General features: G+C 43.0%; 1 protein-coding gene across 1 annotated transcript; it reads left to right on the top strand.

Annotated features, from left to right (window-relative positions):
• Positions 1 to 25,632: 25,632 nt before the first annotated feature.
• LOC120559514 (cryptochrome-1-like) lies at positions 25,633 to 59,855 on the top strand. The gene is made up of 15 exons (XM_039801234.1): positions 25,633 to 25,793; positions 27,260 to 27,423; positions 40,458 to 40,566; positions 41,671 to 41,813; positions 42,592 to 42,776; positions 43,314 to 43,402; positions 43,845 to 43,985; positions 45,305 to 45,616; positions 49,022 to 49,173; positions 54,027 to 54,229; positions 55,380 to 55,484; positions 55,662 to 55,835; positions 56,301 to 56,381; positions 57,413 to 57,537; positions 59,483 to 59,855. Exons 2-15 carry the CDS (start codon positions 27,266 to 27,268, stop codon positions 59,489 to 59,491), a joined length of 1,986 nt encoding a protein of 661 aa, XP_039657168.1. The 5' UTR covers positions 25,633 to 25,793; positions 27,260 to 27,265; the 3' UTR covers positions 59,492 to 59,855.
• The last annotated feature ends 12,234 nt before the right edge of the window (positions 59,856 to 72,089 follow it).

Below are 72,089 nucleotides of genomic sequence, written 5' to 3'. Positions count from 1 at the left end.
CAGCGCACAGGTATAAACATCAGGCCACTCACGTAGGCTACGCCGAAAGCTCTGCGTGGAGCCTCCACAGAAGCACAAAATACGCTTGAGTCACACTTAACACTTGTATAGCACACTGCACAGCCACTTACCCCCCCACACATCTCCCCTTACATCACACTGCAGCCTTTTCTTTTTTTTCTTCTTTTTTAATCCCCCAGTTTCGGTTTACTCCATAGGTTTCCACAGTTTCTGCTCGGCATTTCCTCTTTTCTGCACGGATGCTACTTTAATAGAGCCCATCCCGTATCAACAGACCATGACTCAAGATTTGATCATTTTATTTCAAAAGGAAGAGGCGTTCAGCAGCGTTTATTGGTGTGTTGCATCAACGCTTTTGTGTCAGTCTATGCCAGTTCTCCAAAGAATCACCGCGTTTAGTGTCTATGACTAAATGCTTCAAACAGGCTTGACACATCTGATGCAACCGATAATGTTACCGATAAGGTTTTGCTTCTAAAATTAACCTGCCTTAACCCTGTAACCTCGCCGGTCCAGGTTTCTACACGCTTTGCATCTGCTGACTCACTAAACTCTACTGTGGTTAAGCTTACCTTTCAGTGTGGGTGGTGGGAATGATTTGTGTGTGTGTGTGTGTGTGTGTGTGTGTGTGTGTGTGTGTGTGTGTGTGTGTGTGTGTGTGTGTGTGTGTGTGTGTGTGTGTGTGTGTGTGTGTGTGCGTGTGTTTGTGTTTATATTGCTACCTTTGTCAGTTTCAGTTTGTCAACCATTGAAGTGAGGACATTTTGACTGGGCCTCAGTTTAAATGTTAAAGGGGTTATATATGTATATGTATATATTTTGTATATATATCAACATGGACCAAGGCCGTAATCATAATATATGCTGTAATAATATATATATATATATATATATATATATATATATATATATATATATATATATATCCTATAGGGATTTGCACTCCCAAGAGTCATACTATGAGGAGTGATTTGGGGGGGGGTCATTTGGTATTGCAGGAAGCTTAACCAGCTGGGAAACTGGACGGACACAGGACTTGTTTCCTGCCGTTACTTCAGCCGTCCTGACGTAACCATCCTTACTTGGCAACACCTTCATAATGCGACCAACAGGCCCTAGAGCCCCTGGGAGTTGGGGGGTCCAGGATCATACCGACTGAATCAACATGCATATCCTCCTTGTGGGTTTGCCACTTCGGTCTGCCCTGAGGGTGGGGCAGATAGCGTTTGATACAGTCCATTCACTTAATTATTCAATTTTCGCGCTCAGAGCGTTACAGACATTCCCTGACTGATTCTGGCATGTTATGTGATTATGCTAAAATACAATATATAAAATACATACCTCCAGATTCGAGATTGCATCACTAGAAACTACTTTCAATATCATCTTAAGAGATTTTAAATATCATTATGCTCATTTTTAGGTTTGTGCTTGTATTTTGTGTTTCTACTTCAACATGTTTACATGCTTTAATGTTAAAACCACAGATGTGCAGGGGACTGGTGGTGTAGCTGTGGACAGTGTCAGCCCATGGCTACAGAGGAGGAGGGTTTGTGTTGTCGGGAGTCGGACGTGTTTTACCAAGGCCCGGAGAACTCCGAGGCATGCTGTCTTACAGCAACGGAGGTCTTTCTGGCACTAATAAACTGCTGTTGTACAGACATTTTTTAACGTGCCCAAAATCAAGTGGAAGAGAAGACCTGTTCCAAAGGCACCCGGCGGCCATTTATCTGCCAAGTAAGTAGACCACTACTTATTTTCCTCAGTGCCTCAAATATAATTGTGCGAATCACCCAAATTACAACAAAAATCGCTGACCCTTGATTGCTCTTGCTTTCTTATTTCCACCCCTAGACAGTGTAGATTGGTGGCCTATCGGATCGTCTTGGAGAGGGGCTTACGAGGTGAGCGTCTGGGGCGCAAGGAGAGGCGAGTCCTGCCCAGTTGTGTGGTGACCACCATTAGGACCGAGTACCCCTCCCCGACCGCCGAGTACAGAGGTTTTCAAGAAGCAGAGGAATTAGCGAGAATTCTCAGATTTTGTAAATAATGTAAGTTTCTACCACAGTGGAAGGATAATGTAAATATGTGAAGTTCTAACTAAAAGTCGTTTGTAAGATGTATCAGGACTCGTTTATTGACAGAATTATATACAGAACTATATACAAACAAATGGGAATATTAAATCTAAGCAATGGATTGAGGGACTGTCGTCCACAACAAACAACAAAGCTTCACTGCGACTTGAACCGAGATGTGTGGATTGTTTTAACAACTCTGACTTGTCAGGCCTGGACACAGGGGGGCGATGTTCTTTAGAAGCCTTTTCCAGCGAGGTGGAGGACGGGGCCAATCTTCAAGGTTACTGTCATCCCTCATCTTCAGAGTGTGGTCCATGAGGTCTGCACACCTCTCTCATACACGGGCCTGGCAATCCACTGACGACTGGCCTTTGAGTATGCAAATGCTAATTTGGGTTGTCCTATAAAACACATAATATAATAACAAATGATGTAATAACACAGTGTAGGTGTACATTTGGTCAAATATTTGCACACAGTACAACAGTTGTATCTGTTGTTTGTTTCTGCAGCTGACATTCCAAAAATCACTCAACTTCACTTTCTGGTCCTATTCAGATCATTTTAGAATGACAGAGACGTTAGTAGAAGGTGTAGGTCTTTCCTGTTGACGTTGGGGGCTTAAAACGCCAAACACCGCCAAAAACAGGTGATAACGTACTTTGAAATGATATTTACAAGAGCCTCTTTTCAGTGTTGACCTAAATGTCTTTGAGTGGGAAAGTGCAGCACTACTTCTGCTGAACTAGCATGGACTATTAGTCACTTGGACACAAAAACCGGGACAAACTCCAGCTCGAAAATACCAAAGTTACCATTTAAATCAAATTTAAATTTGGACCAAAAACACCATCCCCTTTATCTTTGGGGATTCCCACAAACAAAATGTTTTTAAAAACTCTAATTAGCATATTTACAAGTTTTTCATCTCGACAACACGAGAAACAGACACATTAAATATCATGTATAAACAGCGTCTTTTTTCCAATATAAAGATTACATTTGTGACCAAAAACTATTCCTGGACTGAGACGGAGCATGTGTTTTCCTGGTGAGTATTATGGGATGTAGCACATTAGGACGTGCATACCACAAAGCACATTTACAGTGTACGCCAGAGCAGGCAAGGTGATTAACCCTCATGTTGTCCTCGTTTTTTTAGTTTTTTATATCAGAAATATGGGACGTAGGAATAAGCGGCAACATTTTTTTTTGGGAAAAGCAACACAATAAAAACGTCAAAAACCCGACTAAAAACGTCTGAAAAAGCTTTTTCTGATGTTGTAAAAAGAGTCCAAAACGTTAAAATGAGGACTGTGAAAAAATCAAAACAATTTTGAGAAGGGAAGAGAGTTTTTTTCGTGGTCGACAGGAAGAAAACACAAGGGTTAACGGAGTTGTATTTGCAGCTTTATAAAAATAATAAAATATTCCAATACTAACATTTATAGCTGCTTCAGAGTTCCCACCGTATGTACTGGCTGCTGGTGGCAGTTTAAGACAATAATGTTTGTTTGTTTTTTAAATTTTGTTTTAAAGTGCTCATATTCTGCTTATTTTCAGGTTCATAATTGTATTTAGAGGTTGTACCAGAATAGGTTTACGTGGTTTAATTTTCAAAAAACACCATATTTTTGTTGTACTGCACATTGCTGCAGCTCCTCTTTTCACCCTGTGTGTTGAGCTCTCTGTTTTAGCTACAGAGTGAGACCTCTCACTTCTGTTCCATCTTTGTTGGGAGTCGCACATGCTCAGTAGCTAGGTAAGGACTACTAGCCAGTCAGAAGCAGAGTATGAGGGCGTGCCCTGACAGTACCTAGGTAAGGACTACTAGCCAGTCAGAAGCAGAGTATGAGGGCGTGCCCTGACAGTACCTAGGTAAGGACTACTAGCCAGTCAGAAGCAGAGTATGAAAGTGTGCCCTGACAGTAGGTAAGGACTACTAGCCAGTCAGAAGCAGAGTATGAGGGCGTGCCCTGACAGTAGGTAAGGACTACTAGCCAGTCAGAAGCAGAGTATGAGGGCGTGCCCTGACAGTAGGTAAGGACTACTAGCCAGTCAGAAGCAGAGTATGAGGGCGTGCCCTGACAGTACCTAGGTAAGGACTACTAGCCAGTCAGAAGCAGAGTATGAGGGCGTGCCCTGACAGTACCTAGGTAAGGACTACTAGCCAGTCAGAAGTAGACTATGAGGGCGTGCCATGCTAGCAGCTAGGCGAGCATTATAACGTGTGTTCCAAAGTGACCATGTTAGTCTCTGAAGTAAAGGCTGGACTACAATAGAGCTGTTTGGTGAACAGTGGTTTCTGTTGGAGATGGTAAGTCCCTTTGGGGGGGGACTTCGGGCTTTTTCACTTTGTAAACCTATAACCTGCACAAAAAGATATACTGTATAACACAATAAAGGAAAGGGGGGAAAAAAGCCCAAAACACAATATGAGCACTTTAACAAATAATTGGTCGAACGGTACGTTTGAGGCATTTTGTCTCTTTGCACATTCCTCTGAGGTCGCCACACCAGTCAGCCCGAGGTCAGAGGTCAATGGAGTCCATGATGTTAAGCATCAGTGTCATGGGGGTGCCTGGTTGCTGTCAACCAGTCGCATAAAATACAAACAAGAGCAGAATAAACGCCGTCGCAATCATCCAATCAACCGACACGTCAGTAGCAGCAGATCAACAAATTGGCGCAGGCAAGAGCAGCGATGCACACACAGGTTGTGAGAAATTAAGCTAAAATAAATAAATAAATATACAACCATAATAATATACAATCTGTTCCGTGCGATAGAAAGTATAAAAGTACAAAATAGTTTTTACAAAAGCGTCTGCTACGGAGCCTTTTATACATTGTCGTCTTTCTTTAGAAATAAACAACGGACAAATAGAGTCTTTAAACTCTTCAGATGTAAAGTTATTCTCTGTCAAAGTGCCGTCAGAATGAATGGGAGTCAATGGGATGCTAACGGGAGCTGATGGCTTGGTAGCATCAGAATGTCTCCCCATTGGAGGAGCTTTCCGGATGCCCGCTTACCCCTTTGATCGTGCACCTGAAGTCCACTGATCTTAGAGCAGATCAGAGCAGAAGAGTACTTTACATCGCACACCTCATTTTTCAAATTCTGTAGAAAGGGATTGTTTTTTTCCAGCAGCTGAACGGGTGCGACTCCTTTTTTCCCCCCCTGCACTCTTCCTTTCATAGTTTCCGTTGCTTACTCCAAACCAAGCCATTTGCATAGCTAGTGTCCTGCACCCTAACACCTGTTTTGTATTTTTTATTGCATGGCAACTTTACGGCGGGCTGACATTTACGTAGGTGACTCTGTGCTGCCTACGGACTGTGTGACAATGAAAATATTGACTTTGTAGTGGGAGCAGAGAAACAACGTCCACCCCAGCAGTCTCCGTTTGTTGTGCGATTGCCTTGGCAAAAGCTGTTTGTCATCACTCTCACTTTTACAGCCTATTTTAGGGGATAGATGTACGTACTGTGTGGAGATTTCAAACGTACCTGTAACAATCCCATTTATAATTTATTATGGAGGATAATAAAAGGGGCGACCCGCATCAGTGGCTTGAAAACACCCTGGCCTGAATTGTGTTTTTTTTTGTAAGTGCACACACACACACACACACACACACACAGGAGGGGAGTGATGACATTGTGGGTTGACATGTGTTATTGTCTGACACTGACCTATTCTATTTACCTGCGTCAACTCTCTGGAAAAAAAACTGCTATTTGATTCCATTTGCTCCCCGGATTAGCACTACCTACCTATATTTGTGCCTGTGATTTAATAATGACATAATATACATCATAATAATAATATATAATAATAAATTTTCTGTAATCAATTTAGAAACCGTTTATGTAACAACTTGTAACAACAAGCATAGTGTGCACGAGCCTAGGAGCATTTTACTAATGCTCTGTTAAAATAACAATGAAATGCTGCGTTATTGACTTTAGACCAGGTTTTTGTTGGTCAATGGTGTGATCACGCTATCCCGCTGCCTCAAGATAGCAATACGCACAGAATGCACCTGAACACATCTCCCTGTAAGACCAGCACACCCAGAATGCACCTTAACACACCTCCCTGTAAGACCAGCATGCCCAGCTGTTTAAATGATGTGGGCGCTGGACAGGAAACTGACAACTGCGTGGGTCTTAAACTAGCAAAGAGACTTGGGTGGGGCTTTGCGCCGCGCTGGGTGCAAGATGTGGCCCACAGGGTGTTCCACTGAGCCGTAGCCTTACCTGTGCATTCTGCCTCTGCATCTTGTGCCTGGAGCAGGCCGCCGGCTCTTTCTCCCCCGAGCCGTCCCGTTCTGACTCGCACTCCCGCTCCCGCATAAACAAAAAATAATAAGACAGTATAAGCATCGACTAGGGCTGCACGATATGAGGGTAATATGCGATAATGTTGTCGAATATCGTGATAATGATATCACTTGTAATAAATAAACAAATACTAAAGGCCACTCAGTTCTGCACTTCTGCTGCTTTCAGTATTCCGCCAAAATAAAATGCACTGCTTGTTGAATTTAACACAAATGAAAGGAAATCATTTCTTTTCTTTTTAAAAGGTTATGTTTTGGGCATTAAGCCTTTATTGTGACAGCTTAGATATGAAAGGGGGAGGGAGAGAGAGAGAGAGAGAGAAAGAGAGAGAGAGAGAGAGAATGACATGCAGAAAAGGTCCGCAGGTCAGAAATGAACCAGCGACCTCTGCATCAAGGACTGAGCCTCTATATGCGGGTGCTCGCTCTTCCACTGGGCCACCCAGGCACCCAATGGAAATCATTTTTAACATTCAATTACTGACCACACACACACACACACACACAGACTTTGTGGTTTGTGAGAGGGCTCAAAGGTTCAACATCATATCCTGATCATGTAACAATAGTCGGTAACACTTTACTTGAAGGTATCGACATAATCGTGACGTAACAGTCATAACTATGACATGACGCTGTCATGAACGTGTCATAAACGTTATAAACAAGTCATAAACGACATTTGCCATTTTGAAACCAAAATGGGTCACCTACATGATTTGTGCAGATCCGTTGAGAAAAATATTCAAGGGGGTAGGGGGGGTCGAGACTCGAGGGCTTTAGAGCTGTTCTTCTCAAAGCCAAGGATCATTAAATGTCCAAAATCAGTTTGTCAAAAGGGAGGGAGGGAGAGTTAGGAAATAATATATCTTATTGTCCACCATGAATGTATCATCCAGTAGAAACTATTTTAATTCCATTGATGTAAATTTATTTGATCTGCTGCACTTTGGATCAATAGACTGAGGTTAAAAATGATGTCCAATGGATGTTTGTTAGGTTTAAGGGATGCTGTTGACTTAAGCTGCAGATCATCTTGTCTTTGCTGTCTCACAGAACGGTCTAATAACGTGATGATGAAATGCTTTCCTTCAGAATGACATTTTCATCCTTTGACATCTGTTGTGTACTTTTCAAAGTGAGTGGTTAAGGTCCTTGTTTCACAAAATTAATATTAAATTTACAGATTGGATGCTCTATATGCAATAAGTATTTATAAAATTAAATGTCCAAATTTAGCATGCAAAGCTTGTCCTTTTGATGACTCAAATGTATACTATACAAAAATGTGTTTATGGTTAAATCGCTTACAAGAACACAACATTGTTTACAAGAGCACATATTCTACATAGATCTAGCCTCTTAATTTTGCTCTCAAAGTTCACCAGATTGATGAAAAATGTATATTGTATGTTTAGTTAGTAGAGCTCTAAATGCGACAAATATTTAATTTAATTATGGTATTAAAGTACAGACACACTTCACAGAAATGTTTTATTAAATTTAGGTAAAGTTACTCTGTAAAAACTTTGTTTCTCTTTCTTAAGATCCACCAGCGCTGGAAGAAGTAGTCAGATTACTGCTGTAATAGTACTAATACCACACTGTAAAAATACTCTGTTACAAGTAAAAGTCTTGCAGTGAAAATGTTACTTCAGTAAAAGTGTGTGAGTATCATCAGGGCAATGTAGTTAAAGTATTCTCCCATGTTAGAAAGAGTAAAGGATCCAACCAGCTGTGTTTAATGGTCTCATCATCTCAGCGTGACTTGTAGCCGTTATATTGTCGGCTAGTTTACTTTAGAATCAAACATCAGGTTTTAGAAACTACATGTGTTCTGTCTTTATGTGTAAAGTAACTAGTAACTAAAGCTGGAACAGATGAATGTAGCGGAGTAACTAAAGTAACTAGTAACTAAAGCTGGAACAGATGAATGTAGCGGAGTAACTAAAGTAACTAGTAACTAAAGCTGGAACAGATGAATGTAGTGGAGTAACTAAAGTAACTAGTAACTAAAGCTGGAACAGATGAATGTAGCGGAGTAACTAAAGTAACTAGTAACTAAAGCTGGAACAGATGAATGTAGCGGAGTAACTAAAGTAACTAGTAACTAAAGCTGGAACAGATGAATGTAGTGGAGTAACTAAAGTAACTAGTAACTAAAGCTGGAACAGATGAATGTAGTGGAGTAACTAAAGTAACTAGTAACTAAAGCTGGAACAGATGAATGTAGTGGAGTAACTAAAGTAACTAGTAACTAAAGCTGGAACAGATGAATGTAGTGGAGTAACTAAAGTAACTAGTAACTAAAGCTGGAACAGATGAATGTAGCGGAGTAACTAAAGTAACTAGTAACTAAAGCTGGAACAGATGAATGTAGCGGAGTAACTAAAGTAACTAGTAACTAAAGCTGGAACAGACGAATGTAGCGGAGTAACTAAAGTAACTAGTAACTAAAGCTGGAACAGACGAATGTAGCGGAGTAACTAAAGTAACTAGTAACTAAAGCTGGAACAGACGAATGTAGCGGAGTAACTAAAGTAACTAGTAACTAAAGCTGAAACAGACGAATGTAGCGGAGTAACTAAAGTAACTAGTAACTAAAGCTGGAACAGATGAATGTAGTGGAGTAACTAAAGTACAATATTTCTCTCTGAAATGTAGCGGAGTAGAAGTAGAAAGTGGCATGAAAAGAAAAGACTCAAGTAAAAGTACAAGTACCTCAACATCTGGACTTAAGTACAGTACTGGAGTAAATGTACTTAGTTACATTCCACCGCTGAAATCCACTGTGATGTTCCGTTAAATGGCCGTGAAGTGGACGTTACACTTCACGTGGAGAACTTCAGTGTTTTATAACATGGAAATAAGTCCAGGATTAAGTGAGAGGAAACAAGCTGCGATGTAACGGCGGTGCAGAAAGCAGTTTGTTTTTTTCGGAAGGTAGAATTTATTATTAATTAACCTCAACCTTATCGAAATCCCAATATGAACTATAGCACGATATCAAATCACGGGGTGGGGGTTAATATTAGTTAAAGGCAAAATCTGTGTCAAACCATTCTGAATGAAGTATTTTGGAAATGCAGAGACAAATCTCATCGTACAGACGTAGCGTGTATAGAACCATCACCAAACCCACCAGATATATAAAACTGTGCATAGGATCCTTACTAAAAGTGTATATACGCCCAAAAGCCAAAAATGGCATACGCCAAAAACAATTTCAGATTTATAAAACCGTGCGTACGCACACCTGTAAGCAATGTTCCCTTTATAAATCACAGATTACCCACAAGTGTGCGTACGTGGATCAGCCTCTTATCCCGCCCTGTACACGCCCATCTTTAACCATAAATAGGTGACGCAAAGCTCCTCGTGAATGCTGATCAGTATGTTAATGACCCTGGCAGTTGTTCTTTTGTTACACCGAATCATGACGACTGGCGGAGAAAAAGCAAAAAACTTCTCAGACGTTCAGGAATTGCTGCAAATTGAATTATGATTTTGGCCTATTCTTGCACAGGGTATGGAACCCTGATTTATAGACTACATGTATTAATAATACGTCCTTCAGCTTCGATATACCAGACGTATATGATAAGATTTAAAAGAACAATATATTATATCCAAACAAGCCTTAGTGATAAAGGTGAAGATTATATATAATATTTATTAAAAAAAACACTTAGCTGTCTGAAATTTCCCTCTGGAAACAAACAGTTTCCCCCAGAGTGGCGAGGACCTGTATTTGGACCGGGATGGCACGGTTCTGGCAAGTTGCCCTCTCTACTGGACCCAATTCAGTACATAGATCCAAGAGCTCAGCTTTAGGGAATCTAAATCGGCATATTAGCCAGTCAGCGTCATGGTCCCTGAAGTCTCTTTCTCTCCTGATTCTTCCATTAGGGGTTAGTCCTCCTGCAGGGCCAGCAGTGCCATCATGCAGCATTACGCACGGGGGTCACCGCAGTATTTATATGTTTACAACAATTTGTGATTGTTAACACCTCGCTAAAATCACAGCATTTACTAGTGGTACCCCCCACCCTGAGATACAATGTGAAGACGAAAGTCTAATAGACAAACACTCTTTTCTTCATGCAGGTTTTGTTATGAACAGTATTAAAGTTCGGACCAATAACGAGGACATTAAGGGTAACGATTGCGCGAGAAGCTTACAGCTGTATTTTCAGACTTTGACATTTGATGATATATGCACAATATTAAAGACAGATATTTAGTTATTTACACTGTGCTCTGCCGTTATCTATTGGTAGGGTATTTGATGCTATCCTGTATTCCATGCAGTCGGGCTCCGTAGAGGACAATGTGACGGCGAGACAGCGCCGATTAAATATAAAGAACAAATTTTGATTTAAGATTTGAGTTGGAGGTGATTGTGATTGTATTTTAAATGAGCACAAGTAAAGTAGAACTGACGTAACAGCTGTTATATATGTTAACGTTTATTTTCAAGTTTTATTTTGAGGGTCTTTTAAAGTTTACATGCTGTCTCAGCTAGCGGTTAGCTGAATTAGCTGTTAGCTAAACTAACGTTAGATTAACTGTGGAGGCTAACGGCAGACCGCTGCAATCAGCTAGCGGTTAGCCAAATTAACCGTTAGCTAAACTAACGTTAGCTTCCCGGTGGAGGCTAACGGCAGACTGCTATAATCACCTAGCGGTCCGCCGAATTAACCGTTAGCTAAACTGCGTTAGCTTCCGGGGAGCTAACGGCAGACCGCTATAATCACCTAGCGGTCCGCCGAATTAACCGTTAGCTACCGCTATAATCACCTAGCGGTCCGCCCGAATTAGCTATTAGCTAACTAACGTTAGCTGGAGGCTAGCGTGTGAACATCTTGCGCATGCGCAGAACGGATGGTGCAGGTGGAAGCGGTGCCGTTATTCCAAGGTGGTGGTGGAATGAATGCAGCATTATCATCTGCGCCTACGTCATGGCATACGTATCATCTTGCACATGCGCAGAACGGATCGTGCAGGTGGAACGGATCGGGTACTGACAGGAGGACCGCGCATTCTCCCGTCAGGTTTGTTTTTTTTAAATCACAAACTTTGCGCGGGAAGTGGCGTACGCACATTTTCAGCCCCGTTTGTGCGTACGCCACGTTTATAAATGAGACCCCAGACGAGTAGAGGGGAAACTACTCTGTGCTGTGTTTTCAAGGTGTAGTGCAGGGAAATATGATCCGCCGTGAGCATGGTGTATTTTATTTTGAAAATGAACCGGATGTTTTATTTTGTTTCTGTGCTCGACTTCCTGTCCCGCACTATCTGCCGTGTGCTGAATTGCTGCGGAGTAGCTGGCGGTCAGTGGAATGCTAACAAGAGGTGATACCTTTGTAGCAACAAAATGGCGCCATCGGAGGTTCGAGTTCTGAAGCGAAGCTTACCCCCTTGGGTATCTCCGCCGGAGCTGGGATGCAGTCGGAACGCAGCCGTTCTGGAGTCAGTGGAAACACACACACTGACTTTAACGGAAACCTAATGACTCCGCCGCCGTTCCGCAGAGGATCCGCAGACGTTCTGTAGTTGGTGGAAATTGAGGGTCAGAGGTCTTAAGATGTGTATTTTTAATTCAACCGTCACTGTATTAGAGTAACATTTAGGCTACAAAATGAAGTGCATCAACATAACAACAGACACATGACATCTCACACCAGAGTGTCCAAACCGAGTTCATTCATTTCAGAAACACTCTGCAGCAGAAAACACAACAGAGACCAAACTCACACAGTTCAACTAAAATGACTCCGCGGCAGGTGCTACAAACATTATTAACATTATTAAGACGCATGGTAATTTAAACCTTATTAACCCCACAGCAGCTACAGACAGACAGACACACAGACAGACAGCAGTATTGCACACAGGCACACACACAATGCTACGTTTCCCATCAACTTTACAGTTTTTATTTTACATTGTTTACACTTTTTTAAGCTTTGTAGGCTACTCAAACAAACACGCACAGCAGAAAGAGACACTGCACGGTTTGTTCTTAGTGCACACGGGCACACACACACACAATGCTACGTTTCCTAGCAACCGTCCTCTGAACAGTAGCATCGAATCACAGAGAGCGTGTTGTTGACCTCACCTGTCTGAACGTGAAGTGGGAGGGTCATCCATCAGAATGTTAGCATTTAGCATGTTAGCCACAACCAGCATGCACCTATTGGTGAAGTAACACGGCAGCAGGTGTGTTTGATTTGAATCACCTGAGAATAATGTAATAATCACCCCTGGGTGTTACACTCATTCACACACACACACACACACACACACACATATACATATATAATAAAGTGCCAAATAAAGATGCCGATCATGTGCTGAGGCTTTGAGAAGAAAGAAAGCATGATGTAATGCAGTCAGAATAGAATAGAGTAGAATACACTTTATTGTCCCAGAGGGGAAATTTCTCTTGGGCATAGAGCTACAATCTGTTGCTTCACAACACAAACATGTCACAGAAAAAAAAGCATTCTAAACTTACTTAAAAACATGAACATAAGATCAACAAAGCATCTTGGACATAAAAGAAGGTCACTATGACATCTTAAATAATAACTGTAATAATTAAAGTGCTGGTGTATTTATTGAACCTAAGATTTACTATTGGAGTTCATCAGCTTGATAGACGTTGGAATAAACGATAAGTCTGTTTGTTTTATATTTAATGTGAGTGTGAATGAGATTCACATTGTAAAACTCTCGTTGAATGACAGCATCATATCAGTTCAGAAAGACAGCCAGCAGATGGCAGCACAGCACCTTCTCTTTCTTTACACATGTTCAGTTCAGCAACAACACAGATATATAAACTATATCTATAAACTATATATATATATATATATCGCTATGACTGTTCTCGGTGGCTGTTGACTCACTTACTGAATGCTGTACTACTAACGTTGAGAGCCAATCCCATGAGCCATTGTAATGTATCAGTGCATCGAATACTCTGCGAATATAAGGCTGTGATGTCATTGTGCTCTTTAATGTAGCCTATGTTTGTGTTTATAAAATCACCACTTTGCAGTATTTTGTGCATAACAACTGTTTAATAATGCAGTGCACGGTATGTAAATGTCACAAGGTCACTGGTCCTGCACTACAACGAGTTGAGAAGTTAACGAACTCTTGCTGAATGAGAATTGACGACACGTTAGGTAGGCTACGGTTTACCAATTCAGAACTCCCATTAGGCTAGGCTAGAGGCTACTGAACGAGACCGTAACCGTGCCTAATGCATGAGTCTATGTCATCAAACGGGTGTCTAGGTTCTCAGAAAGTTGGAGTTATCAACCAATCCCAGAAGCCTTTATGTCTCGTGTATCTTAGAATTGTGTTCATGGAAATTCATAGGCTACATTACCAAGGGGAAAGTGTTATATAACATACAAATACACGTAATGTTATCTTGGTAGTTATGCAGGCCCGGATTGGCTAATCGGGAGCACCGGGAGAATTCCCGGTGGGCCGTTCTGGTTGTTTGGTTGTGAGGGCCGGTGTTCAGGTATGGCACTGGGTTGAAATCATAGTTGAATATTATGGATGCTGTCCCTATGCTGCCTGCACTCACAGCCCACTTTTTGTATTTACAGTATTTCTTTTTTCTTGCAGCCCACCGTTCTCTTCATTCATGCAGCCCATTCGCAGAGTGCAGCCTGGTTAATGATGACCTATTTATGTTCGGAGTCCTCCGACGGCAGCACCTTGCTTAAAAAAAAACACAAAAAAATCGTACACAAGTCACTGGTGCTTGTTGGAGGATGCCACCGCGAGCAAAAAGAAGCTGTTTTAAACGGGTAATAGAAAGCGCAAAACGGCACTGAAAAGGCGTCAATTTAAAAAGTAGAGCTCTAGAAAGTGACGCGGCCAGATGAACTTTTTCTATTTTTAGCAAAACGCCAAATGAAGACGTTGAGACGGGTAAGCTAAGTTAGTTAGGAGAAGTGACTGCAAACCAGCGTTTATGTTTATGAATCAAACTTGTTCTTGTAGCTCCGCAGCAGCAGCTAGTAGGCCTACTAGTCCAGTTTGCTGCTAACAGTGACAATGAAGAGCCAGTAAGGTTACCAAGCAGCAGCTATATGAGCCCAGAACTCCAGTTTGGGCAGGTAGGGTTGATCGTTGACTGAATATTATAATAATTAATAAGAGTGTGGTGTTGACCTGCTCTATATGAAAAATGCCCTGGGATAATTAATGATGCCAGATGATTCGGCACTACCATAATGACACTGACTTGACTTGATCAGAAAGCTTTGTAAAAAGGAGAGATTTGTCCTGAGAATTATGACAATTTATAAAATGTGATTTAGTGTCAGAAGCAGAGCCAGTAGTGTGCATTAGGGATAGCTGCTGTCAGTGTGGATGGCACGTCTACTGTAAACTGTTGTATCACAGTGTGTGAACAAGCAAACATGATCAGATTAGCTACAATATAATCACTTTTTATGACCAAATATTACTTGTGACCCATTATGAAAGTTGTATGAAATATTCAAAGGAAAAAATAGATTATGGTGTCATTAGAAAGTGCAATGTATATTGTTCTTTATTTAATCTGTGATTACTTATTTGCACAGATTCTGATATTGTTCAACATCATTGGGTTGTTGTTAAGATGTTAACTTTTCTAATAAATCTACATTGTGAGGCAACACTTGGAAATAGTGATATTTTACAAAATACACCGAATTACAAGGATGTAGAGAACAGGGCGCTATTGCAGACTTATATACTAAGGTTTTGATTACATTTTTTTAATATACTCATTCGTGAAGTAAAGTGGGCCAGTCTAAGGCATGAAAATCCAGGGCTGAAAATGAGTCCCAATCCGGCCCTGTAGTTATGTGAAGTTAAATGTTAGAAGTGAATGTTGGTACATGGTAGGTAGGCCGTCACGAGGAGACCGCGCACCAGGCCACCGAATGTAACCGTGGCCAGTGCATGAGTAGTGTCGGTCAGTATGAGTGTAAATAGTATGTCAACCTATTTCTGAGACATGGAGAGCAGGACATTTGCAGTTTGAGGCTACATGTCTGAGTGACTATGGCGGGGGAAGTAAACGTGCTATGACTCCTATTACATGTTTATTAACTTTTCAAACCTTAATGCACAGGCCTGCGTAGGCTGCAGCCTAGGGGCCCCACGTGTGCAGAATTTATTACTATTTTGAAATTACTTCAGTGCGAACAAAAAAAGACCCTAATTGGCCCATAAGAAACATTTATTTTGTTGTTGTGTTAGGCCTAGATCGGCTGCCCATTGTTTTTTCAATTGACTGTGGGCTGGCCAAAAAACACTTTTGTCAAAAATATCACATAGACTATTTTTTTCCATACACCCCCTACTTTCACATTGAAATGGACTAGTCCATAACACATAAACACACAGGAGAACTGGGAAATACACAAACAGAGACGGAGAAAGACGAGTCTAGACCTTTTATGTCAATGGTCTAGACGCGAAAATCAAACGGAAGTTACCCAAGCGGCTCAAATAAAAGAAAAAAAGAAAAAAGTCCCGATAAGTATTTGGCAACGCTGCCAAAGATGACAAACTTTTTTTACGGCTACTGTTGGGGATACATACACGATGAACAACAGTCCAAAGCGACGAACATGCCGCTACAGCAGCAGCAGCTAGCTGTGAAGTGGCGCTAGGTGAGGATAACGTTAACCAAGACAATGACGAGGACAGCATAGCTTTAAACAGCACCCTCTTTGGGGTTTCTGCCTGCATGCAGTTTCGGGTGTGCATCTGCCAGGCTAGAACAGTGATAGAGGTCATGGAGAAGAAACGCAAAGGAGGGGCTGAGAAGCTGCGTGAGAAACAGAAGCGCTGCCAAATATGTTTTGGCCAGTAGCAGGACCTTCATCAGCTCCCGATAGCGGTGTCAGTGTCTGCACAGTGAGGAGGAGACTCAGGAGGAGAGGGACAGAGGTGAGGGAGTGAGGCTACAACCTGCGGTAAACACAGCTCCCCTTAAAACACTTAACCCCTTGATAAAACTGAGTGGTGGACTAACTGTTGATGATAACACTACAACAATAAAAGAAATAGGCATGCTATACTGTATCATTGCATTAGTTTGGCTAAGTGCGCGGGTATCTGAGTCTTGACTTGACATTTTCTCACCGTTTTATTATTATTAGGCTATATTAGCCTACCTTTCATTCAACAAAGTAGCCTACATCTTAATAATAAGCAAAACACCACCTTAAGGTTCATCAAACCTTAAGCTTGTGCATTTGTGTCCTTAAAGTAGCCTAGATAAACGTTGCACATCATGCAAACTTTCTTAATGAGAATTGTAGCTTTTCTATCTGCATTGGCAGACAAAAACTCATGATAGACCTCTTCAAATTAAAGCACAGGGCCTCTTAATTATATATATATATATATATATATATATATATATATATATATGTGTATATATATATATATATATATATGTATATATATATATATATATATATATATATATATGTGTATATATATATGTGTATATATATATATATATATATATATATATATATATAATGAGATGATTAGACCATTAAACACTAGTTGATTGACAGAACTGTTTGGTTTGTTTTAAAAATATGAGGATTTTTCGACATTCAGTACTTTCACTTTTAATATTTCAAGTACATTTTCCTGATGATACTTACATACTTTTACTTAAGTAACATTTTCAATGCAGGACAGTATGGTATTAGTAGCCTACTTCTACTGAAGTAAAAGATCTGAATACTTCTTCCACCACTGATATAGGGGTGGGGGAAAAAATCGATACAGCATAGTATCGCAATATTTTCCGTGGCAATACTGTATCGATACACAGACGCCAAGTATCGATCTTTTATTACATATGTGTTGGTCAGTTTGTCTGCTTGACAATCCCATTTTGCAACAATAAAATTGAAGTGAGATTAACAAATAGAGAATTGTACATACATTTTTCCAGTAAAGCACAATGATTAAGGGGGGGGGGGGGCCTCACACAAAGAGCAGCCTAGGGGCCCCTGACCACCTTAATCCGCCCCTGCTTGCAGCGTATGTGTCTGTGTTGCAGTTTTCATGAGATGTGGAGTTGGGCTTAGACTCAGGCTGGGTTTCACTGAGCTCTTGATCTGCAACAGTTCCTGGCGTCTTCAGTAGACTGCGCCGATTCCGTCTAATGATTTGTCCTTCTTTGGTTCTCACCGTGTAGGATTGTGGAGCAACCTCTTGAAGAACAGTGGCTCTTGTCATCCATCCTTCAGGACTTTCAATTCTGACTGGATCATTCCTGGATAGTGGTGGAAGCTGCTTAGCTGTTCTGTCATAGAAAGCCTTTTGCATCATTTTCTGCTGATTCAGCTTTTGTTCTAGCTTAGGATGTTTCTTTTGCTTTAAACCGCTTGGAAGTGTTGTACGGAGTTTTCTTTTCATCAGTAGCTCACCAGGCCAGATCACTGTCTCTCTGGCCCTTCTTTTACATTTTTCAACACCTAAGTGTCCTTCATGCAGTACACTGCAATTCTCTGCAGTATTTCTTGTCTCAACTCTCTTGGAATGACTATCCTATTTTGTTTTAACAACAGTCCATCCACTAAACTGAGCTCACCTCTTATGTGGTATAACTGTGGACAGGATGGGGACAGACAGGTGTATGAAAGAAGAGGATCTGAGGGAGCAGGAGGGAGTGGGAACCTGGGGGAGATCAGACAAATATGGGGGGCCTTGAATGTAAGCAGGAGGACTTTGAATTGGATACGGTACTGGACCGGGAGCCAGTGGAGCTGAGGACCAGTGGAGCTGAGGACAGGAGTGATGTGGTGGATGAAGGAGGTTTGAGTTATGATGGGGGCAGCTGAATTCTGGACCAGTTGAAGTTTATGGAGGGATTTGTGAGGGAGGCCGAAGAGGAGAGAGTTACAGTAATCCAGACAAGATTTAAAAGTAGCATCTCCTCGGGGCTCCATCTAACCCCTCCCCCTGCCTGGTTCTTTCCAAGTGGACCGTGAGGCAGTGATTAGTGGGCGTTTTTACAGGATTACAGCAGCTACAGATGACAGATGTTTTTCCCTCCTTCTTCAGAGTCCATACATTTTTTTATTGCTGTCGGGCTGTAAAGACCATTTCAAACAATATATAAAAAAGTGTATAGGCTACTGGAAATAGTTACCAACCCTACCTTTAAGCCCCCCTCCTGAGCAAGCCCCTGTCTGCTCTGATGGGTCAGCATTTTCAGCATCTGCGTTCTCTGTTTCTCTGCACTGTCATTGCAGTTGAGGAATGACGGTAACATCACTGTAGTGACACTTTCTACATATATAGAATTGTTGTGACATACAGAAGTCATGACAGCCTGTATTTAAAGGCAGTTTCTAAATACGGGCTGTGTGCATTTCTTTGTAGATTGAGGGTTTTGATACTTTCACAGTATTTATATAGCACTTCAACCGACATTTAACGAGTACTGTAATAAGAGATATTCTGATATATATATATATATATATATATATTTCACATTTTTCCACCTGAAGCAGTAGACCAATTTACTAATTAAAGAAACACTACAGTTAGACTTGTTTGTGAAAAGTTGCTTTTTGCAAGAAAAAATATGTGTGTATCTATGTAAATATGGATGGATAGTTATTCCTGCACTGTGTGGGGCTAACATTGATTTAAAAAAATATATATAGTCAGTTTTTATTTGAAATTTATTTGAAAGTTCCATCCTTCCTGACAGGCATAGCAACAGTAACTATGCTTAGCAAACAGTCAAAGTGTGACATCACTTCCAGTTGGAACACTTTTTCCCTGTATTTTAGATTCCATGTGACATAATTTTCTGATGAAGCATGTGTGCATTGATCTAAGATTCCATGTAACACAATTTATTCCACAGACAGACTACAGAGCAGATGAGTATTTTGGTTCATTTCCCATTCGATTTTTAGATTTGTTAACAGATTGTTTGTTTTATCAAGGCACACACTCTTTAGTAGCTATGTTTAGTAGCTATATCTGTCTGCAACAAGTATAGTTTATACTTAAAAACTAAAGATAATGGATATCTTAGAAACGCACATTGGGAAAATCGAGGCGGACTTTCAGAAGCTCGATAGCGACAAACAGTTCTACAAGAGCAGCAGTGAGCAACTCTTGAAGAATAGCTCTAAATTAAACATTATCACCAATGACAAAGATTCAGTGGTTTGGAGGAGCCCTCAAGCTCTAAAACTAGAGATTGAAAGCCTAAAGAAAACCATTGAGGAAGAACAAAACAAGAATGCTGTCCTCCGGGTAGAAAACGCCGACATGAATGTAAACTATGGTAATCTTCAGCGAGCACTGGGTGACCTCAGGTTTGAATACAGCTATCTCCAGGGAAAAGACCAGCCAGAAAACAAGGACGCTCTCCCGGTGGAAAACGAGGTCATGGGCCACATAAACCTTGAGGTGGAACTCGGCCACCTTCTGTGCGATAATAAGCAGCTTACTGTAGAAAATGAGGATCTCAAGGTACAACTCTATGATATAAAGTTAAACTGCACGAACGTGGTGCGTGAATGCCTTCTCCTCCGGTCCAAAAACGGGTATCTCCAGGCAACAATTAAGAAACTCCAGGAAGACATACTCCAGAGCACCAACAAGGCCCTACAGTCAAAAATCAAGACACTTCAGTCAACAAATAAAGACATCCATGAAGACAGGAACATGCTCCAAAGAGACAACAATACCCTACGGGCAAACATTAAGGAACTGGTGGAAACAAATAAAGATATCTACGAAGAAAAAGCCATACTCCAAAAACAAAACAATGACCTAGAGGCCAAAATCAAGAATGCCAAAAAGGAACCACAAGAAAAGCATGTACTCCTGGTGAATGACAACCTACTCCAGGAAAACGTAAAAGCCAAAATCCAAGCCTTCGAAGAGAAGGGTAGGGAAAGGCTAAAAGACCTTCCCAGGCAGGAAGAGGTCTGTTATGGAGAAATCAAACAGAAAAATACTTCATCTTGGAAGACATTTAAGAGTATCATAAAGCAAGGATTTATAAAGAACTCCAAAAACAAAGACAGTTCCCAAAGTAATGATATTGATGTGAAGCAGGGGGAGTCCGATGATGAGTTAAATGGTAAAATGATCACACATAGCCCTAAAAAGAACTCCAAAAGCAAAGGCGATCCCCAAAGTAATGACATTGAACATGAACAGTCAAATGAGCTAAATGGTGTAATTAGCACCCATGGGTCCAAAAAGAACTCCGAAAGCAAAGGCGAGTCTGGCAGTGATGGCACCAACATGAAGCAGGGGGAGTCAGATGATAGGTTATCGACTACCTGTGACAACAAACATCACCCAGGTTGTTCTGGTTTGGGTTTAAAGGCCAAATGCAAAGGCAAACATAAACGCTGATATTTGTTCATACCTAGACTTTCTGGCGTGCTGCCAGACAAGTCATTTTTATTTGACTTCATTAACCACTATCAGTCAAAACATTTAAGTTTATAGAAGATCTACTTAAATAAATTGAATAAGTAAGAGGTGTTTAATTATATGGTATGTGATATACCATATAATGCTACATCAAAGAAGTCTCCAGTCACCCCAGTAGAGGAATAGCTACAGAAATGGCTCCAAAAAATTGATCTTTCTCTGCTGTGTTTGCATGTTTTGGCCTCTGAACCTCCCCAGGTTTGTGTGGGTTTACTCCGGGTGCTCCGGTTTCCTCCCACCATAAAGACAATGTCAAATGTATTTGGCAAATAAATGATGCATTCAAAATATAAATCCAGATGCCTTTGTCCGCTAATTTCCCCGACTGTTTCAAAAATACATTGGTTATTCTATTGGTGAAAAGTCTACATGTAAAACAATGGCTAATAGGTAGACTTAGATGTGTTTAGTCAGTGTATGTTTTTTTTTTTTTTTTTTAAATGAATTTAAGGGAAACTTTGATGATTTTCAACCAGCTTTGTGTCACTGCAGTGCAGACAGTTTATGCAGATGAACATAACCCATCTTCCCTGTTGCGCACAGAGCTCCCCCCGCCTCTCAAGCTGGCTAAACTCTGCCGGTTGCGATATTACGAATCCCACTATAGCATTTATTGGCCAGGCTTCCATGCTTACGCAAGGTAACGTAACCCCATTTGTTCAGGTCCTATCCCCTGACCAATCGGCTATCCTAACCTTAACCACTCGACATCAAATGCCTAACCCCAACCAATAGAGCTGCTTCGTAGGGCGGGTCTTGGCGTGGCCATAGTGGGATTCGTACTTACGCCTGCCGGTCAGCCTGAGCAGAAATGTCCTGACGGAATGCAATAAGTGTGGACTGATGGATAAAATAAATGAAATCATTTTCTTCATAATCATCTCTTACGTTATTTATGTTGACAAACTCATTCATTCAATAATTTTAACATAACCGTTTGTTTATTTGTAAAGAAACAGAACGCTGTATTGCTGTGACCAACTCATTTTAGAGCGTCAGATGGATTTACAAACGCCCTTGTTACATTTTGTTCAGAGCTATGTCGGTTTCTGCAAGAAGTTTTAAAAGTTACAACGTTGCTTTATGATATTTGATGTCCACTACTACAGCAACCTGTAAGGTTTCCTGTGTGCATGAAAGTCCTGTGTTTTAATGCCCACCCATTCCCCCCGACCTCCTCCCTACGCAGCCAGCTGCGTTCTTCCTCTACAGTCACATTAGCTACAAAAGACAGCAACACGCACTCGCTTGATGGGCGTTCCTGGGCGTGCCTAGCTTACTTCTGGTTGCTTGGCAAAAGTAAACAGAAATTCTCTGGTGCTACCTTCAAGCACGTCCCCTCCGTTTACTTTGTGGCTAGACCAATAGATATACGTTAGATTAAGGTTAGATTGTACATGCCTAGTATCAGCAGGAGGTCTTACAAATCACTTCAGAGGTATTGTCAAGTCACAAGAACAATGTTTTTGGATTTAAAAGTATGTATTTTGTAGGGGTAACAAAATATATGAGATAAAATGCCAAACATCAGATAAGAAATATGATGTCCTGAAGCATTTCTGCCATCTTGAATGATTTTCTTCGACTTGAGGAACCAACGTACATACTGTATGTCCCGCTGCCCTCACATTGCCTTCACTCCGATTGGCAGTCGCTTTGTCACATTGCTCAGCTTTTGCAAAAAAACAAAAAAAATAGACTTCTGGTCCATTTTGGCCCCGCCTTGCTCGTGGCCTGCCCCCTTGTCACGGTCTCTTGTAGCTAATGTGACTGAGAGGTTATACAGCAGCAGTCAGTAAGTGTTTATAGCGGGAAGAGAATGGCCAAGGGTAGCGCATGGCTAATTCACCGGTGTTAACCTCCTTTTTCTGGCACTTATAAAGACGAAGCTAAAGTAAATGGTTAATACTATATTCCATTACAAAGGGTTAAAAAGTAACACTTTCATTTGACAACATTAACATAACTGAAAACATTACAAGGTCATTTATATTCACATTTAAAACAGATATTCTGATAGAACATTAGCCAAAAAGGGTCCGAGCATGGACGCAGGTTTGTTGCAAAATGCAACGTCCCGTTCTTTTCTTGCTAAACCCAACCCATCCGCTGTATACAGCATAGACATACACGCGGATAGCTCAAAATGTTTACAGATAACACGCAACTTGGCTTTAGAAAGTGGCGTGTATGTTTATGCGAAGTCACGTTGTTCCTAGTCTACATCCACGACGTTCCACTTCCGAGGGGTTCAGGTCCAAGGGTTCCGAGCAGGAGTGTCCGTGTATCCAGGTGTGCGTGTTCAGTCTGTAGTGAGGTCCAGTAGTAGCAAGTGGGAATGGTGGAAGGTAGGAGTGAAGTGGCAGCTGGAGTCAGGTTCCAAAAACTGTAGCACAAGAGAAAACAGGTCAGGACAGGCAAAAAAAAAAAACAGCAGCAAGACTAATGTGGTCATCTTGACTATGATCTAACGACAAGTGGCAGGTTGACCGGGGTATTTAAAGCTGAGGTGATTATGGTGAATGAGCTGCAGATGGAACCCTGACTCCAGCACACCAGGCTTCACTCCTGCAATTAACAGACCATGGGGAGAGGAGAGACAGAAAGCTAGCTGGCAGTAGCAGCAGTAGCAGGCCTAACAGAGTCGACTGTTCTCTGGGATCTGTTTTCATGCTAATCAAATGTGTCTCTACCTTGAAACAAGCTAGCGCAGACTGGTGATAGCGACATCTTGGGGAAACAGTCATGACCAGTCAAACCATGAACGCCCTGCTTGAGCTATGTACATAGACAGTCAACGAAATGGACAAATTGACGCTGTTGTTTTCAACGAAGACCAGTGAAGTCTCTTTCCCGGTGCTGGCTGAGCGTTACTGAGCAGCCTCCATCTGAGCTTGAAGACGTAGATGTGACGTGGCAACGTGTCTGAAAGTGTGAAGTCTTCTGGTAGCTGTGCCGAGAGAAATCTCAATCATTCCCAATCTTACAGAGACGGAGAGCGTAGGTATATGTAAGGAGATAACATAGGCACAGGCTAATTACTGATCACTAACATGCTAGTTAACATTAGTAATTACTGATCACTAACATGCTAGTTAACATTAGTAATTACTACTACTCATTTAAGTCTCCTCTATAAAATATAAGTTCAAGTCCAAGTTGAAAAATACTGAAACACCATTTAGCAAATTAGCACATATTTAATTAGACAATGCCTCAGTTATTTGTAAAATTAAACATAGGCTACACGTTCAGAATACTTGTAATACAAGAAATTATTGTCTTAATGTAAATAATCAAGTGGGGAAGTTTAATGGAGATATCTGTTGGTTAAAATAGTTTCCCTATTCACCTGTAGTGTCTCTTTAACACAGGCTGCAATGGGAAACTGGCTGCACTTATTTCAGTATTGTTCAATATTTTCCACCACTTTCTTAGGACTTTTTATGTTGTTGAGGAGACTTTTATGAGACTAGATCAGTTGAAAGAGTTTCTCAGAGAGAGAGAGAGAGAGAGAGAGAGAGAGAGAGAGAGAGAGAGAGAGAGAGAGAGAGACGGAAATAAATAAATGTGACATTTTGAAATAAAAGTCCGCTCAAGCATCATCAGAGCAGGGTTCCAAAGCATAGACTGTAAATATTAACAGTCCATGTTCCAAAGTCATTTTAGCCTGTGCTGAAAGCAACACTGGCGCTGTTGCCTTGGAAATGACATCCGGTCTCTGAATATGAAAAAACAGGCCTTTTTTCGTTTGCATTTTTGAGTGATTTTATTTTATTTTTGTTATATGAAATAGAAAATGAATATCAAAGCATATTTTTAAATATCTCGCACCCCCTTTTGACCATGAAAAGGAAAAAAACAAATGGTTATTTGATTTTTGTTTTAAAATACAAAATTTGAAATTGAAATACAAGGCGTTTTTGTTCCTTCCTGCCTTTCATGGTCAAAAGGGGATGAGAGATATTTAAAAATATTCAATTTCTATTTCATCTCGCCATTGTTTTTTAATACCTGTTTATGAAAGGAAAATTGAATGACCAAAAGATACACTGACACCCTACTTCCGTATTTCTTTCTATCAAGGAAACCAAACTTTTTAGTGTCCTTGGTTTCCATGCCTCGTAAACGTGATCCGGCATCGTGCACGTGACGGCGAACCGACCAACGGGAACGGCGGATTGAAAGCACGATCTAGTGCTGCGTTCTCAGACTGTGGGAAAGAACAATTCTGACTTTTCTAACGTCATATTACGGTTCATGTGGACTCTCACTCAGGCGGGGAAAAAAAAAACCATTCAAGTTTTTCTTTGACCTTCCAAATCTTCTCTAAGCCTTCTGGTTCTGTAATATCCCTGGATATCTGGAGAGAAAAAAAACACACCAAATGTAGGCACATTTCTTTAAATAAAACAAAATGGTTTACACAAATGGTTTTCATCATATTCCATCCTAAAAAAAATATAGCCTATAGGATACTTTTACACGTCTGTATTGTATTTGCAGTCATTTTCTACTGATAACGTCAGTAACTGCTCTGAAAGTGTGGCCGCTTTCAACAGGTGAGCACTCGGTTGTTTTTATTAAAACCGCTGCGCCCTGAATGCAGCACGTCAGTGAGCTCAGCGAGCGGGGCATGCGCAGTGAGTCAAACTGTTATGAAACAAAGTAGTGCCAGAATCACAAACAGGTATAAAGAAGAGGGATTTTCTGGCACGCGGCGCCTTCCATCTTACATCAACACAGAGGAAAGAAATGCTCTTTTCTTCGGGCTTGACATAAATATCATCTCCGGGGGAGCCAGTACACGGTAAGACGGGTCTTTTTTAGGCAGTTTTGACAGGCTTTGGCTTTAGGGGAAACCGGTGTGAACAGCGCCACCACCTAACGTTACATAAGGAGTATTCTAGTGACCCCGTTTTGATCTAGCTAAACGTTACAGAGATGCTGTTTCCTCTCTTGAACTTCTAGTAGTCCTATATATACGTCGAGACATGTTCAGCAGCTCTTTATTTGTATCGTTATTTTGTATTTATTCTGGCTGAAGTTTATATCAGGTGGGTGCAATAGCTGCTCCCCATTCAGAATAAACGCTGTGTGACCTAATTTCCACTTGCATAAGTCATTATGGCATCGCTGTGACTTCACACTTTGGTGAAACTGCCTTCTTCTTCTTTTTCTTCTTCTTTTTCTTTTCTTTAAACCCTTATGTTTTCTTCCCTTCGACCATTAACATTGTTGTCCAAAAGTGAAATTGAATTTGGATTTTTTTGTGCTTTTTTTCAGCATTTTTGGCTCTTGTTTTATGCATTTGACACTTTTTAAAACGTTTTGTCATTTTTGTCAACGTTTTGTTTCAAATTGATCGTCAATGAACATAATTTATATGACATTATACCACATTTTTGAGTTGAAAAGGGAGAAATGTTAAATTATTTTTGACTAATAGTTAAGATCAAAGGGTGTTGAGCGGATCAGAGACTGGTTTATGTCAAAAGTTTAGTCAAATTTTATGAAAATTGAAATAAAACACCCAAAATTCAATAATGTAATCATTAATTTTACCTGCAAAGAACGTTGTATGGGTTCCATACAACGGACATCCATGCATCCATGTTATATTTGGCCATTTTGGTTCAAAGAAACCCATATTTCTGATATAAATGGGTCAAATTTGACCCGAGAACAACACAAGGGTTAAGCATATATATATATATATATATATATATATATATATATATATATATATATATATATATATATATATATATATAAAGTTGTTGGGTCTTTGTAAATGATTGTGTAGTAACCCCTGTTATGATTAGACACTATAAATTGAATTGAATATATTAAGTTATCAATCTGATTAATTGTGAATCGGCAAAAAACAAAAAAATGTATTGTCATAATTCAAATGTAACACTTGTAAGACTCACACCTGTCCCTTTTCCATCCCACAAATATGTTCTATATGAGGTACTTGACTAGGCAGTCCGGTTCAGTTCAGTTCGTCACACATTTGTGTGTGTGTGTGTGTGTGTGTGTGTGTGTGTGTGTGTGTGTGTGTGTGTGTGTGTGTGTGTGTGTGTGTGTGTGTGTGTGTGTGTCATGAACACCTGTGTGAAGCTGGCCCCCCATGTCATCCAAAAATGATTAAAAACACTGCTATTCGTTTGTGCCGTAAATATTATTGTTTGTGCTGTTAAGGGTTTTAAGTAATTCAACTTTACATTTTTTGGCCTTCTTCTTCTCCCCGTCGTCACTCTCTTCTCTCAGAATCAAATGGCCCCAAATTCCATCCACTGGTTCCGAAAGGGCCTCCGTCTCCATGACAACCCGGCACTTCTGCAGGCGGTCAGAGGGGCAGGCACAGTGCGCTGTGTTTACTTCCTGGACCCTTGGTTCGCGGGCTCGTCCAACGTCGGGGTCAACAGGTGGAGGTAAGAGGATTTTAGTTTTTTGTTTCATCATTCGGACATTTTTGAAGATTGTTTTTTGCTTTTGGGTAGGCTAATACTGTAGTTGTTTAGAGACTAGAACGGCTTCGCTGTCTGAAAGCACCCGTAGTGGAGTTGTATCGTGGCGTGTTATGTGATCGCATCATCCTAAGGTATCACAAGGTAAACCTCATGGCTCACCAGATGATTTTAGTCCTATTTGCACGGAACTAGTACTACCTGGTACTAATTATGGTAAAATTAATTTAATTTTTTTTTAAGTTTTTTTAAATATACATTAATATAAAAAACTCCACTCAGTTTAATATGCAGCTCTGTCAGGCGCGGAGCTGTGGGCGGGCCTGGACGGGCCTGGGCCCGCCCACATTGACAGCTGGCCCGCCCAATCGGAAAATAAAAGTTTAGTGTGTTTGTGTTTTCATTCCACATTGACAGCTGTCCCGGTCCCGCCCGACCCTTCGCTAAGCCCCGCCCTCCCTAGTTACTGTTGCTACGCCTGACAAGCTTTCGTGCCTGGCACGTCTATTATAGTATGTATGCACCGGTTTTCATTGGTCAATGCAACATCAATGTAGCACTATTGCAATCGGGCGCGAACAACAGTATTGATTAGAATGAATCTGCCGATTTTGCCAAGAGCGAGGCGCGCCGTGCGCCTCTGACGCTCATTCATGAGTGGTGAAGATAGTTGTGGAAACTTTCCCAGCTGGTCAACAGTAGGCTACAGAAGTTAGCTAGCCATGGCACAAAAGCACATTTTGGATTTCTTTATAGATTAACCACAAGCTAAAAAGCGTAAAGGACCGGGAGCGAAAAACTCAGCAACTGTAATTGACTGGGGAAACGACACTGCTAGCAACAGACGAGCGGGAGCTAATCCTGTAAACCAAGCTAGCAGCACCAGGCTAGCCCGCAGAGCCAAGCTAGCAACACCAGGCTACGCAGAGCCAAGCTAGCAGCACCAGGGTAGCCAGCCGCATACGCTAGCAGCACCAGGGTAGCCGCGAGAGCCAAGCTAGCAGCACCAGGGTAGCCGCAGAGCCGCGTAAAAGCACCAGGCTAGCCGCAGAGCCAAGCTAGCAGCCGCAGGCTGCAGCCAGAGCTGCCAGCAGCACCAGGGTAGCCGCGAGGCCAGTGCGCAGCACCAGGGTGCTAGCCGCCAAGCTAGCAGCACCAGGGTAGCCGCGAGAGCCAAGCTAGCAGCACCAGGGTAGCCGCAGAGCCAAGCTTAGCAACACCAGGGTAGCCGCGAGAGCCAAGCTTGCAGCACCGGGTAGTAGCCAAGAGAGCTGCTAGCAACACCAGAGTGCAGCCGCGAAGCCGCAGCACCAGGGTAGCCGCAGAGCCAAGCTAGCAGCACCAGGGTAGCCGCAGAGCCAAGCTAGCAGCACCAGGGTAGCCGCAGAGCCAAGCTAGCAGCACCAGGGTAGCCGCAGAGCCAAGCTAGCAGCACCAGGGTAGCCGCAGAGCCAAGCTAGCAGCACCAGGGTAGCCGCAGAGCCAAGCTAGCAGCACCAGGGTAGCCGCAGAGGGAACGTCAGCTCAGTGCTGCCGGCCTCGGGTCACACTTTTCCTGGTACACATTTTGGAGATGAGGATTTATTTTTAGTGTTATGACTGCAACACAAGGTAATAATGCTGGTTTATTATTATTATGCTGCCGCCGTGCAGTAAATTGGCATGATTTATCAACTGTTCAGTAACAGTTCAACTGGAAGTTTATACGAATTATTGGAGATAATTGTGTTTTTTTTACACTGTGTAAAGCCTACTTAGTCTACGTATTGGAAAACCAGAATGAGGTCACACCGATTTTTTATTATTCTACCATATTGTTATAAAATTATTAGGCCCAGCTTAACACGCAGGCCCAATATCTTTATGCCTTTAATTTGCTATGGCTGTGCTACAAAAACTTAAGGCTGCATTTCTCTATTTCAGTGTTTGTGTCAGGACTGACTGGCTTCACTTTGATTTGATTTAATATAATTCAGTGATGTGTTACCCTTGTGTTTTGTGGCTCCGTTTTTGAGCTTGTAGTAGGCCTGTAGTACCATTGTCGTAGCGTGCCTATTTTCTTCTGTCTTGGATTTTGGACTTTAGCTATTCTTGTTTTTGTTTTTTCGCTTGTTGAGTGTGTACCTGTGTTCCAGTTTTATTACCGAAGCCTTAGTACTGTTTTGACACCACAAAGTGCCTTTGTTTTAATAAACAGAGATATTGTGTCTTCATCTTGACAGTAGGCTATGGGTATGAAAGAAATGTAACTTGGTTGAATAGCGATAACGGTCTATTATTTCCCGGTGTTTGGGGATCAGTAGCCCACGGCAGACTAATTACGGTCTTGGATAGGCTATATGAATTGAATCTCTATACAGTTCAATAAATTGTGATGGATGCAGTTTGGTGTGTGGTGGTTGACTTTGGCTGAAAACTTCACTCAATTTGTCAGCACCCACAATTCAAAATATGTTCCGCGGCTCAAGCACCGTTTATATCTCTCGCTCGTCTCTTTTCTTTCTCTCCTTTCTCCGTGAAATGAAGCTGCCTTCAGGTACATTAGGAAACGTTGTGTTCCATAAACGATCTGACGAAAAACTGTTACTGTGAAATATAAAGTCTACTTGTGCTACATTGGGGGGAGGGTTAAAGAACACAACAGGACGTCGCATGACTCGCACCACACTGCGGTGATTGCTTTTTTTTTTTTTTTTTTATCTGAACGCAGCTTCACGCTGAAGTGCAGAGCTCATTTAAGATGATGCTCTGACGTCCCGTGTCCGTGAAGGCAGCACAGCGCTGCGCCGAACAAAGCTGACAGAAGCACAGAAGTTATGATCCACTGTCTCGTCCAGTCGCAGTGCTGTAAACTGGCAGCTTTTAATGTTGCAGACCACTGATTTTTGCAAGTAGTTTAAAGTGTAAACATGTATTGTTATTATCTGAACGCCCTCTGAGGGGGTGGGGGGGGGAGGTACCGCCCTAGATTCAGGCCCACCTTGACTTAATCCAGGCCCACCCATCTGTCACGTTCTGCATCCGCCACTGAGCTCCGTTTATATTAAAATATATGTATTAGGGGGCAGGGCTGTAGTCAAGTCCACCTTTGTCGAGTCCAAGACCAGGACTAGTTGAGACCGAGTCAAGACCAAGTCCAAATAAAGTTTGAGTCCAAGTCAAGACGGAGTCCAAGACCAGGACTAGTCCAGACCGAGTACAAATGAGAGACAGTCAATACAGAGACAGAAAAAAAAAAAGAATCCTCTTTAAGACCACTCACTTACCTGTTTATATTGTACAGTATGTGATGAGAGAGACAGTATATCTTCTACTTTAAGATGATCAGTTTACTTTATTATTTGTAATAATCAAAAAGCAAGTGCAGAATAACACCCTACAGGATCAAATCAGGCCATCCCAGAGGAGCTGCTGGAAGCTGTGATTTCTACTTTATGAGTTGGCTCTGCTGAGAGAGAACCAGGGAACCAGAGCCCGACTACAGAGCTGCAGTGCCTCAACACACAACACGGTGTCAGCATTTCTCTGCTTCTGAGAGCGTTAATGTGTGGTGTCTGAGGATTTTGGAGAGAGACTTTTGCTCCGTGTCTGTCCAACGTTTGGATGCTTTAACATGAGTCAGAATTTGGACAAAGGTAATCCCTCATTCAGACTTGTTAAAGGGTATCTACCATTTTTTCTTTTAACCAATGTTTTTGTGTCTATGTGACTGATTAGAACAACAATCTTTGACATTGGTCCAGTATTAAGCGAGATCGCTGCTCAGATTATTATTCTAAGTGTCTGACAACAGAGATAGACCTTTAAAACCTCTTTGAGACCTTTCTGTTTAACCAGAAACGGCTCTGAGGTCACTAGCGCTAAACACCACCAGACTCCATTTAAAAAAGACATACTTTTAGCGTGTATAGAGACAGCATATTTCCACATGTAAATCTGTAAACTATGTGTTTATTTCAACCAAAACTAGAGTTGGAAAAGTGGAAAGATGAACCAAAACGGCTATTCATAGTTTTATTTTGTTTCTGTCGACTTTGAATGAAGTGTATTTTACGATGCTAAAATGACTGATTATATACATGGAGTCTGGTGGGTTTAGCGAACGCAATTTTGTGGATGTTTTTATGTTTAAAAAAAGGATTTGAAAGGTCGACCTCCTTAGAAATCCTTTCCATAATGTTGTCAGACACTTAGAATAATAATCTGAGTCTGTCAGCAGCAAAAACATAGAAAGAAATGTCCTATTTTCAGTGTATTACTTTATTTAAGAGGGGGGGGGGAAGACATGTAGGAAAACGTCACAGGTCGGACTCGAACCCCGGACCTTCTGCATCGAGGAATAAACCCCTACATATGTGCGCCCGCTCTACCAACTGTACCAACCGGCCACATATCACTTAAATTGTATGGCTGCAAAATGGGATTGTCAAGCAGACTGACCAACACATATATAATAATACATACTCGCCGTCTGTGTATCCATACAGTATTGCTACGGAAAATATCCCGATACTATGCTGTATCATTTCGATCCCCCCCCACTAGTTTAAGACTTTGTCCTGGATGGACCTGCTCAGCTGGCTTCACAGCCACACAGTGCGCTTATGTTTTAGCCTCTCTGCTCACATAAGCCCCGTCCCGAGGTCAGGTCAGCAGGTATACTTAGGACTTGGTGCCTGCATGAATAGGTTCCAGCAGGAGTCCAGATGGGGTCTTAATAGGTTATTAGAAGAGATGTACACGCTGCAGGGATACATGTTGTGTAAATAGGCTTTGTGCGTGTGTGTTGTAAGATAAAGATCGGGCCAGTCTTTTAAGAGACTGCATGTGAGAGCAGAGTCTGTTGAGATTCTTAAAAAAAATGTGTATATGTGTATGTACACATGTACGTGTGTGTGTGTGTGTGTATATATATATATATATATATATATATATATATATATATATATATATATATATATATATATATATATATATATATAATTACAGTATATTGTGCAGCATTCTTCAGAATTTGTATGCAACAATTTATGATGCAAATGTCTTTATCTGTGTAAAGGAAATAATTGTTCTCCTGTATTCTTCAAAACTTTCTGCCTATTCAAAATATCACACGTTTCGGGATGGTTCTTTTTAGGAATCGCACAACATCTACCACGACAAATCTGTCGGCGAATGAGAGCTTGTTAAAGCCAGAAGCTCCAGAAGTTCAAATCTACATGAATCTATCTTTTGTTTTTCACGCTCCTGTTGTGTTCTTTAACCCCCCCACACACACACACACACACACACAAACACAAACAAATGTGTGACGAACTGAACTGAACCGGACTGCCTAGTGGAAACACGACTTGTGTAAAACGTTCCATCTGCTCTGCAGGGGAGAAGAGTCAATATCACTCCAATATTCATTGCTCGCTGGCCCGTTTGTTCTCTGAGCTGCTATTTGTACACCCCCGGCAGAGGAACCGGCAGTATGGAAGTCATTGACCTGCTGATATCAAGCTGATCGTTACATTAAAAATGCATTAAACAGATCGGCGGCGGCAGGAAAACACATTAGTCACGCACAGGCCTGTCCCCCAATGTCCACAGACTTGAAAACCTCATTTGTTCTTCAGCGGTGAGGCAAATGCACTTGTCATTTGGTCTTTATGTAGTAAAGGTGACTTCCTGAAGCTAACTGCCAGCATGTCAGCTGGTGTTCTGTCGGATGGCTCCTCAGGCAGGCAGCATCACCAACAGGATGCAACGTCCCAATAAGTCGGCGTGTTCCTTTAAATACACTATCGCCCTTTGGATGACTAAACTGATATTCCGGAGAGTCTTCGTGAGTGTTAAAGACCAAAATATAACATGGGGGTGGTGTTGGCGCAGTGAATATGACACATGCCTTTGGTGTGGGAGACGTGGGTTTGAATCCCACTGCAATACATCAACCAGTGTGTCCCTGAGCAAGACACTTAACCCCTAGTTGCTCCAGAGGCGCTCAACCTCTGACTGTAAGTCGCTTTGGATAAAAGCGTCCGCTAAATGACATGTAATGTAATGTAATGGAAGTGAAGTTAGAGATTCGGGCGTGTCCACATCCAGGTAGCAATGTGGAGGGGGAAGGAGGGGGAGCCCGTTTTGGCCTGCTGGAGAAGCCGCTACAGGGCGCAGAGATGTCCCCTGCCCCCCCGCTGCTGTACTGCACATGTGTGGGGGCACACGCACAGAGATATCCCCATTTATAAACCGATGGAAGTCTGCACAGCATGAGTTTTTTTTTTATTTTTTTTTATTGGACTCCCAGGTGGGACAGGAGGGTTGAGGTGGTTTAACCTCCTCAAGGCAATTTGAAGTGATTCAGTAGCGATGATTCATATTCATTGTGCAATAATTATGGCATTTAGTTTGGCGAATGTGTGCTGTTCATGTTGGTTTCTCACTCTTCTGATTTCACATTTTCAATTGAATGGGGCAGGAAATTGCTGAATGGGTCCCACTTATCTGGGCTAAGGCAGTGACGTAAAACAAGCGCACTGCTTTCAGACTCCATGGCGACAATTACCCTTTTAATTTGGGAAGCTAAAACAGCTGCATTAAGGGTTACAAGAACATGCACAGAGGTTAAATTAGGACTAGGGATGCACCGAATATTCGGCCACCGGAAATTTTATCACCGTAACAATACGGCCGAAAATGTTGTGATGACGCAAACAGAAACCGCGACCTGCACGTGTGTCAGTACCCGATCCGTTCCACCTGCAAAGCGTCTCCTAGGCAACGAGGTTGAGACGGGCCACGGAGTGAAAACAATGAAAAGTGCTCTTAGAGTCTGTCAGCACACGTTTCACTGAGATCTATTCGGATCCTCTGCACTTCATCGCGACTGGACTTGATCCGCGTTATAAAGACCATTACTTGGACTAGCACGAGAAATGATCCAGGCCGCGATGGATGAGGAGAACCCGCGTGGAGACGGAGACGGAGCAGCGCCCAGCGCAGGAGGAGATCAGAGCGCAGAAACAAAGACTGGTCTCTCTGCACCAGATGAGGGGCATGCACCCTCGTTGTCTGATATGTTCAGTGAAACCCTGCAAGAAAGTGCCTCAAATAATAATAGTAATAATAATAATAACATAGGTAAGCTATTCTGTTCTTAGGCTACTGTATACTGTATGTGACTATCAGATTGTAGCCATATTTCTGCTAGATATTTTTTTAATTAAACTTTAATATTAATTTATACAATTGCAATGCCTTGATTTTAGTAAAGTTAGTACACAGTCATAGCCATAAATGCAATGGTACTAATAATTGGCATAATTTCTTTCGTGTTTCGGTTTCGGGTTTTCGGTCTTGGTTCGGTCATTTCCGTTTTCGGTTTCAGCCAAGAATTTTCATTTCGGTGCATCCCTAATTAGGACCAATCCAACGGAATCGAGGCCAATGATCTCTGCACACACACATATTTTGATGTCCCTCGGCTATGCACACCAAGACAATTGCATTTTGAAATTCATTTTGAAAGTCGACAACGGAGACTCAGAGCGAGGCACTAAAACTCGTCCCGACACGTGCAGGTGTGACCCTCATCTAATTAGGGGTGTTATTGTTTCCCCATCTAGAGGAGCATGTGAGAGTAGTCTGTGCAAGAGATGTAGGTAAGTGTGTCAGTGCATGAAACATGTGAGCGGTTATGTGACCGTGACCTACTTAGGGGAAGGCTTCCTCGTTACGCAGCGGATACCCGCTGGGAATGAATGCAGTTAAAGAGAAAACCCAGACGTTCAGTACATCTGCTCCCAAAGACAACAAGTCGTCATTCATGTGCTGAATTCTGCCAGGCCTGAGGGTTACAGGTGTCTTACCTCTCATTCCCCCTGCTCTGGCGTTTCCCCCTCTCGTTCCCCCTGCTCTGGCGTTTCCCCTTCTCATTCCCCCTGCTCTGGCGTTTCCCCTTCTCATTCCCCCTGCTCTGGCGTTTCCCCCTCTCGTTCCCCCTGCTCTGGCGTTTCCCTTCTCATTCCCCCTGCTCTGGCGTTTCCCCCTCTCGTTCCCCCTGCTCTGGCGTTTCCCCTTCTCATTCCCCCTGCTCTGGCGTTTCCCCCTCTCGTTCCCCCTGCTCTGGCGTTTCCCCCTCTCGTTCCCCTCCCCTCCTCGCATTCCTTCCTCTCCCCGTTCCCCTCACGTTTCTCCCACCTGCGCCCCTTTCCTTTCCTCTCCTCCCTGCGTTTCCCCTCTCCTTCCCCTCTCGTTCCCCTCTCGCCCCTCGCTCGGCGCTCTCCCCCCTGCCTCCCTCCCGTTTCCTCCCTCTCGTTCCTCTGCTTCCCGTTTATTTCCCCCGCCTCGTTTCCCTTCGTTCCCCTGCTCTCTGCGTTTTCCCTTTCATTCTGCGCTCCGTTTCCCCTTTCTCGTTGTTTTCTCTTCCTTTGAATTTGAGCGGAAGAACTCGAATATATATATATTGATATCGTGATATTAGACTAGATATCCTTTTAGATTTTGGATATTGTATATTGATCAAAAGAGAATGTCCTTTTTTTCCTCCACTCGGGTTGCACACTACCCCTTCAGTTCGGTGCCTTGCTCAAGAGCACCTCAGCAGTGCCCAGGAGTTGAACTGGCTCTGGATCTCTCCAGCTACCAGTCCACACTAGTCCAGTAGATGTACTTGTCATTTTGGTTAGCAGTTGCCAGGTTAATGATTTAGATAGATGGATAGATAGTACAATGAAATTAATGGCAGCATTGAGTAAAAAAGATAAAATATATATATGTATACACACATACACTAGCACATTCTCACCCAAGCACATCTCGCACATACACATTCATTCCATGTTCTCAAATAGCTAGAAAACAGTAGACACAGCAGTTATTGCACAGAGTCCGATTGCACTGAGCGTGCACTGTGTGGATGTTGTTATGTCTGGATGTGTGGATGTTGTTATGTCTGGATGTGTGGATGTTGTTATGTCTGGATGTGTGGATGTTGTTATGTCTGTATGTGTGGATGTTGTTATGTCTGTATGTGTGGATGTGTGTATGTTTTTATGTCTGTATGTGTGGATGTGTGGATGTTTTTATGTCTGTATGTGTGGATGTTTTTATATTTTTATGTGTGTATGTGTGGATGTTTTTATGTGTGTATGTGTGGATGTTTTTATATCTGTATGTGTGGATGTGTGGATGTTTTTATATCTGTATGTCTGGATGTGTGGATGTTTTTATGTCTATGTGTGGATGTGTGTATATTTTTATGTCTGTATGTGTGGATGTGTGTATGATTTCTTAAGGGAGGTAAAGCAAAAACACCCACAAAGTAGGGCTGGGCGATAAATCGATTTTATCGATTAACTCAAATGTGTAGTTAACGTGGATTTGTTGAAATGAAAAATCGATTTTCTCCTTAACATCCGCCGACGCTCCCGTAGTTCCGAACGGGCTCATCCCTCCCCCCGCACGTTTGCCATAGAGATACACAAACAACATGGCAGCGACAGGGACTAACATTAATTATTTTCTTAACCAGTCGTTTCATTACTTACTTTTCTGTAATCTCCGCCGAAATGACCGGCCGCTTGCGGTGCTCTGTCCCCGGCTGAGAGTCACCTATTCTGGGATAACTGAACCACCAGCTACAGCTGACCTGAAGGAGCACCATGCGGGGCACCAGAGCCGGTGTTGAGGAACTCTGTTGCGGCTCAACAGATCTACTAAATGCTGCTGATACGACCGAGCTGTGACGGAGGTCTGTAGCGGCTTAAACAACTAACAATCGCCGCTCTGTAGCACGGAGCTCCGCTTCCACGTTTGTTTTTATCACTACGAAGGAGCTTGCTACAGGTATGCTACATTCAAGAGACCATGTGATGTTAATGTACGTTACTCAGCAACAGGTGAAAATAGGGGCAAGGTTGCGCAATAACGTTAAAATGATTTGAACTTTCAGCGAGGAACGAGAAGTGAATTACCTGTATGTGTGAAAACAGCTTTATCTCACGCATCCGTTTTGTAGTTGAATATATAAGCCCCCAAAGAAAAACTCAAACCAATTTATATTTCCACAAAATTGGCATGAATAATCATAATGGTATACATGCCCCGTGTGTGTGCGTGTGTGTATGAGTCAAAACAAAATAAAACTTGTTTTGAACATTTTCTTTGTCCTCTGCAGATTGATTTTAAGTAGAGGGAGAAAAAAATCAATTTAAATCTTAAATCGGATTTTTTTTTTTTTTTAAATCAGGGATTTTATTTTTAGGCCATATCGCCCAGCCCTACCACAAAGCAAAGTAATTCGTAATTTGACTCACAAAGGTTTTCCAACACAGCAGCGTAAAACCAATTTGCTTGTTTATGAAGGTTTCCTGCTTTTCATTCACACCCTACGGTTCAGTTATTGTTCTCTCTTTACTCCTGCTGGGAGAGAATAGGCTCGTTCGAGATGAGCCAGATCTGCGCAGAATCCATCACCAGCGATCGGCGCCCAATGCATGCCGGTTAGATTTGTGTGCGACTTGATCCCGACTTGCTCTGACGTCATGCACACGTGGGCAACGATAATCTCACGAGACCAAGGCGGCCGCAGTTCTGAGACGCAGGTAGCGCAGTTGCTTTTCACCGACTGCAAGAGCCAGGCGGACGCAGGCGGACCCAGTGCATGCTGGGAAACGCAGGCCTCTCAGCTGATCGAACAGCTGATTGGTTCAGAATCGACTCAACATGATGTTTTATATAAACTTTTTATTTATTTTGAATTTTGAATTTGCAACAATAGAAGGAAAAAGGTTAAAGGAATGGCAATTCAGTGTGTTTTCAACCCTTTGTCAAAGAGAGAGCGCCATCTAGTGGGCTCAGAAAAAAAGAGAAAATGGTTCACCAAGCTTCATTTGGCCATCACTACCAACTGGAGCTTTGCCTCTGAGGTTTTAAGCCCCCACCGTCGACTTCATGGCATCGCTGCGACCGTCGACTTCAAGGCACCTAACCCTAGTGCCTGCCATGCAGCGCTGCCTGGAAGACGACGTTGGGGGGCTTAAAACGCCAAACGCCGCCTCTGAGCGAGCCCTCCAATATCCTGTTTTTAAAATCTTCCGTGCTAATAAAATAATCTAGTTTTAAGGTGACTTTGTAGCTCACCTCAAGATGACGGAGCAAAGACTCTAAAAGCACCTGTTGACCAAACGCGGTACGGGTTCGAGGAATGACGTACAGAATCTGTCAGTGTGTCCGAAAGTTGCAGCTACCGATAGTTTTAGGCGTCACTTTGTCTGTGGTCCGTCAGGTTTTGCTAATTACCAGGACTGCGGCTCAGTCTAGATGGGTGGTGCTAGACCTCTGGTTATAAAGTGGTACCTGTTACCAGGCATCTTATGGAAGCACACGTGCTGCATTTTGTATAAGTCACTGAGCTGTAATGACACAGAGGTGTAACGTTACTAACTTTTGCTTACGTGCTTTACTGTGTATAACAGATACTGTTGCATACATCTCACACGTGTACTACTTCGTACCATGCTCCAGTTTTGTGTAACGGTTCCAACCCTGATCCTTGAGGGATTGTCTTTCATCCTTCTGTACGCTTTTGAGGATGGAACAACAATAAAAAACTGATTTGATCACTTGATTTCAATCTGTGGAAACCATGGTATCAGGTCTCTTGTAATTAAATAACCAGCCAGTGTGTGTGTGGCCGATATAACTGTACTTAATGATGAATTGAAATTTCCAACAGTCAACTAAAGGTGTGTGCGCGCACACACACAGACACACACACACACACACACACACACACACACACACACACACACACACACACACACACACACACATGGATGTAATATTGGCCAGAAGTCTTTCTAACTTGCAGGACAGGATGCTGCTGCCCTTACTCCTTTCATTGACTTATTAATAACGAGACATTGCGTCATGATAGAGAAGGACAAAAAGTTAGAATCTTAAAGTGCCCATATTATGAAAAAATCACTTTTTCTGGGATTTGGGGTGTTCTTTTGTGTCTCTGGTGCTTCCACACACAGACAAACTTTGAAAAAAATCCATCCATGCTGTTTTGAGTGAGATACGGTTTCTGAATGTGTCCTGCCTTCAGTCTCCTAGTGAGCTGTTCAAAATCGGCTCGGACTGTGACGTCACAGTCCGAAATGAGCTGGCTAACCACAACCGTTAGCTCGTTAGCATGCTAACAGTTAGCATTAACATGCTAACGCTAATGCTAACGCTAGCATGCTACGTCGTTCTCAATAGCAAAGCACTGCTACAACACACACAAGTTCACCATAATCTACAAAAGAATTACTTACATGTGCGCCCTCATTTATTAAGTCTCCCAGCTAATCCTGCCTTGTAACTGACCAAAGTTGGAAAAACAGGCTTTCTTTTACTGTCTCTAGAGTTAGCTAGCTGACATGATCTACATCTGAGCTACTGAGCATGTGCGAGTGCAATCAAAGATGGTACAGAAGAAGAAGATGAAAAGAGGTCTCACTCTGTAGCTAAAACAGAAACCAGGTGAAAAGAGGATCTGCAGCAGTGAGAGAGAGCTGTGCAGTACAACAATAATATGGTGTTTTTTGAAAATTAAACCATGTTAACCTATTCTGGTACAATCTTAAAATACAGTTATGAACCTGAAAATGAGCATAATATGGGCGCTTTAAGTATCTGCTTCCCCTCTGCATTTGTCTTTGTTGAGCCACTCACTAAGTGTCATCATTTGTCTTCTTCAATCAAATATCACGATATCTTTGACCATATACATCGATGGCGATATTGCGTCGAAATTGAAGGGTTGACTGTTGGTGCTTTCACAAAATATTACCACAATGAGAGTTTTGATAATCATCAGTAATTTCAGCGCCCCTGCAAAGGCAGGACCAAAAAGTTGCTCAAATACATTTTGTGATGATGTAACAAAAGTCGCCAAAAAAGCCCCGTAGATCAGTAATACATATGCTGTTCTCCACCCCCTCTCTGTCTTCCCTCTTCAGGTTTCTCCTTCAGTGCTTAGAGGATCTGGACGCTAACCTCCGGAAGCTCAACTCTCGCCTTTTTGTCATCCGGGGCCAACCGGCCAACGTGTTCCCGCGGCTATTTAAGGTCAGCGTCGGCACCCAGCTCTGATAATCCCATTTCAACATGTCTCATTGCCTCAAGCCAAAGAGTTGCTGCTTCCTCTCCAGTCCAGTTCTCTCAGTTGCAAAACCAATTTACCCTTGATATGAAAGAGATTCTACAATTGTACAAGGTGCTAACAAGGCACCGGTGCCTAAACGACCGGTATCTACCGGAATGAATAGCAACGCGGATTTCGGTGCCTCATTCCGGTGCCTCTTAAATGTCCGCGTTGCTCTCTGGTGATCCGAAACGGACGTTAGAGGCAACGGAAGCATCACTCCATGTGACGCTAGTTAATACTTAATACCACTACACTCGGCAGCAGGTAACGTTAGCCTACCGTTAGCTAGCAGCTGGGTTAAACACGGTTAAAATGCTGACCGCTAACGTTAAACGGTGTGACTGTAGTGCCACTGAATGTCACTGTAGAGGATTCCAACAGAGGGAGGTCCAACAGTCTGCAGCTGCATTTGTCAGGAGAACAAGTTGAATCATCACACTTGAAGCTCGCCTCACCAAGCTTGTGGTGCATTCAAAGTTATTGTGGAATACCCTTTACCCACATGTAAATCTATATATATATATATATATATATATATATATATATATATATATATATTTATTTATTTATATTGTTTTAGCAAACCAAAGAAGTCCAACCTATACCCAAGCCTATCCGAGGTTTCTTCCCAAGAGGGAGTTTTTCCTCGCCACTGTCGCACTGCTTGCTCTTGAGGGAATTACTGGAATTGTTGGAATTGTTGGGGCTTTGTAAATTATAGAGTGTGGTCTAGACCTACTCTATCTGTAAAGTGTCTCGAGATAACTTATGTTATGATTTGATACTATAAATAAAATTGAATTGAATTGAATAGTTGGTACCACTAGATTCCTTAGCTCTTCTAGTTTCTTATGATAGAGACTAAGATCGATTCTTGGATTTTAGGAATCAATTTTGGATCATTCAATTGGAAAATGTATTTTTTTCTTTAATACATCATTGCTCATTGAATATTGACTGTTGGTAAGATATAGCCGCATTTGGGACGTTTTGGTGGGCAAACTGTCTCTATCTGTATGTCTCAGGAGTGGAAGATCTCTCGGCTGACCTTTGAGTATGACTCCGAGCCTTTTGGGAAGGAGAGAGACGCTGCCATCAAGAAGCTGGCCATGGAGGCGGGGGTGGAGGTCAATGTCAAAACGTCGCACACCCTCTACGACCTGGACAAGTGAGGAAAATACAAACATACAGGATGTGGGATGGTTTTAGCGATGACATTTTTTTTCACTATACATGGGTGACTGATTGGATTTGTACTGTGATGACATTTGTTGTGATTCTAGAAGTATTGTGATGCCATAGTAATGGCAGGGTCCCCGCGGGTCCTTAAAGTCTTGAAACGTGTTAAATAAAATTTGGGATTTTTAAGGTCTGAAAATGTCTTGAAATCTGGAATTTACGACAAAGAGGTCTTCAATTTCATGTAGGACCGAGTCCGACTCGTCATCCATTTTTTATTTTTTTATTTTTTTTCAACCACAATTTGACCAGCGCACCATCTGGGGGCAGCACTTAGATCTATGTGGGTGCAAACTGCATCATTCCATAGTTGACTGACAAGTAGGTGACTGACGAATGCCCCCGAAACCCCTTCTCAATGCTATTTGGCAGCCACAATTACCCATAATTTACAGAAATGTCTTGGGGGGCTGTCCTCCATGTCTTTTTCAAACTGCTATGAGGGACCAGAATTTAGAAATTACCTGAAGTACCTTAAAGGCTGATAGTTTATACATATACAGTCAACCATGTCAGCGTTGTAAGGCAAATCAGCACTTGGTATGAAAGTTGTCGTGTCCCTGTGACCGGAAAAGAAAGAACCGTTTTTAAAAATCGTCACAAAAACATTGCAATACATATTTTTCCCCACCCCTAGTATGTTGCTGTGCAGCCTAAGATTTATTCGATGTGGAATTTGAGCAGGCTCTGTCTCCACCCATCCCCAGGATCATAGAGCTGAATGGCGGGCAGCCTCCTCTCACCTACAAGCGTTTCCAGACTCTGATCAGTCGGCTGGATCCTCCCGAGATGCCCGTGGAGACTCTGTCGGACGCCCTGATGGCCGGCTGCGTCACCCCCATCTCTGAGGACCACGGAGACAAGTACGGGGTCCCGTCGCTGGAGGAGCTGGGTGAGAAAAACAAACGCACATCTCTGCACATAGACCTGGACAGACTTTACGAGCCTTTGGGTGCGTAGGCAGCAGGAGGAGAACACCTAAACCACACGTGTCAAACTCAAGGCCCGCTCGCCAAATCCGGCCCCTCACAAATTTTTTATCCAGCCGCGTATCAATTTAGGTTCACAATAAATTTCGTCCTAGTTGTGCGCCACACCAAAAGGACAAGAATAATACTTTAAAAAAAACAATCCCTTCCATGATAAACACGCCTGGAAGTTTAAGCCAGCCTTAAACTGTCAGTCCTGTTTTTCTATTTAAAGGTGCATCTGGTCTAAATCCTCACTACAGGATTGATCAGCTTCTTTGAGTGTCCATCCAGATGTCTGGTTTCTATTCACAGAAGGTTAAAAGGCTTCCGCTAATTCTGTTTGGAAACTAAACACCTGTGCTGCAGTGTTACGACCAGGCGAGACAGCACGTACTGTATGTGAGTGCTGCCCCCCCAGTATCAAAAGCCGGAAGGTTGATCTATCCCATTGTTTCCAGGCTTCGACACCGAGGGCCTGCCGACAGCCGTGTGGCCCGGAGGAGAGACCGAGGCTTTGACCAGGATAGAGCGCCATCTGGAGAGAAAAGTCAGTACTGCCCCTCCTGTTTTTAGCCCCCCATGCATGGCTTTTTTAGACATTTCTTTGCTATTTCATTCATGCATTACGCTACTTTTGTGAACCCAAGACTTTTGTAAACTCATTTCAAGCACCAAAACAACTAAGTATAGATATGTTTTCACAAGAGGTTTGAGAAATATTTCCACTTTAGGGCCAAATTGTCTCTTTGCACGTTGCTCTGGAACAAATTTGGGCTATACAGAAAGCTGAGTTTGTTCTGGACATTTTGATATGAAACACATGGAGATATATGCAATATGCTCCCTTAAAAGGAGCATTCAAGGAGATATCTAAACATGCCCTTAGACCTCAGAGGGTTAAGAATGATGATGGGTTTTTTTCAGAACTGTGCCCTGTATCTACCATCTTCCATCCATCCCTTCCTCCCTCCCTCTCTGTCGTCTCCCAGGCGTGGGTGGCTAATTTCGAGCGTCCCAGAATGAACGCCAACTCGCTGCTGGCCAGCCCGACCGGCCTCAGCCCGTACCTGCGCTTCGGCTGCCTCTCCTGCCGCCTCTTCTACTTCAAGCTCACGGACCTCTACCGCAAGGTCTGCTTACAACTCATCCAGGGCTTCCTTGCCCTCTGTGTGAAGCCGTTTTTCATAGCAACTCCTGCTGGCAGTATGGGGAATAACCTCGTGCAAATGTCCTGCGCACACTTTCGCAGGTGTTGTCATATTTGTGCGTCACAGTGTAGGTCTGTAATCATGCACAGTTAAGGGTTAGGGGGATTCTTCTGGACCAGAATTCAAATCCTATTCACTTTTAAATTTAAAATGTAGACACTAAAGCCTAAAAACATATTAATGTTGCTAAAATAAATGCTATTTTATTAAAAGCTCTGCCACAGCCAGAATGCCTACAGTTCATACCATAGTTTTATGATTATATTAAAACCATAACGTTCTGTACTTAAAGGATCTTTTTTTATTGTTATTTCTTTTACGTTTACGATTTTTTTTTTCATCCTTACCCTATTTTCCTATGTTTTTGTGTGTAAGTGACTGATGGGATCAACAGTCTTTGAACTTAGTCCAGTATTAAGTGTGAACACTGTAACCGGCAGCCACAGAACGGGCTGCAATGTAACCCTACAGGACAAATCGTCCATTTTGTCCATTTAAAAGTGCTCGTTTTGCCGCTGACAGACTCAGATTAATATTCTAAGTGTCTGACAACATTATGGAAAGGATCCCTACAGAGATAGACCTTTTAAAACCTCTTTAAGACCTTTCTGTTTAACCAGAAACAGCTCTGAGGTCGCTAGAGCTAACCCCACCAGACTCCATTTAAAAAGAGCCAACATATTTCCACATGTAAATCTGAAAATTATGTATTTATTTCAACCAAAACTAGAGTTGTGGTGGTTGGAAAAGTGGAAAGATGACCCAAAATGGCTTTTCATAGTTTTATTTTGTTTTTGTCCACTTTATATGAAGTGTATTTTACGATGCTAAAATTACTGATTATATACATGGAGTCTGGTGGGTTTAGCAAATGCAATTTCGCGGATGTTTTTATGTTTTAAAAAAAGGAACTTACTCTTTAAGAGAAAGGGCGACTTCCTTAGAAATCCTTTCCATAATGTTGTCAGACACTTAAAATATCAATGTCAGCAGTAAAACGAGCACTTTAGTGAAGGCGCACAAGTTGGACAGTTGTCCTGTTAACTTACATTGTAGCTTGTTTCTCTGACTGCAGCGATCTCTCTTAATACTGGACCAATGTCAAAGATTGTTGTTCCCATCAGTCACTTAGACACAAAAACATAGGAACATAGGGTAAAAAAAAAAATGGTAGTTACCCTTTAACCCTGTGTCTTTTTGGGCTAATATTCTCTATTCTCTCAATGTTTATTTTGATCCAGGTGAAAAAGAACAGCTCCCCTCCACTCTCCCTGTATGGCCAGTTACTGTGGCGGGAGTTCTTCTACACCACAGCCACCAACAACCCGCGCTTCGACAAAATGGAGGGGAACCCCATCTGCGTCCGCATCCCCTGGGACAAAAACCCCGAAGCGCTGGCCAAGTGGGCCGAGGCGAAGACCGGTTTCCCCTGGATAGACGCCATCATGACGCAGCTGAGGCAGGAGGGCTGGATCCACCACCTGGCCAGGCACGCGGTGGCGTGCTTCCTCACCCGGGGGGACCTGTGGATCAGCTGGGAGGAAGGGATGAAGGTGAGGAACGCAGGAACGTTTAAAATACAGGATCAACAGAGAATATAAACAAGATTCAAGATTCCTTACTTTCAAGATTCAGTACTTTATTGCCATGGAATGTACGCTAGGGGTGGGAATCACCAGAGGCCTCACGATACGATATCATCACGATACCTGTCACGATACGATATTATTGCAATTTTAAACATATTACAATATTCTGCGATATATTGCAATGTATTACCTTTTTTCCAACTTCAAATTCTTCCCAATTTCAAATGATGTCCCCAAAGGAAAGTTTTGTCAACATCTGTTTTATCTAAAAAGATAAATTTCTCTGTCTGTTCATCTCACTTCAATTTTATTGCTGCAAAATGGGATTGTCAAGCAGACAAACTGACCAACACATATAACATAAAAGATCGATACTTGGCGTCTGTGTATCGATACAGTGTTGCCAGGAAAAATATTGCGATACTATGCTGTATCGATTTTTTTCCCCACCCCTAATGTACGCCTACCATCCACTAGAAGACCTTCGCCTGTAATATATAAAAAGGAGCGCCAATGTCTCCACAGTTGGATGAAAAAGTGCTAATATCAGTGTGGACTAAAGCCTAAAGATTTCTTATTACGGCAGAGCAGGTAGGCACACCAACAAACATTTGACCAGCACTACACCCTCTTGGTAGCTTTAGAACAAGTCTCATGCCATCATTATAAGTTACATTCAGGGCCAGATGTACTAATGCTTTTGCGCCCGCTTTGGGCGTAGTTGTTTCGCAACGTGTGCGTCAAAGCATGGCGAGGTATGTACAAACAGGCCGCACTGCGCATTGCGCTTTTCCGTGTCACGCATATGCATTCACGGGAGGGTCAAGGGGACAGTGGGAGTTTCCCATAAAGAGATGGGAGGGGAAGCGTAAAGTGCGCCTAATTATGTATTCCGCGGTATGTACAAAAGCCGCCTGTGCCTGGCATATGTCTCCTGGTGAAATGGCAGCAATTTACGGTATATAGTGGGTGGAGAAAGGCGCTGATTACCCGATGAACTGCAGGTTTGGTAAATACGACGTGAGCTGAAGTATCACAGCGTGCGCGTTGGCCGCAGCGCTGATAACGCTACATTCGCAAATTGTACGTACATCTGGCCCTCAGTCACTGCGTGATTCTTTTTCTGTGAGACCACCACAAATGGGCATTTCCCAACGTTTTCATCAAGATCCTAGTTTAAATCCACGACCTTCCACTTCCGGGATTGCTCCGGTGCCACCGCAAATTCCACCGGATCTCATGTTTTCGGCAGAATCTCCGTCCCCTTCCTCTGTCTCTGTGTTGGCGTTCTAACCTCCGGTGGATTTGTGAGGACTATGGTTAACTGCTCCTCAGATCTCTGCAGGGTAAATCCAGACAGCTCAGTGTTTCCTCTAGGAATTTCTTCAGCAGTGGGGGCAGATCTGTCGGAACACCCCCCCCCCCGCCCCAGTCCCGCCGCCAAATGTTTTACGTATTAGACGGAACTGACACTTCGCTGCAACACAAACAAAAAATATATTTATTCACCTCTATTCACACATAATGAGGCATATTTTCATTTTGTTTTGATTGAACTGTATTTCTGAGGAACTGTAGGTCTACAACATGAATTTTACAAGAAATTCTTCATAGGGAAACCAAAACCCAAAGTAGGCTATAGTATGAAACCATTCATAATGAAACTAATTGCATATTTGCCTCAGTGGCAAAGTTGGCAGCCTTGCTGTGTGCATTTGATTTTTCTTGGCTTTTGGAAAAATAATTCCATATAGGGGAATTCAGAAAGAGTTGGCCCATTAATGCTGAGTAGCATACATGCTGCTAGATGGTCCCCTGTGGCCTGTTCCTTAACACTAGAACGGCCAGGACAGTCATTTTGACAGTTTTGAAATTTATATGTGTAATAACTTTGCTAAATAAAAAAAAAAAAATACAATACTGCTGGTACCTGAATTTTCCAAAAATGGTCTGTATTTTCATTTAAAATTGTTTTTATATACTGTACATTACACAAAAGTCAAAGAAAATACAATCACTTTTACCTATTTTGGCCATACACTGTCATATTGACCTCTTGGGTTTTTGCGGTTTTGTTTTTAATCTTGAAGATGCATCTTGGTTGCTTAGTAACTACCATAGTCTCTGTCAGAGAAACGTAACTAGCGGTCTCCAGTAACAAGTGTGGGCATCACCGATGGGCCGAAGGCAAAGCCAGAGTCGGTAACGTAGGCTACGGCGTGGATGGACTCGGTTCTGAATCGGAAGAAAAGCGCCGGGCGATCACTCTGTGAAAGGCGCGGTACACGTAGATGGCCGGTAGCTGTCTATGTGTTCATATAACTTTATACATGCTACAACTGGCTGGAATCATTACACACATCCTCTCCCAGGAGTACACCAGCTGTAAAATGTCCCGGAGGAAGTTCATGCAGCAGCTGGCAGAGGAGCTGAGAGCGGAGTTTATGGAGGAAAAAGGGCAGCGGCGCACGGTCCGAACAGCGCTGCGCACCGCAGCAGACACCAAAACTGAGGCAGTGCCTGCCAGGTTAGGTTATAAATGTTCAAATGACATACTTTTAATTGTTATTTGGCTGTGAATTATGTTGAATGAATTTTCCCCAATATGTTTCATGAATGTATGAAATAATCACGGTTTAGCCTACTATGCCATGATATGATATCAAGGGCGTTGTATAGAATAAACAGCCACGTGCAATTTAGCTAGCAGGTGAAGGTGAAACTAAAAATGTGCAAGAACTATAGACTAATACAGGCTTAAATGAACTGACAATATAAGTTATACGACTTACAGTTGTAAAGAATGCACACATGCCATCTCAACCGGGTCCTCCGGACAGCCTGTCTCTTTTTTCTTTCTCCCTTTTCTCCGAGTGGCACGCTGCCCACTCGCGTTGTGAAGCGTGTGTCTGCGCTATTCTCCGACTCTCTTTACAATCACGGCTCATAGACGGCTTTTTGTACATTTCTGTAACCGTGGCGGGAGAAATCTAACCGTGGCAGACCGCCACTTGCCAATCAACATAGAGGAAACACTGCAGCTAGCTAGACTATCTGTCCAATCTGAGTTTTCTGTTGCACGACTAAAATTACTTTTGAATGTCCACATGTTCCACCAAAACAAGTTCCTTCCTGAGACTATTTAGCAGAGGCTCCGTGCGGAGCTTAGCGCCGCCCACGACTATTGTGATTGGTTTAAAGACATGCCAATAAACCAGAGCATGTTTTCCTCCCATCCCGGAATGCTGTGTGTGGACTAGCCAGACCCTCCTCCAAAGCGCTGTGGAGGAAGGTCTGGCAATGCGAGACTACACATTGAGAAAGCTCTGCATCACGTGTCAAACAAACGCTGTTATCTTTGTGTCGCAGGTCTTTGAGGAGCTGCTTCTGGATGCAGACTGGAGCGTGAACGCAGGCAGCTGGATGTGGCTGTCCTGCAGTTCCTTCTTCCAGCAGTTCTTCCACTGCTACTGCCCCGTGGGCTTCGGCAGACGCACCGACCCCAACGGGGACTTCATTAGGTGGGGCGGCCTTTTCTTGGAATCGCAATAGACATCCCTTCTTTTCCTCTCCTCCTCTCCTTCTCTTTTTGTTTTTGCCCTGTCGGCCCATTTTCTTTTCTCTGAAAACTTCAGCACTTTAGTTATTTTGGATTCAGCCATGTCTTTTTTTAAACTATTTCAGTGTTCACCAGTGTACTGCTTGGCGTGCCTTTTAATTATTTGTGAATGTCCTTTTGGTAATTGTGTATGCGTATCTTAAGGCGTGATTAATTCTTCTCTTTCTCTGGATGTGGCTCTGTGTTTGTGTTTTGGCTCAGCTGGGTTTTTCTTTTGGGGGGGGGGGGGTTTCAGCTAGCTCAATGGTGTTTTAAGCCCCCACCGTCTCCTTTGAGGCAGCGCTGCGACCGTTGACTTCAAGGCACCTAACCATAACCCTAACCATTACCTAATTCTAGTGGGGGGGCTTAAAATACTGATAAATGTTCAGCTATCCCTCTCCCCTTTCGTAGATCGTAGCTGATTGCTGCCTTGGATGGAAGTCGGGGGGCTGAGTTGAGAAATCGCTGGTCGTTGTTTTTGTGCAACCCTGAAGGACTGGACTTTGCTCGCGCCCCTGCAGCCCCCCCTCTGGGTAGCTTTGTCACACCTTGGCATCTCGTTTTGTCAAAAGGGATTCTGACCACTTGGTAGGGAAATGAAAAGGCCTAGCTATGTATCCGTTAGGTAGAGGACTATTTAGCATTCCCCAAAGGGGGGTGAGGAAAGGCGCTGGACCGGCGCGGTTGGCAACGGTTGTCGTTACCTGTGCCTAGGGCTGGGCAATATATCAATATCATATATATATATCAAGATATGAGACTACTGTAGATATCGTCTTAGAGTTTGGATATCGTGTGGATATAAGTGTCTTTTCCTGGTTTTAAAGGCTGCGTTACAGTAAAGTGATGTCATTTTCTGAACCAGAATAAGCCATTATATCCACAATATTGAAGATTATTTATTCTAAAATCGAATTGTGAATATATTTTGTGAAAGCACCAATAGTCTACAGTATCGCCGCAATATCTGCATCGATGTGTTTCGTTACAAAATGCCGTGATATTTGATTATCTCCATATGGCCCAGCCCTAGGTGCCGTGCCACGCAAAGCCCCCTCATCCCATGCTTTGTGAAATGTTCAGTGGTGCTCTGCTTATGGGAATGCAGCCCTGCCGGTTCAGGCGGACCTGGGCGCAGATCTTCCTGGCAAAAAAGAGGTTGTGGTCCCTTTTGTTGAAATGTGGGGGGCCAGCCCAGAGTGTGGCGCTGTGGTTGTGGGAGGAGACAGTCAGCAGAGGAAGCTTAAAATGACAACCACCGCAGTCTGAAGCATCCAGTATACTCGCCGCAGCCGACCTGTCGCGCACCAGTGTGACGTCATGGGAGCGCCGTAACTGTTTATAGACGCGCATGGTGGTCGTGATACTAGCTGCAGTCTTCTCCTGAACAGAGGTGGCGCTAATGAGGAAAGGCTACCGAGTTTGCTATTTCTACAGACTAGAAGTAGAAGAAAAAGGCAAACAACGGCAGAACTGACAGCAGCATTGACGTCAATGCTTTGATTTGATTGGATGAGCTACTTGGTGGGATCAAGCCTTTCATTCACCATAAAAGAACTCCTCTTAACCCAGTAAGTTAACAAGAGAGACTTGCAGTCACTCTGAGAGTCCTGGCATCCCGTTGCCCTCGAACTCGTCCACGCTTCCTGTTTCCGCTTTGTCAGCGTCATTTTGATGTCACATTGGCGCGCGGCAGGTTGGCTGCGGCAACTGTAAAAAGGCCTTAAGGGACAGGAGGAGCAGGCATGAGCTATTTCCTCAGTCCAACACTGTCTGATGAGAGGGGAGGGGGGGGGGGGTGAGCTGTGAGGTATAATGGAAGACTTCTGTCATCGACTAGGAACCTTTTTATTTTGAGTATATATTTAGCTTTACTCACTTTTTTCTTGACTGCCATTAACTGATAGTGCGTTCCATTAATCTCGGAACTCGGAAGCCAAAACTGGGAATGACGTCACACCCGAGTTGAATGCATTTCATTTACAAGTCAGATTTTTCATTGTTTTCATTAGCTGAAGCCAGTTTAGCCATGGTTAGCAATGCCAGTTTATAACTATACATTACGCTGTTTTTTAAGCATACTAACATGTCTACAGATAGAAGATGGACAGGACTGCGTGTACGACTGATTTAGTGAGACACAAATAACACAGAAGTGCTAATAACTGTACGTTACTACAGCTTTCACTGCTGTTGATGCACGGGGCAGCCGGGTTGGATTGTTAACTCGGGGTACTCGGTGGTTGCCTCGAGCTCGGAAATCGGACTTCCGAGTACGAATGGAACGCACTATGAGGACACGGGGGTGTGGACGCTAAGCGCTTTCACAAGAATCACATATCCATATCCAGATACAGTGCATGGGGAATTATTATTTGTAGCCTCAATCAAAGGGCAACCAAAAAGGAAAAGGAAGTTTTACAGTGGTGTGTAAGAAAGAAAAGCAGATGTGTTTCGATGCCGAACCTTTCCACTATACACCTGCTCTGATCGGGGTGGGGGGGTGGGTCACCACCCTCGTGCTTTCTAACGGCGTGTTACAGTATTCGTCTCCTAGAATCATCGACCCAAGTGGCTGTGATCTGTCTAGCGATGGGGCGGTTTCCACAACCCCCCCTCACTGCACGGAGCAATTTCCCACAGTTCCACCCCTACACCCCCCCTTCCTCTGTCCTGTCCCCGCCTCCTCGGACTCGGTAAGCTCGGACCAGGTGCAGTAGGTAGGTGGCCTCTCTTTGTCACTCGGAGCAAATCCACGACGGCCCAGAGGAAGGAAAACCAGACTTTTAGCAGGTTGGAATGGTACTGTGAGATGTTGCCTTCTCTATCTTGTTGTAGTCTGCGTTTTATTGGCTTCACGCCTCAGAGAATCGCCCTTTTAGTTTTCTGCGGCTGTTTTATGCTTTAGCGTCAACTCCACGCCGTCGCTCCTACAGCGTCGTGACCCTTTCAGAGTTCTGCGTCGGGGCCGCTTTCCATCACGGTGCATTTCACCGCCATAACGCTAGGGGGTGATGAGTCTGAGGTTATTTGCGAGGTGTCTGCCAGCCAGTTTATGTTACATTAGCAAGCTAACTTTAGCACAACTGCCCACAAAGTACTGCTTGCTGGCGAAGTGCTAATTTCAAAACGTTACTGACATATAGACTTTACAAACAGATAACCCCGTCATTGTAACCAAAATATGTCTGAGTTTATGATGTCTGAGTGATCTAGCGTGTTGCTACTCCCCACAGTAGGCTGCTGGAAACACCCACTATCAACACACAGGACCAGTTGATCAATCACAGACGCGAAGTTACACATTTTTGGAGGTGCGCATAGAGCTACGGCGGAGGGCTCGGAGGGGGGTTCGCGCCAACGCAGAGGGGTCTGCGGGGGTACGCCGTTGATTCGACGCAGAAGCATAAATCAGCCTTAAGTCACTTCAGTGCCGCAATCTTTAAAAGTCCACACAAGAGTTTCAGACTTGTAGACTGGCTTTGTGCTCTGTATGTTCTCATGTACTGTAGCCATGATTTACAGTGTTGTGGTTCTGTGTTTTATTTTGTAGCAGCTATTTCCCAGAATGCCTGTATGCATTGAGTGCTGAACACCAGCATGCTCTGTTTTTCCTGCATGGCGCCCCCCAAAAAGGAATTTAAGTCAGTTAAAAGTATGAATAATTACAAACAAATTAAAAACCTAGTATACTTCTTCTGTTCGATTACATGTTGTCACTTTTGCTTGTCAATGTCTCCTCGTGTTCTTTCTATTAAAAAAAACATAATTTGTTAAACTAAATTGCGCCCCTAAAGTTCTTTATGCGCTCCTAAATCTTTCAACTTCGGAGCGAAAACGTGCTGCTTGGTGCGCCGAGCCCTGTTCATACTAATCAAACTAACTGGACTTTGTATTTTAAATTGTCACCTGCCTTCTGAATTTTCTGTTTTCCTTGACATAAATAAAGATGTTTCATCATAAATTGGTGCATAAAAATGTGTTAGAATACTAAAAAACCAAAGCATTGACAACTTTGTAAGTGTACAGTTTCGTGGTTCGACTGGTCATGACTGCTTTCCCAAGATGGCGCCTGCCTGTATACATGAACGCTACTGTCTTTCTAAACTGTCTTTTTAATAAACTGTCTGTACACTTACAAAGTTCTCAATGCTTGGGTTTACATGTAGGGACCCTCATTATGCTACCGTTGAAGTGTGGTGATATTTTGAGCCTCATTAGTGGTGTAGAAATAGAGATTTACCCTCTGCCCCGAAGGCTAGCATTAGAAGCTAATCAGTGGTTTGCGGTATCTTGTGTCAAGCTAGAGACACATTGGATTAGCATGAAAACATATTCCAGAGAGCAGTCGACTCAGTACACATATGTTATTAACCCCTGGAATTGTCCTTTAACTTACATATAGTTAGCCTAAAACTGACGTTTGGACATTTGACTTAGTAACAAAATGCTTGCTGCAAACGTAACGTCGGCCATATTGTTAGGTTAGTGTCAGGATCCCAAAGTCTCCCCATTTTCTCTGCTGATTCCTCCAGTCTGTTTTGTCTTCATAAAAACAGTTTTTTGGCTCGGCAGCTTATGAAAACTAAAGTTCTGGGTTCCCCTACCTATAGTGACTATAACCACAAAGCAGCGTTTAGGCAGGTTTCCTGACCCATTTTCTTCCTAATATTTAAAAGAATAACCTGTAGCATACCCTGCATACCACTCTGCAACCTTCCACCTTTGGGTTGACACAAGCCTGCAAAATCTAATGTCTCCCTGTGCTTCCAGACGATACTTACCTGTCCTCCGAGGTTTCCCCGCCAAGTACATCTACGACCCGTGGAACGCTCCGGAGTCCGTCCAGGCGGCCGCCAAGTGCGTGATTGGCGTCCACTACCCGAAGCCCATGGTTCACCACGCGGAGGCGAGCCGGTTGAACATCGAGAGGATGAAGCAGATCTACCAGCAGCTCAGCCGATACAGGGGACTGGGTAAGAGAGCAGCACATTGACATAAATTGCTGTGGCACTCATTCAGGGTTTCAGCAGGGAATATTTCAGGCCTTAAAAAGTCTAAAATTGTGTTCTAGGTCTTAAATAATTTTCAACAGGTCTTAATTTCCTTTCTTGTAATGCTCATTGAAATGCTCTCGCAGCACTTTACAATGTTATTTTTGAATTATGTGGCATCGTAGTTCTTTCTGTCGCTAGTCCAAATATAATTCCCTGTATTACGACTACAAATGAGACCAACATGCAACTTATTTTGCCGCCAATCTAGACACCAGTCCTTAATGCCAACGAGGAAATTGGGGAATTATTTCATGTTTCCAGACTCTGACATCTGATCACGTAGCCTTGTACCATGTGGACAGTTTTGTTGTCATTACTTAGAATTCCTCATGGGGGGGGCGCCCAGATAGCTCACTTGGTGGAGCGGGCGGCCATATATATTTACTCCTCGAGGCAGTGGGCCGCGGGTTCGACTCCGACCTGCGGCCCTTTCCTGCATGTCATTCCCCCTCTCTCTCCCCTTTCATGTCTTCAGCTGTCCTATCAAAATAAAGGCCGAAAATGCCCAGAACAAAAAGAAAGAATAATTCCTCATGGGGGCGACACAACTACACACTATAGCTTTAAGGGCAAAGAAAAGCACACAGAAAAATAATATACAAGGTAATTAAATTAAATAAAATAAGACCACAACAACAAAATCTACTACTACTATACAAAAGAGTGCAAAACATATAATAAATTAGGAATACTGTAACTGGAGTATGAGTACTACTGTAAACCAGGAGCATGTAAACATACTATACCATAAAAAACAACCTACTGTTGTAGTGTAGAAGTAATAAGATATATACAGACCTTTCAAAATAATACATTTGAAAGCTGTAATTGCAGTACCGCAATACCATTAAACCATATTTTTGCTGAAGGTTATTATACCGTCAGTGGACACACATGTCTAGTGGACTTCAGGACAGGGTTCCCCAAACATGTCATCACAAACGTGGCATCTGTGCCTTTCAAATGGCCAAATGGAAACAATTACGGACTCGTGCCCTCTTTGTACACTGAGGAATTCAAAGTCCTTTCCTCTCAGGGTAGGAAAAATAAACGTGTTTGCGTCTTTCAGGCCTGCTGGCATCGGTGCCATCCGGGAACGGGACCGGAGGAATGATGGCCTACTCTCCCGGAGAGCAGCCGCCAGGGACCAACAACAACAACAACAACTCGCATTGTAAGTCCTTGGGTTTTGTGAAAGGCGCTATATAAATATAAGTCATTATTAAGTCAGTTTTTGAATAATAAAGATGTGCAGTGCACTTTCTTGCCGTTATGGTTGTAATAATGGTGATTCTACCTATGACAATCAGTCATATGTTTTCCTCTGTAATTAATTTCTTTTTTTTTTTAGTGCCCGGAGTGTTGGGGAGCTCTGTTGCCACAGTTAACGGCAGCGGGAGCATCCTGCTCAACTTTCACAATAAAGAGGACACGGGACCGAACGGCGCCCAACAGCGACTGCAACCGCACCTACACCAGCAACAACAACAGCAACATCTACACCAGCATCAACAGCAACCGCTTGGTAGGGCGTCCCCTGACATGAGCAGGGGTTTTGATCTTTTGTTTATATCCCCAACATTTTGAAAAGAAACCGACCCCTGGATCTACTTTAGCTAACACACTGACTATGGAGAAGTAGGTCATACAACCACTCTTCAAAAGATCTGAACTGTCCCTTTAGGTAGTGTGGTATAATGAAATACTGCAGAAACACTGAAACGTAGCCTTTTGGCTAAGTCTGGCACATTTAAGACACCTACTTGAAATAAGCCACGTACATGCTTTATTTTTTTTGCGGGCGAATATGGTTACATGATGAGGATATGATGTTGAACCTTTGAGCCCTCTCACAAACAATGAAGTCCAAAGTGTGTGTGTGTGTGTGTGTGTGTGTGTGTGTGTGTGTGTGTGTGTGTGTGTGTGTGTGTGTGTGTGTGTGTGTGTGTGTGTGTGTGTGTGTGTGTGTGTGTGTGTGTGTGTGTTGCAGGATACCACTCGGTGCCAGACGCCAGCCAGACCGTCCCCGGCGGCCCGCTCTACCATGAGTTTGCTGTGCCCCAACACCCAGGTGAGAGAGAAGCTGGCGCCGCTACCGCTCCCGCCCTGCTGAAGTGTGTCTGTGTGTGTGAATGCTGCCCACAAGAGGGCGAGACTGTTCTTCCCCATTACACTACGTACAAAACACTTTGAATTGCCCTGTTGCTGAAATGTGCTATACAAATAAAGTTGCCTTGCCTTCCCTACGTTGGCTCCCGGTACAATAGGGAATCCCCTTCAAAATCCTGCTATCAGAGTGTGTGTGTGTGTGTGTGTGTGTGTGTGTGTGTGTGTGTGTGTGTGTGTGTGTGTGTGTGTGTGTGTGTGTGTGTGTGTGTGTGTGTGTGTGTGTGTGTGTGTGTGTGGTCGGTAATTGAATGTTAAAAATGATTTCCATTGGGTGGCCCAGTGGAAGAGCGAGCACCCACATATAGAGGCTCAGTCCTTGATGCAGAGGTCGCTGGTTCATTTCTGACCTGCGGCACTTTCCTGCATGTCATTCTCTCTCTCTCTCTCTCTCTCTCTCTCTCTCTCTCTCTCTCTCTCTCTCTCTCTCTCTCTCTCCCCTTTCATATCTAAGCTGTCACAATAAAGGCTTAAAAAAAATAACCTTTAAAAAGAATTTCCTTTCATTTGTGTTAAATTCAACAAGCAGTGCATTTTATTTTGGCGGAATACTGAAAGCAGCAGAAGTGCAGAACTGAGTGGCCTTTAGTATTTGTTTATTTATTACAAGTGATATCATTATCACGATATTCGACAACATTATCGCATATTACCCTCATATCGCGCAGCCCTAGTCGATGCTTATACTGTCTTATTATTTTGTTGTTTATGCGCTGTTCTCGTTATGCTTATATTTTTTTTCACTTTGTGTTTAATATAAAGCACTTTGAGTTTACGTGTTAGGTGCTTCATAAATAAAATTGCCGTTTAGTAATCACCAATCTCAGGTGTTTCCCAGTAGAGGAAGAGCACAGGAGATTTACCAAACTAGACCTCCCACACGTCCATCCAGTAGAGTGTTTCTGATAACCATCCCGTTTTTCCTCTTCCATCCAGGACTCCTGCTACACGGCCGAGGCGGCATCACAGGGAAGCGGGAGCGCGAGTCAGAACGGGACGGCTCGGGGGAGAAAGAGCCGGCGGCCTGCTCCAGGCACAAGATGCAGAGGCAGAATGCACAGGTAAGGCTACGGCTCAGTGGAACACCCTGTGGGCCCCATCTTGCACCCAGCGCGGCGCAAAGCCCCACCCAAGTCTCTTTGCTAGTTTAAGACCCACGCAGTTGTCAGTTTCCTGTCCAGCGCCCACATCATTTAAACAGCTGGGCATGCTGGTCTTACAGGGAGGTGTGTTAAGGTGCATTCTGGGTGTGCTGGTCTTACAGGGAGGTGTGTTCAGGTGCATTCTGTGCGTATTGCTATCTTGAGGCAGCAGGCAGTGATCGCACCATTGACCAACAAAAACCTGGTCTAAAGTCAATAACGCAGCATTTCATTGTTATTTTAACAGAGCATTAGTAAAATGCTCCTAGGCTTGTGCACAGCGCGCGCACACTATGCTTGTTACACACACAAGGACGCACAGCAGCACACACACATGCAGAAGATTACAAATAAAAATATTACGGTGCAAATCCTCCATCATAATAGCAATGCTCCAAGGTGCCTGGCTTTTAAAGGGAATGGGAGATGATCTCTGATTGGTTGATTGCATGTTACGCCCAAAACACACCTCTGATTAATGAAGAGAAGTAAAAACTGACGAGATAACTGGTTATGGACTGAGCTAACCCGGCCTGAGTGACTGATGCATTTAATAATAGAAGAGAATAATAGAAACGCCATCAGTAAAATGTCTCTAAAACGGCCTCAACGTAAAACTGAACATCGCAGCAACATCACGCAGGACTGTTGGATTAGACTGTCTTCAGTTTCACCTCCGAGGGCCTAAATCAACTGGCAACTACGTTATTTATTAGGGTTAGAGGAGGATTTTAGCATCAGTGTGATGAAGTACCTGCTGTCTGGGTATGTTATCTATAAACGGTTAGTCAATTGATTACAGAAAATGTATTATTATATATATTATAATTATTATTATGATGTATATTATATCATTATTAAATCACAGGCACGGGGAGCAAATGGAATCAAATAGCAGTTTTTTTTCCAGAGACTTGACGCAGGTAAATAGGTCAGTGTCAGACAATAACACATGTCAACCCACAATGTCATCACTCCCCTCCTGTGTGTGTGTGTGTGTGTGTGTGTGTGTGTGTGTGTGTGTGTGTGTGTGTGTGTGTGTGTGTGTGTGTGTGTGTGTGTGTGTGTGTGTGTGTGTGTGTGTGTGTGTGTGTGTGTGTGTGTGTGTGTGTGTGTGTGTGTGTGTGTGTGTGGGTTTGTGTGTGTGGGTTTGTGTGTGTGTGTGTGTGTGTGTGTGTGTGTGTGTGTGTGTGTGTGTGTGTGCGCTTACAATGAAAAAAACACAATTCAGGCCAGGGTGTTTTCAAGCCACTGATGCGGGTCGCCCCTTTTATTATCCTCCATAATAAATTATAAATGGGATTGTTACAGGTACGTTTGAAATCTCCACACAGTACGTACATCTATCCCCTAAAATAGGCTGTAAAAGTGAGAGTGATGACAAACAGCTTTTGCCAAGGCAATCGCACAACAAACGGAGACTGCTGGGGTGGACGTTGTTTCTCTGCTCCCCACTACAAAGTCAATATTTTCATTGTCACACAGTCCGTAGGCAGCACAGAGTCACCTACGTAAATGTCAGCCCGCCGTAAAGTTGCCATGCAATAAAAAATACAAAACAGGTGTTAGGGTGCAGGACACTAGCTATGCAAATGGCTTGGTTTGGAGTAAGCAACGGAAACTATGAAAGGAAGAGTGCAGGGGGGGAAAAAAGGAGTCGCACCCGTTCAGCTGCTGGAAAAAACCAATCCCTTTCTACAGAATTTGAAAAATGAGGTGTTTGATCTGCTGCTACTGACGTGTCGGTTGATTGGATGATTGCGACGGCGTTTATTCTGCTCTTGTTTGTATTTTATGTGACTGGTTGAATTCTCCTTTTAGGGATAAATGAAGTTGTTTTGTGCTCTCCTTCTCTCCCCTGCAGACGACGTAGAGCGGGCGCCGATGGGACGGAGAGTCGCCGTGCCGCCGGCAGACAGAGCGGGAGTCCCGACGTTTCCCAGCGGTCCTCCAACACACGAGGACACGCCTGCCTCAAACTGCTCTCTGTCTGCACCGTCAGAAATCTCTCCCCCCGCCCCCCCCCATGACACTGATGCTTAACATCATGGACTCCATTGACCTCTGACCTCGGGCTGACTGGTGTGGCGACCTCAGAGGAATGTGCAAAGAGACAAAATGCCTCAAACGTACCGTTCGACCAATTATTTGTTAAAGTGCTCATATTGTGCTTTTGGGCTTTTTTCCCCCCTTTCCTTTATTGTGTTATACAGTATATCTTTTTTTTGTGCAGGTTATAGGTTTACAAAGTGAAAAAGCCCGAAGTCCCCCCCCAAAGGGACTTACCATCTCCAACAGAAACCACTGTTCACCAAACAGCTCTATTGTAGTCCAGCCTTTACTTCAGAGACTAACATGGTCACTTTGGAACACACGTTATAATGCTCACCTAGCTGCTAGCATGGCACGCCCTCATAGTCTACTTCTGACTGGCTAGTAGTCCTTACCTAGGTACTGTCAGGGCACGCCCTCATAGTCTACTTCTGACTGGCTAGTAGTCCTTACCTAGGTACTGTCAGGGCACGCCCTCATACTCTGCTTCTGACTGGCTAGTAGTCCTTACCTAGGTACTGTCAGGGCACGCCCTCATACTCTGCTTCTGACTGGCTAGTAGTCCTTACCTAGGTACTGTCAGGGCACGCCCTCATACTCTGCTTCTGACTGACTAGTAGTCCTTACCTAGGTACTGTCAGGGCACGCCCTCATACTCTGCTTCTGACTGACTAGGTACTGAGCATGTGCAACTCCCAACAAAGATGGAACAGAAGTGAGATGTCGCACAATGCACAGTACAACAAAAATATGTTGTTTTTTGAAAATTAAACCACGTAAACCTATTCTGGTACAACCTCTAAATACAACCAGACCCCGCCTACCAAGAGTCTGGGTCTGCCGAGGTTTCTTCCTAAAAGGGAGTTTCTCCTCGCCACTGTCGCATTAGCCACTGCTAATGCTTGCTCTTGAGGGAATTACTGTAATTGTTGGGGTTTTGGAATTTATAGAGTGGTCTAGACCTACTCTATCTGTAAAATGTCTCGAGATAACTCTGTTATGATTTGATACTGTAAATAAAATTGAATTGAAAAAGTTATGAACCTGGAAATGAGCAGAATATGAGCACTTTAAAACCAAAATTTAAAAAACAAACAAACATTATTGTCTTAAACAGCCACCAGCAGCCAGTACATACGGTGGGAACTCTGAAGCAGCTATAAATGTTAATATCGGAATATTTTATTATTTTTATAAAGCTGCAAATACAACTCCGTTAACCCTTGTGTTTTCTTCCTGTCGACCACGAAAAAAACTCTCTTCCCTTCTCAAAATTGTTTTGCTTTTTTCACAGTCCTCATTTTAACGTTTTGGACTCTTTTTACAACATCAGAAAAAGCTTTTTCAGACGTTTTTATTTTTATTTTTTTATGTTTCTGTCACTTTTTCTAGTGTTTTCCGTTATTTTTTTTGACGTTTTTATTGTGTGTTTTTCTGCGTTTTCGGCGCTTATTCCAACGTCCCATATTTCTGATATATAAAAAAAAAAAAACTAAAAAAACGAGGACAACATGAGGGTTAATCACCTTGCCTGCTCTGGCGTACACTGTAAATGTGCTTTGTGGTATGCACGTCCTAATGTGCTACATCCCATAATACTCACCAGGAAAACACATGCTCCGTCTCAGTCCAGGAATAGTTTTTGGTCACAAATGTAATCTTTATATTGGAAAAAAGCCGCTGTTTATACATGATATTTAATGTGTCTGTTTCTCGTGTTGTCGAGATGAAAAACTTGTAAATATGCTAATTAGATTTTTAACAATTTTTTGGTTTGTGGGAATCCTCAAAGATAAAGGGGATGGTGTTTTTGGTCCATCTTTAAATTTGATTTAAATGGTAACTTTGGTATTTTTCGAGCTGGAGCCTGTTTGTCCCGGTTTCTGTGTCCAAGTGACTAATAGGAGCAACACGTTTGGAAATGACCCAGTATTGAGAGGGACAGCCAGGCTGAAATGCAACCACTTTTCTGCATTTTGGGATGTCAGTTCCCCCCTCCCTCCCCCCATCGTGATTTCTTACAGAATGATTCTATTTTTTGAACTGACAGCTGTTGACCATCAGAGCCTGGACAATCGCACATACCCTCATGCACACATACATGCACACACACACACACACACACACACACAAAACATTGACAACTCGCATACATTCACGTAAAGATTTTTAGAGATAAATACAATGAAATTGACAATTTATGGTAGATGCAAACACGCACATTTATCATGAATTACTAGGTTCCAGCACGAACGTTACCTTTTACGCTGGCACAGATCACTTGAATGCTGACGTGAATGCACACACAAGCACACACACACACACACACACACACACACACACACACACACACACAGCCGTCTAAGTGGTTAGACAGGAGAGTGAAGTCTGCTTCAAGCCACAGTCTGCTATCTGACTTAGTTCAAACGGTGTAACTGCACTATTAAAAAATAAAATAAAATACAAAAAAAAAACAGCTGACAAAAACCGACGTCTCTTCAAAACGATGAACATGCACAACTTCTGTCAAAGTTGATCTCCTACGTAGGAGATGTTATGTCCTACATAGGAGAGAATTTGGCTTCTTATGTAAAATCACAGAAGCACACATAAAGGGACAAATCAGAATGCTCTAGAAATGTTGAAATTCAAAAGTAGGCTCCCCAGTAATGTCTAGACCAACTCTGCACTCACAGCAGACCCCCAAAAAAGACAGAATGTAGGCCCCCTTTTAGCACTTTAGCACCCCTTTCCCCTGTAATGAATTGATATCAAACGCCTGCAGATTGGGGCTGTACAGCAGATGTACGGTGGCAGCTTCTGACAACGTTCTGGTTTTCAGTGGAGCAGCGATGAGTCGTGCAGAGGGAGGGGGAGATAAGAGTATTTCATTATTTCTGTATTATAATTCTGTATGTTCTCAAGAGCATTTAAACCTTGTTAGTTTTTTGTTTAGTTTGACAAAGGCTCAAACGGATGCTATCTGTGTACATCTCTTTCTCCATCTGTCCTTGTGTTGTTAAAGGGGTTTTCTTGTGCTTGACCAAGTTCATGACGGGGAATAAAGAATTGTTACAACGTGATACCTTCTCATTTTGTCTTCTTCTGTAGCATCGATGCAGTTATTTAATCGTTAAACTACCTTCTTACGCCACACTTACACAGACACTGGATTTTATTTAGGCCTTTGGTTATGATGTGAGCTGATGTGGGTTTTTTTTCTAATGTTGATTGAGTTTATTCATTTATATATATATTTTTTTTTTAGAATGTGTCTATTATCAATTATACAATCATCACATCACATACATTTGATTTTAAACGCTAACTCCGCCCAGTGATGTTGATTGGTTGGGAAACCAGCGAGTGGGTCCCAGACAGTCCTTAAAGTGATGGTTCGGAGTAATTTCACCCTAGGGTCCTTTGCACCATGACCTCGAGCCAAACACCCAACTGTTCAAACACACAGGTATGCCTTTACAATAGTTTTGTTTCCTTTCACAAAAAATTATTTTTTCAACATGCTAGTTCAACAGAAGTAGTGCTGCACTTTCCCACTTAAAGACATTTAGGTCGACACTGAAAAGAGGCTCTTGTAAATATCATTTCAAAGTACGTTATCACCTGTGTTTGGCACTGCCTGGAAGGCACTTGGATTAGGCAATGGTTAGGGTTAAGGCCTTTTTATGGTTGTGCGTAGAATCGACGGCGCAGGGTCCGGCGTAGACGCAGACCCTTCTACGTCTACGCCGGACCCTACGCCGCATCCTGACGTGCACCTCTCGAAAAATGTAACTACACATCGCGGCGACGCACGTCGCTCGGCCGTGGCTTGGTAGCGTTGCATTTCCCCCCCGACTCATTTCCTGGTTCTCCTTCTCCATCAACAACATGAGATCAAGGAGAGGGGTAACTTCTCCTGCTCCAGATCTCCCACCGTGGTCAGAAAGAACAGGGGAGACTCTTTGGTTCTCTCACTAGGACTCTAGAGTCACTACTCACTCTGAAGATAATCACCATCCCTCTCTCACTTCTCCCTCTACCACACACTCCCCCCCCACACACACACACACACACACACACATGCGGCTCGACGCACACACCAGCGCACAAGTATAAACATCAGGCCACTTATGTAGGCTACGGCGAGAGCTCTGCGTGGAGCCTCCGCACAACTGTAAAACGGCCTTTAGGGTTAGGTGCCTTGAAGTCGACTGTTGCAGCGCTGCCTTGAAGTTGACGTTGGGGGCTTAAAACACCATTAAGTGTTTTCGGCTAATATTTGTATGGGGTTGCATTGCACCTACGCAGGGTCCCTGGAAGTTTTTTATGCAGCAATGCTGAAGTATACCCAGAAAAAGCTTCACTTTTCGTATGATGCAATGCTGGCCAGAACCCAACTTGCGGTCATGGACCACAACACCAATGTTGGCAAGGAACAGGCCAAACAAAGGAAGGCAAAGACCTACACCTTCTACTAACGTCTCTGTCATTCTAAAATGATCTGAATAGGACCAGAAAGTGAAGTTGAGTGATTTTTGGAATGTCAGCTGCAGAAACAAACAACAGATACAACTGTTGTACTGTGTGCAAATATTTGACCAAATGTACACCTACACTGTGTTATTACATCATTTGTTATTATATTATGTGTTTTATAGGACAACCCAAATTAGCATTTGCATACTCAAAGGCCAGTCGTCAGTGGATTGCCAGGCCCGTGTATGAGAGAGGTGTGCAGACCTCATGGACCACACTCTGAAGATGAGGGATGACAGTAACCTTGAAGATTGGCCCTCGCCCCCTCGACGCTGGAAAAGGTTCTAAAGAACATCGCCCCCTGTGTCCAGGCCTGACAAGTCAGAGTTGTTAAAACAATCCACACATCTCGGTTCAAGTCGCAGTGAAGCTTTGTTGTTTGTTGTGGACGACAGTCCCTCAATCCATTGCTTAGATTTAATATTCCCATTTGTTTGTATATAGTTCTGTATATAATTCTGTCAATAAACGAGTCCTGATACATCTTACAAACGACTTTTAGTTAGAACTTCACATATTTACATTATCCTTCCACTGTGGTAGAAACTTACATTATTTACAAAATCTGAGAATTCTCGCTAATTCCTCTGCTTCTTGAAAACCTCTGTACTCGGCGGTCGGGGAGGGGTACTCGGTCCTAATGGTGGTCACCACACAACTGGGCAGGACTGCCTCCTTGCGCCCCCAGACGCTCACCTCGTAAGCCCCTCTCCAAGACGATCCGGTAAGGCCACCAATCTACACTGTCTAGGGGTGGAAATAAGAAAGCAAGAGCAATCAAGGGTTCGCGATTTTTGTTGTAATTTGGGTGATTCGCACAATTATATTTGAGGCACTGAGGAAAATAAGTAGTGGTCTACTTACTTGGCAGATAAATGGCCGCCGGGTGCCTTTGGAACAGGTCTTCTCTTCCACTTGATTTTGGGCACGTTAAAAAATGTCTGTACAACAGCAGTTTATTAGTGCCAGAAAGTCCTCCGTTGCTGTAAGACAGCATGCCTCGGAGTTCTCCGGGCCTTGGTAAAACACGTCCGACTCCCGACAACACAAACCCTCCTCCTCTGTAGCCATGGGCTGACACTGTCCACAGCTACACCACCAGTCCCCTGCACATCTGTGGTTTTAACATTAAAGCATGTAAACATGTTGAAGTAGAAACACAAAATACAAGCACAAACCTAAAAATGAGCATAATGATATTTAAAATCTCTTAAGATGATATTGAAAGTAGTTTCTAGTGATGCAATCTCGAATCTGGAGGTATGTATTTTATATATTGTATTTTAGCATAATCCCATAACATGCCAGAATCTGATTAAAGTGTCTAGTCTGAGTTTAGTCAAATTAGTCTGCGCTCTCTGCACCATCATTGCAGTCAGGGAATGTCTGTAACAGCCCAAACGCTCTGAGCGCAAAAATTGAATAATTAAGTAAATGGACTGTATCAAAGGATATGCATGTTGATTCAGTCGGTATGATCCTTGACCCCCCAACTCCCAGGGGCTCTAGAGCCTGTTGGTCGCATTATGAAGGTGTTGCCAAGTAAGGATGGTTACGTCAGGACGGCTGAAGTAACGGCAGGAAACAAGTCCTGTGTCCGTCCAGTTTCCCAGCTGGTTAAGCTTCCTGCAATACCAAATGACCCCCCCCCAAATCACTCCTCATAGTATGACTCTTGGGAGTGCAAATCCCTATAGGATTTGGGGGCGGCTGTAGAATAGAGCCATACAGTGGTGTAGTCTAGTGTACTGTAGTGGGACATAAATATTATATATACAGTGTATATATATATATATATATATATATATATATATATATATATATATATATATATATATATATATATATATATATACAGTGGGGCAAAAAAGTATTTAGTCAGCCACCAATTGTGCAAGTTCTCCCACTTAAAAAGATGAGAGAGGCCTGTAATTTTCATCATAGGTACACTTCAACTATGAGAGACAAAATGAGAAAGAAAAATCCAGAAAATCACATTGTAGGACTTTTAATGAATTAATTGGTAAATTCCTCGGTAAAATAAGTATTTGGTCACCTACTATTTCTGGCTCTCACAGACCTGTAACTTCTTCTTTAAGATGCTCCTCTGTCCTCCACTCGTTACCAGTATTAATGGCACCTGTTTGAACTTGTTATCAGTATAACAACCACCTGTCACACTCCAAACTCCACTATGGCCCAGACCAAAGAGCTGTCAAAGGACACCAGAAAGAAAATGGTAGACCTGCACCAGGCTGGGAAGACTGAATCTGCAGCAGGTAAGCAGCTTGGTGTGAAGAAATCAACTGTGGGAGCAATAATTAGAAAATGGAAGACATACAAGACCACTGATAATCTCCCTCGATCTGGGGCTACACGCAAGATCTCACCCCGTGGGGTCAAAATGATCACAAAAACGGTGAGCAAAAATCCCAGAACCACACGGGGGGACCTAGTGAATGACCTGCAGAGAGCTGGGACCAAAGTAACAAAGGCTACCATCAGTAACACACTACGCCGCCAGGGACTCAAATCCTGCAGTGCCAGACGTGTCCCCCTGCTTAAGCCAGTACATGTCCAGGCCCATCTGAAGTTTGCTAGAGAGCATTTGGATGATCCAGAAGAGGATTGGGAGAATTTCATATGGTCAGATGAAACCAAAATAGAACTTTTTGGTAAAAATTCAACTCGTCGTGTTTGGAGGAGAAAGAATGCTAAGTTGCATCCAAAGAACACCATACCTACTGTGAAACATGGGGGTGGAACCATCATGCTTTGGGGCGGTTTTTCTGCAAAGGGACCAGGACGACTGATCCGTGTAAAGGAAAGAATGAATGGGGCCATGTATCGTGAGATTTTGAGTGAAAACCTCCTTCCATCAGCAAGGGCATTGAAGATGGCTGGGTCTTTCAGCATGACAATGATCCCAAACACATCGCCCTGGCAACGAAGGAGTGGCTTCGTAAGAAGCATTTCAAGGTCCTGGAGTGGCCTAGCCAGTCTCCAGATCTCAAACCCATAGACAATCTTTGGAGGGAGTTGAAAGTCCGTGTTGCCCAGCGACAGCCCCAAAACATCACTGCTCTAGAGGAGATCTGCATGGAGGAATGGGCCAAAATACCAGCAACAGTGTGTGAAAACCTTGTGAAGACTTACAGAAAACGTTTGTCCTCTGTCATTGCCAACAAAGGGTATATAACAAAGTATTGAGATGAACTTTTGTTATTGACCAAATACTTATTTTCCACCATAATTTGCAAATTAATTCCTCCACAGCGCTGTGGAGGAAGGTCTGGCTAGTACACACAGCATTCCAGGATGAGAGAAATGCTCTGGTTTATTGGCATTTCTTTAAACCAATCACAATCGTCTTGGGCGGTGCTAAGCTCCAGACGGAGCCACAGTGTCTCTGCTAAATAGTCTCAGGAAGGAACTTGTTTTGGTGGAACGTGTACGTTCAAAAGTAGTTTTAGTCTGAGAAAACTCAGATTGGACAGATAGTCTAGCTAGCTGTCTGGATTTACCCTGCAGAGATCTGAATCGAGCGGAATTTAAAATTACAACTCAAAGAAAGTGGAAGGTAACAGACATCTGAAAAACAAAATATGACATCCGGCGGAATTTCTGGCAGAAGGAGAGCAATCCCGGAAGTAGAACGCCACGGATATAGAATAGGGGAAATGCGACGCTAGCAAGCCCAGCCAAGTTAACCCATTAGAAATGGTGCGGTCTGCGTTGCAGGCTATGTTTATAGACGGAAACGATCGGAAGAGAAAACACAAAAGTGACATTGCGTTCACTTTTTATTCTGCGTTTAGATGAGCGTTTTGGGGGGGTATGGTGCTTGCGTATGGTGACGCAAAAGTGTGTGAAATTGGATGTAGTATGCACGCCTGGTGGCTAGGTGGTAGTGTGAAGAAGAACTGCCACACAACACCACCAAGTCGGCGCGCCAGCGTAGAACCTTCCTTCTACTTCTCTCCCTGGTAGCGCCAAACCAAAACATGGGGGGCTGACAGTTTAGTCTGGACAGACGAGGAGGTGGAACAACAGGGCGTGGACTAGGAGTCCTGCCAGTCAAAATATATAGACATATGGACCGAATGTCTTCATCAGTATCCTGTACCTGGAGGGACATCATATCCACGCAACAAAGACGCTATCTGTAAAAGTCAGATATCATCAAAGCTGAAAGCCATCTGGACCAAGTATAGGTGGAGTGGCCGTGGACGAGTAATCACTCTAGATTTGGATTTATGTAACAACATATGGGGTGGGTCACCTGCCACCACAACAATAGAGGCTGCCAGACTTTTTGCGTTTTTACACTTTAGACGGGAACGCGATGGTGGAGTGTTTTTAAGATTTCCACTTTTTAAGCCCCAAAAACGCCGTCGGCGTCTAAACGAAAGGCACATCTGTTAAAATATTTTGTCATTTTACCCCACGAGCGCAGGGCCTTAGATATTAGATAATCTATATATTATGATTACGGCCTTGGTCCAGGTTGATAAAATACATAAATATACATATATAACCCCTTTAACATTTAAACTGAGGCCCAGTCAAAATGTCCTTCCATGTCCTTCAACTTCAATGGTTGACAAACTGAAACTGACAAAGCAATATAAACACAAACACAAACACACACACACACACACACACACACACACACACACACACACACACACACACACACAACACAAATCATTCCCACCACCCACACTGAAAGGTAAGCTTAACCACAGTAGAGTTTAGTGAGTCAGCAGATGCAAAGCGTGTAGAAACCTGGACCGGCGAGGTTACAGGGTTAAGGCAGGTTAATTTTAGAAGCAAAACCTTATCGGTAACATTATCGGTTGCATCAGATTTGTCAAGCCTGTTTGAAGCATTTAGTCATAGACACTAAACGCGGGTGATTCTTTGGAGAACTGGCATAGACTGACACAAACGCGTTGATGCAACACACCAATAAACGCTGCTGAACGCCTCTTCCTTTTGAAATAAAATGATCAAATCTTGAGTCATGGTCTGTTGATACGGGATGGGCTCTATTAAAGTAGCATCCGTGCAGAAAAGAGGAAATGCCGAGCAGAAACTGTGGAAACCTATGGAGTAAACCGAAACTGGGGAATTAAAAAAGAAGAAAAAAAAGAAAAGGCTGCAGTGTGATGTAAGGGGAGATGAGTGGGGGGTGCGTTGCTGTGCAGTGTGTTAACCCTATACAAGTGTTAAGTGTGACTCAAGCTTATTTTACAGTTCTGCGGAGGCTCCACGCAGAGCTTTCGCCGTAGCCTACGTGAGTGGCCTGATGTTTATACCTGTGCGTCAAGCCGGCATGTGTGTGTGTGTGGTGGGGGGCGGGGGAGCATGTGAGCGAGGGAGAAAGGGAGAGAGTGACGGTGATTACATTCAGAGTGAGTAGCGACTCTAGAGTCATAGTGAGAGAACCAAAGAGTCTCCCCGTTTCCCACGGTGTGAAATCTGGAGCAGGAAAAGTTAACCCTCTCCTTGATTTCATGTTTATGGAGAAGGAGAACCAGGAAATGAGCCGGGGGGGTGGGGGATGCAACGCTACCAAGCCACGGCCGAGGTGCACGTCAGGCTACGGGGTAGGGTCCGGCGTAGACGCAGATGGGGTCTGCTGGGGTACGCCGTCGATTCGACACAGCAGCATCAAATGGCCTTCAGTGACTTTTATAAATTGGAGGTCTGGGACATATTATGTGCATGTACAGTAACTCAAAATGCTTGATTTTGCGATGGCATTCATACACAACTGCAACCAAACTTGTAGTCATTTTTGCATTGTATACATTTGATAAGAGATTCCAGTGAGAGTGGAAATTACTGTCCTAACAAAAAAAAAATCATTGTAGAGACTAATGCAAAAAACACTAGAAGTGTGTTGTTGTGTCTAACTACACACTGTAAGCAACTGTTGTTCATTTACAGCCAGTTTTCCACACTAATTTACTGTATTTATGTAATACAGTACTGTAGTTAGCCATGCATTATGGGGTGGTCCATTTGAAGAGAGAGCACAAAGACCCATAGCAGTATGCTAATGTTATGAATTGCAGTACACTACAGTATTCTGTGGGAAGTTTTTTCAGAGGTGGACTCATTTTGTAACATATCGGAGGACGCACTTTGGAGGAAATGCCATCTGCAGCAAAAAGGCTATAAGGTGGTGGTTGTTTCTAATCAGCTAAAGGGTGCTTGTAATGAGCTACTGCAGTAGTGTGCCGCCCATTGCATATGTTTACTGAATGCAGGTGTAGAAGCTGAGAGGGCACTGCCAGTAGGCTAAGGCCATGTGTTCTGTTCATGCACAAAAAGACATAAGTCATATTATACGTTATTCTTATTAGTTCTAATGGTGTTTAACATGTTATTTGCCAGCACTGTGTAAGATATTAGGAAATACAGTATATCATATGTATCATATATATATACACACACGCTACCGGTCAAAAGTTTGGGGTCACTTAAAAATGTCCATTCCTCTCCATTCCAGACAGAATACCAGCTGAGATCAGTTGCATTGTTTTATATCAGGCACACCCCAGAGTGTCAAAGTATATGGGAGCTGTACCACTTTTAATTTGGGTATGACGTTTAGACCAAAAAGCATGAAATTCAAGTGTTTCTTCAGCCACTTCTGACTACAACGGTCGAGAACCCTTTTGCAATGCTGTAAGCACATAATGTCATCTGAAAACTGCTGCCCTGATTTAAAAAAACTAAGCAACTGATCTCAGCTGGTATTCTGTCTGGAATGGAGTGGAATGGACATTTCTGACTCCAAACTTTTGACCGGTAGTGTATATATATTTGACATATATTCATTTAAAGTTCTTTATTTTCTATGGTTACAGAAACCAACCACCCACCCCACCCACCGAAAGGGTAAATACTACTTCTAATACGAGGAAGACAAGCCTTCCTCTCCAGAGCCTTTTTACTGATGCACCCCGGTGATTACATTAACTAACCAGCAAAGTTGTTAGTCGATCACACATTAACCTTGCCTGATTTAACAACAAATGTGTGGTCAAGGAAACAATGAGGAAACTATGCCTACTTCTTTTACTTTAAGGATACACAAACTATCTCACTATGTCTTCATTTGTTCCCTACAGGTGTCTGCTCCCGCGGCTGATATTGAGACAACTCTCAATCTACCTGCAAGTCCTTGCCTGATACTGCCTGGTATGCATTTTATTGATAGACCATATATATCAGATCCACCACTGTTCTTTAGTTTACAGAGGTTATGCAAGTGAGATGCATTGTGATGTTGCTGTTACGTGAAGTTTCAGGTGGATCAGGACAAGTCATGACTGGACACTGGATGATCACCCTCGATGGCCGTGTCATATCTGAGGGCATCACACCACAACTTTTTGAAAGGACTTGTTGCTGTGTTTGCGTCAACCTTCAGTATCAACAAGAGGCGGCCTGCACTCTGGAATTCATTCAGAGGCACGACTCCATTTTCCTTATTATGGATTTTTTGGACAATTGCAATTCTTGAAATCTGATAACCACTAATCATTACTTCTCAAATTTAAATACATTTTTTTTTTAACATAAAGATATATAGGTATTAGTTACTATATACAATACTTAGTGGTATTGACACAGACATTAACTCAGGCAGGCAGAAATCTTCCTGCTGGCTGTTCATTTGTTAAAACAATTAGTAGCAGGACCATGGGGTCAGGTAACAAAAACATTTTAAGCTACAACTCCCAAAGAACATGGAACTTTCACACGAGAATACATTTATCGAGTTATACTGTTTTTGATGCTCCTGTCCGATCTCAATTACTTGAAAATATTCTCTAGTGTATTATTATGCAGTAGAGCTGATT

Source organism: Perca fluviatilis, chromosome 5 (assembly GCF_010015445.1).
Source record: "Perca fluviatilis chromosome 5, GENO_Pfluv_1.0, whole genome shotgun sequence".
Classification (NCBI taxonomy): domain Eukaryota; kingdom Metazoa; phylum Chordata; class Actinopteri; order Perciformes; family Percidae; genus Perca; species Perca fluviatilis.
This window is presented reverse-complemented; position numbering and strand designations above follow the sequence as displayed.

What these genes read in the sequence shown, in the direction of transcription:
- LOC120559514 (XM_039801234.1), top strand. Translation starts at nt 27,266, where the DNA reads ATGGCCCCAAATTCCATCCACTGGTTCCGAAAGGGCCTCCGTCTCCAT. An exon ending in CCCGTCGCTGGAGGAGCTGG is followed by an intron (nt 42,777 to 43,313) that starts GTGAGAAAAACA and finishes CATTGTTTCCAG; the next exon opens with GCTTCGACACCGAGGGCCTG. An exon ending in GCATCAACAGCAACCGCTTG is followed by an intron (nt 55,836 to 56,300) that starts GTAGGGCGTCCC and finishes TGTGTGTTGCAG; the next exon opens with GATACCACTCGGTGCCAGAC.